Here is a 72,089-nt window from a genome sequence, read left to right on the forward strand (position 1 = left end):
CACACAAGTGAGGTATCATTTTTATCGGGAGACTTGGAGGATGGCTGGGTGGAAGGAAATATGTGGCTCCTCTTGGATTCCAGAACTTTCTGTCACCGAAATGTGAGGAAAATTTGTTTTTTTAGCCAAATTTTGAGGTTTGCAAAGGATTCTAGGTAACAGAACCTGGTGAGAGCCCCAGAAGTCCCCCTTCTTGGATTCCCCTCGGTCTCTAGTTTTCAAAAATGCACAGGTTTGGTAGGTTTCCCTAGGTGCCAGCTGAGCTAGAGGCCAAAATCTACAGGTAGGCACTTTTCAAAAAACACCTCTGTTTTCTGTCAAAAAATGTGACGTGTCCACGTTGTGTTTTGGGGCATTTCCTGTCATGGGCGCTAGGCCTTCCCACACAAGTGAGGTAGCATTTTTATCAGGAGACTTGGGGGAACGCTGGGTGGAAGGAAATTTGTGGCTCCTCTCAGATTCCAGAACTTTCTGTCACCGAAATGTGAGGAAAATGTGTTTTTTTAGCCACATTTTGAGGTTTGCAAAGGATTCTGGGTAACAGAACCTGGTCAGAGCCCCACAAGTCACCCCATCTTGGATTTCCTTAGGTCTCTAGTTTTCAAAAATGCACAGGTTTGGTAGGTTTCCCTAGGTGCCGGCTGAGCTAGAGGCCAAAATCTACAGGTAGGCACTTTTCAAAAAACACCTCTGTTTTCTGTCAAAAAATGTTATGTGTTCACATTGTGTTTTGGGGCATTTCCTGACGTGGGCGCTAGGCCTACCCACACAAGTGAGGTATCATTTTTATCAGGAGACTTGGGGGAACGCTGGGTGGAAGGAGATTTGTGGCTCCTCTCAGATTCCAGAACTTTCTGTCACCGAAATGTGAGGAAAATGTGTTTTTTTAGCCAAATTTTTAGGTTTGCAAAGTATTCTGGGTAACAGAACCTGGTGGGAGCCCTACAAGTCACCCCATCTTGGATTCCCCTAGGTCTCTAGTTTTCAAAAATGCACAGGTTTGGTAGGTTTCCCTAGGTGCCGGCTGAGCTAGAGGCCAAAATCTACAGGTAGGCACTTTGCAAAAAACACCTCTGTTTTCTGTCAAAAAATGTGATGTGTCCACATTGTGTTTTGGGGCATTTCCTGTCGCGGGCGCTAGGCCTTCCCACACAAGTGAGGTATCATTTTTATCGGGAGACTTGGATGATGGCTGGGTGGAAGGAAATTTGTGGCTCCTCTCAGATTCCAGAACTTTCTGTCACCGAAATGTGAGGAAAATGTGTTTTTTTAGCCAACTTTTGAGGTTTGCAAAGGATTCTGGGTAACAGAACCTGGTCAGAGCCCCACAAGTCACCCCATCTTGGATTCCCCTAGGTCTCTAGTTTTAAAAAATGCACAGGTTTGGTAGGTTTCCCTAGGTGCCGGCCGAGCTAGAGGCCAAAATCTACAGGTAGGCACTTTGCAAAAAACACCTCTGTTTTCTGTCAAAAAATGGGATGTGTCCACGTTGTGTTTTGGTGCATTTCCTGTCGCGTGCGCTAGGCCTACCCAGACAAGTGAGGTATCATTTTTATCGGGAGACTTGGGGGAACGCTGGGTGGAAGGAAATTTGTGGCTCCTCTCAGATTTCAGAACTTTCTGTCACCGAAATGTGAGGAAAATGTGTTTTTTTAGCCAAATTTTGAGGTTTGCAAAGGATTCTAGGTAACAGAACCTGGTGAGAGCCCCACAAGTCACCCCATCCTGGATTCCCCTAGGTCTCTAGTTTTCAAAAATGCACAGGTTTGGTAGGTTTCCTAGGTGCCGGCTGAGCTAGAGGCCAAAATCTACAGGTAGGCACTTTGCAAAAAACACCTCTGTTTTCTGTCAAAAAATGTGATGTGTCCACGTTGTGTTTTGGGGCATTTCCTGTCGCGGGCGCTAGGCCTACCCACACAAGTGAGGTAACATTTTTATCGGGAGACTTGGGGGAACATAGAATAGCAAAACAAGTGTTATTGCCCCTTGTCTTTCTCTACATTTTTTCCTTCCAAATATAAGAGAGTGTGTAAAAAAGACGTCTATTTGAGAAATGGCCTGTAATTCACATGCTAGTATGGGCACCCCGGAATTCTGAGATGTGCAAATAACCACTGCTCCTCAACACCTTATCTTGTGCCCATTTTGGAAATACAAAGGTTTTCATGATAGCTATTTTTCACTCTTTATATTTCAGCTAATGAATTGCTGTATACCCGGTATAGAATGAAAACCCCCTGCAGGGTGCACTCATTTATTGGCTCCGGGTACCAAGGGTTCTTGATGAACCTACAAGCCCTATATATCCCCGCAACCAGAAGAGTCCAGCAGACGTAACGGTATATTGCTTTAAAAAATCTGACATTGCAGGAAAAAGTTACAGAGTAAAACGTAGAGAATTTTTTTTTTTTTTCTCCTCAATTTCAATATTTTTTTTTTCAGTTGTTATTTTCTGTAGGAAACCCTTGTAGGATCTACACAAATTACCCCTTGCTGAATTCAGAATTTTGTCTATTTTTCAGAAATGTTTAGGTGTCTGGGCTCCAGCATTGGTTTCACACCCATTTCTGTCACTGACTAGAAGGAGGCTGAAAGCACAAAAAACTTAAGAAAGGTGTATGTCCCAGTAAAATGCCAAAATTGTGTTGAAAAGTTGGGTTTTCTGATTCAAGTCTGCCTGTTCCTGAAAGCTGGGAAGCTGGTGATTTTAGCACCGCAAACCCTTTGTTGATGCTATTTTCAGGGAAAAAACAACAAGCCTTCTTCTGCAGCCCCTTTTTCCCATTTTTTTTAAAAAAACGAAATTTTCACTGTATTTTGGATAATTTCTTGGCCTCCTTCAGGGGAACCCACAAAGTCTGGGTACCTCTAGAATCCCTGGGATGTTGGAACAAAAGGACGCAAATTTGGCTTGGCTAGCTTATGTGGACAAAAAGTTAAGAGGGCCTAAGCGCGAACTGCCCCAAATAGCCAAAAAAAGGCCTGGCACAGGAGGAGGAAAAGGTCTGGCAGCGAAGGGGTTAAATGTAATAAGATAACTCCAATGTCATCCTATCTGAGAGATAGGCCTTGCAATAGTGAAAAACAAATTTAAGAGGTTTTCACTGTCAAGACATGTGAATATTAAAAGTGCATGTGCTATTTTCTAAATGCACTGCCCCCTGCCTGTGTGCTGTCTAGAGCCTACACTAGGGGCAATGTAGATGTATTAAAAATGAAGGTTTGGACCTGGAAAAAGATGTATTTCGCTAGGTCGGTATGGCACTTTAAAACGGCATGCACAGGCTGCAATGACAGGTCTCCAACATGCTTAAAGGGCTAATTAGTTGGTTGGCACAACCAGTGCTGCAGGCCCACTAGGAGCATTTTATTTACAGGCCCTAGGCACTTGTAGTACCACTTTACCAGGGCTTAAAAGTCAATTAAATTTGCCTGTTGGGGCTTAGCCAATGTTAGTATGTTTAAGGAGTGAGAAAATGCACTTTAGCACTGGTCAGCAGTGGTAAAGTGCTTATAGTCCTAATGTCAGCAAAAACGATATCAGCAAAAATGGAGGAGGAAGGCAAAATGTTTGAGGAAAGACCACCCTAAAGCTTATAGGGTTTGGCACAAACGTGCTCTGTTTGTGCTTTTCTGAAATGGCCACCTATGAGTACAGGACATTTTCTTTGGCACTAAAAAAATAACAGTTTCTCACGAAATATTATCCATGAGGTTCAAACGTTAAGCACTTGCAAGGAAAGTCCTCTAGCTTCAGTTCTGATGTTCCATATTTCTCCAAACCTCCAGGGCTTGCTCTTTTCCTTGAACACAAAGACAAAGGCGCAAGTAGTGTAGTTTTTCCCCACATCCTTGTCAAGAATTTCATAAGGCACACCGTGCCGCACCATACAGATCATACTGTACAAGTGTGTAAAGTATTAAGGTGAGACAGTTATATCTACAGTAATTGAAACAATTTAACTAGAGTATTGTAGAATTGGGCACACGTTTTGCATTTATTAATTCTGAGGGATGCAAAAGAATAGCCATGCAGTATGATGTAGGACATTCTTAACTCTGAACTATTTTAAACTGCGTTTTAATAGGTGGAGTGTGAATGTCTTTTAGTACAGTTCTTTTCTGGCACGAACATACCTGAAATTATCATTTGCGCACTCTTTTCAATTAAAGCGTCATTTAAATAGCTTGGTGTACTTTTCCAAAAGAAAAAAAAGAATATCAGGCAATCGTTAACGTTGTAATTCACAGACTGCCAAGAAAAAATCACAAACCTGTATAATGTGAGTCCTTAAAGATGCAATTACTTCTGAAAAATTACAGCTTAAAATGGATTCTGTGCAGGTCGTGGGATCCTATGACGGCAGAAATAAATGAACATGCTGTTTTTGGCGCTGACTACAAATTATTTGCAGGTTAATATTAAATCACTCAGCATATCATTATTCGAAAATCGTTGTTCCCAATGAGCCTTGATTGCGTGAAACTAAGTTATTGCAGCAGAGAGTCTAGCGAGACGTAGAGTGCAGTGAAGGAGATAGACTTTACTCGCTGTCAAGACATGTTTTTCTCAATGCAGTGCTTAATTTGTACTTGTTGTTTCCGGTGCGGAGCACCGGCACTTATTTCTGAGGGCCGGCTCTTAGTTTTCTGTCTCAATCATTTACTGCGAGCAAAAGACACGTGGGAAAGACGGAGGAAGAGAAAAACGAAAAAGCGTCAGAAAGGGGAAAAGCAGGAAGCTGACAGAGTTAGCTGAAGGGGCAGGGATTGGCTGTAAATGGACTGAAGAGGCCCGAGGTGGCTTCAGGATTAGCTGCCTCAGTATTCTGTGCTCGCACTTTTAATTGCAGCAGCTGCATGTTTAAGAGGAGAGCTTTGAGTACCATCACCTTTTTATTTACAAATTAAACACTACAATGCATACATTGTTCGGGGACGTCCAAAATGTCGGGGATAGATATAGAGACATCACAGATCCTTCAGCTCCCCTTCCCTCAATTACATTACATAGTTGGTCCCTTGAGAGTCCCTCAGCAAGCTTCCTGTTTGCTGCTGGGGCCTTGGGAAATGCCAAAGACCGGTTGCAAATTCAAATAAATGGCCTTTTCAGCTCAGTTTAATTTCTGTACCTTTTTAAATTAATGCTTTATATCTTTTAATACACAAACAATACAGAAAATGTTTACAACTCAAAAGGGCACAATAATTCGGTAACATTCTTATAATAAAAGTAAAAGTTTAAGTCCAGCCAATGTATTCTAACTGAGAGCATCCAGAGGGATGGCGATGAAGTGCAGGCCTTTCTCACTACATGAACTACAATGGGTGAACGGTGCTCAGCAACAAGTCCTCCCACCTTCAAGGTAGGTTGTGGCGCACACAAACAGCAGGAGCTGAAAAGAGACAAATAATCATCACGCCAATCACACCCACTTCCCACATATCACAATCTCACCTCAGGGGGGCAGTGTTCAGCGGGGCCGGCCTTAGCACTAGTGGTGTGATCAACAGTGTAGGGTGTCAGAGTACTTTCCATTGCACACAGGTTACACAGATACAATCAATCATATGTGTGTAAATCAATGTATAAAACAGAGGTGTAGGAGTCACATGTTAACCATACTGGTAAGCTGTATACTTTAAGATTGCTTGGTCTGAAGAAGCACAAACTCAGAATTTAAAATGTAACACAATGGTTGAGAGTTCTCTTTAATATTAACAATTAATTTCTACTCAAATGAACCCTTTTTCAAACATTAGGAAAACGAAAAATCTGGGGGAAAAATCATAACGCTCTATTCTATACCTTGCTTTATATATGTATATATGCAATTCTTCGATGACAGCTGATAGTTTACTACTCCATATTAGGATTTTAATTTAGAAACTGCAAGTAACAAAAGAATGTCTCTGACAAAAGTAGTAACCTACTAACCTATTTGCATTATATGCACTTTGTGATCTGCATGGTACACATTCTTTGCAGCAGGCATATCAACTCTCTGTGCTACCTTAAAACCTCCACTATAGAAAACTCCGATCTCTCTCATGTAAAAAGCTCTGTGATGAACGAATAGGAGATTAAATCATACTTTTGATGGTTTGGCTGAAGAATTGCACTCTCAATGTGCAAGCACAAAGTGTTAACTATTGGAAGGAAGCATAGTGAACAGGAGAACCAACTTGGTCAAATGTAAGTATTCATCTTGTCCAAAAGTGAATATCCTGAGTGGGAAGACATATCTTACTCTGGACCTTTTAAAGTTAAAGGAAAGTCCATGGAATCCAACTTCTTAGGTAACTCTCCGAAAATCTGGCAATTTCTACCCATTAGAATCAACATGAAATCTTCCTTTGTTCTTCCAAAGGCTAAACTGAAGCAGCACCTATAAGCTATCAGCTTTTTACATAATTCTGCACTCGTCCTATACTCAGCCACCAAATTGTTCCCTATACAAAGACACATATGTTCAATAGATATGGATAATATACAGACAGAGGGTCCACAGACATCTATGCACCTTGTTTCAGATCTATATGACTTACAACTTATGATGTGATTGAAGGATGATAAGGAAATGGAAATTGAGGACTTTATGGTACATTTGGGTATTGAGGAAAATTTGGAGGTAAATAGTGGATTGAAATCACGCTCTAAATTCATACCTGTTAGCACCCATCATAATATCGATCTCTTTACCAGCAAGGTCACAAAAGATTTACATAAATGTCTTGATAAACGGACTGACAAGTGGTACAAAAGTTGTAATCTAACCAAAATGGAGAGAAAGGCCCTTGTGTCTGATCAAAGAATAGTGATCCACAAAGCAGATAAAGGAGGAAATGTGCTCATAATGAATAAATGTGATTACATTGGTGAAACAGAGAGGCAATTGGCCGACTCAGCCTGTTTTAAGAATATTACAGACAATCCGATGTATAGATTGGCTGAATTTATTAATATGAAACTCACAGACTGGCATGAATGTGGCCTTATCACTGATGAAGAATATAAATATCTCTTTGTCAAAAATCCCCGGTATCCACGTATATATATCCTTCTGAAAATACATAAAGGAGGGGACCTTCCGCTGGGAAGGCCTATAATATCTGGTATTTCCTCTCCCACTGAAAGGTTGTCAGGATATGTTGACTCTTTCTTACAAAAGTTTGTATGTATTCTACCAGCGTGTATACAAGACAGTAAAGATATTCTTAATAAATTTGAGTATTTTACACGGTCAGAAGATTTGATGTTTGTCACAATGGATGTTAACATTTTGTACACTTGTATACAGAAGCATTTTGGAATTCAAGCCATTGAGTCTTTCTTGAATACGAGAACAGCTGACCATTATGAACATACCAACATGATCATTGAAATGATTGATATTATCTTGTAAAAAAATTATTTTTTACACAATGGCAGATGGTTCCAACAAATACAAGGTACTGCGATGGGTTTGTAATTTGCTCCATCATATGCTTGCCTTTTTATGGGTTGGCACGAAAAACAACATGCATGGGGCAGATATGCCTCCCCCTGGACAGATTTTATTGTGTTCTGGGGGAGTTACATAGATGGCATCATTATGCTATTGAATGGGACGGTAGAGCAGCTAACAATGTATCATGCCTTTTTGAATGACAATCCTTACAATGTCAAACTAAGTATGCAGTACAGTAAGGAAACAATAGACTTTTTGGATATTCAATTCTTTGTGACAAATAACAAGATACAGTGTGCAATGTTTAGAAAATCGACAGCCTGCAACAGTATCTTACACGCGACAAGTGCCCATCCCAAGTCAGTTATTCATAACATCCCATTTGGTGAAATGGCACGTATTAGACATAACTGTAGTACGACAAAAGATTTTTTAACACAGATTGAAAATGCTAAACAGAGATTTATAAAGAGAGGATATGACAACAAAATCCTGTTGAAGGCAGAGAAACAGATTATGAAAATGACTAGGAAGGAGACATTATATGTGAAGTCCAAAGATGATAAAAAGAAAAAATCTGATCAGGTGGCATTTGTGACCCAAAATTCAGTTCTGAGTCAAGAGATTTTTAAAATCTTAAAACGCCATTGGCATCTCCTTATATATACACCGGGACTAAAGGAGTGTATATCAACATTTCCTAAGGTGACCTACCGAAGAGGCATGACATTAAGGGACCAGCTGTGCCCAAGTTATATTACTGTGACCAATAATCAAATGTGGCTTCCCACTAAACCGAGAGGGTTTTATGTTTGTCATGAATGTAATATTTGCATGTTGGGCTTAGACGAATTAAAATATTTTTGTTATAACACCACAAGGAAATATACAATAAAACATTTCATTAATTGTAAGACAAAATATGTGATTTATATTTTAGGTTGTACATGCAACAAGATCTATGTCGGGAGTACTGTAAGGCCCCTGAAATTAAGAGTACAGGAACATGTACGTGCCATAAAAAACAAAGATATCACTTATCTATTAACACTTAACATGATGCTATTTCATTATGAGGATGCGCGCATCTGGTTCCAGAGGGTGGATTATGTACCCCCTCACCAGAGAGGAGGAAACAGGGAGTTAATGCTATGCCAGAAAGAGGCAGCCTGGATTTTTCGCCTGCGAGCGGTTGAAATGGGCCACAACATAGATAATGAATTTCATAATTTCTTATAATTTTTGTATTCTTGAAGCAATAGATGATAGAAGCTTTAATGAATTGGTTGAATACTATGTCCTTTGAACAGTGTAATTATCCGCCTGATGGTCTTATTATATTTGGAATTTTAATTTTGTTAAAAAATGTATATAATTAATTCGATATATATTGTATTAATATTACAATTTTATTTATATTTTGTTTTCTAAATAGTGAGACATGAATCTTCATTTCTGACTGGATTGACATCTAGGATGGAATATGGGCAGTTTTCTGTAGTAACTTATTCCAAATTACTTCACTGTATTGGAATTTTGGTTTTTAAAATTGCCAGTACGCTGTGGTGCTTAACGGTTAATTTGGTTTGTACTGAAGTTAATATTTTATTTTGACAGCTATCTTGTATTGTGACTGGTACTAATGGCTAGATACACCGACATCAGTATGCGTGATATTATAGATTGTCAGTGCTCGATACCTTAATTAATAAAAGCTTAGGACTGTCTGCTGGAAAATATTACATAACGACATTTTCAGATGGCTGCCTTGATCGGTGCTACCGTGAAGGAACAAGGCATTCGATATTAGGTATTCTTTCTGGTATTAGGTATTCTCCCTGTTGACTTAATATAAAAAGTTTTGAATACTCAGTTCACACATGCATGTATTTATTTAAAGGAACATTTTGGAATTGTGGAATCATTATATTGTATAACTGCAGTGACAAACTATTCTGTTAGTTTGTCTGTATATTGAGAGATATGTTTGTCCCTCCACACTTTAAGCTGGGCGCCACGGTTCTTATTGATCCCCTGGCTTAGTGCATATAGCAATTAACATTAAGTGGGCGCACTTATGTATTTATTGTAATCGATCATTGTGCCGATCCACGCTTGGGAACAACCACGAAACTACGCCAGTGACGAGAGTTGCTGCACTGACTGTACAGCTTTGGGAGATCTCAGAAGATACTCATGTTGCTATAACGCGTGAGTGCCATGTTGTGTAGCATATGGAATTATTTAAAATTGTTTTGCAACAAGGTTTTAGGTTGGTAGTGGCTGATATAGATGATTATATCGGAATCTGCAGAATTAAGACTTTAAAGTTATATGGGGATTGAGAGTGTGACTGTGTCTGGGCGTTTCAAAATTGGATGAACTGAAATAGTTCAAATTGTAAATACATATTTTCTTGCATGGAAAAATTGAAGAATTAGTTAAAACTAGTAATCTTATTGAGGAATATTGTCTACTGTTGAGACATAATATGGAGTTTGTGTCATTTACTATTGAGTTTGTTAGATGTAATTTGGTGGTGTCAGCATTTTTTGCCCAGCAAAGATTTTAGAAATTGCTAAATAGTACTGTTTTGTTTTTCACACCAGATGTGCTATGGTTGAGCCAAAGGGTATGAGGACAAATAAGAGATGACAAACCAGTCAGAAATGGATTAGGTATGTCAAAAAATGGCACGTATGGGACTTACACAAATTCTTTTTATATAGGCCACTTTCTGTGTAGATGAAGTAATCTATCAGCTGGTCACACTGGGTATCTTTGGTGAATATTTAATATTAGTCATTATTTCAGTGATTACTTGTCAAACTCCCTTGCTCATTTTTTCTAGTTGTTATGTTTTTATCTGTTTGTTTGCATACATGTATATAGCTATCTATATTTATGTTTGTCTATATGTATAAATAAGTTATATATATTTTTTGATTATGTAACATGTGGGTATTTGTTGGACTTTCTGCCTTACGCAGGGTCATCCCCAGTCTTTTTGCCTCCTTCCGCCTGGTTTTTCTGATCCTCTCGCTGTTGGCTCTAGGACTCTGAGCACTTTATCACTGCTGACCAGTGCTAAAGTGCAGGTGCTCTCCCATCTAAAGTTGGTATGATTGGCTTATACCTAATTGGCATATTTAATTTACCTATAAGTCCCTTGTACAGTGGTATCTTTATACCCAGGGCCTGTAAATTAAACACTACTAATGGGCCTGCAGCGCTGCTTGCGCCACCCACTGAAGTAGACTTTCAAACCTGTCTCAGGCCTGCTAGCGCAGGGCCTGTGTGCGCAGTTTTCTGCCACAGGGACCTGGCATCTAAATTTACTTGCCAGGCCCAGAACTCCCCTTTTACTACATGTAAGTCACCCCTAAGGTACGCCGTAGCTAGCCCTATGGGCAGGGTGCCATGTATGTAGAAAGGCAGGACATGTGCCATATTGCATGGCTTGTCCTAGTAGTGACAAACAGCCTAACTTGGTGTCTCACTGCTGTGAGTGCTGCCTTCTCATAGGATTGCATTAGAAATGCCCTGCCTTATGTGTAAGGGGTATTATCTGATCTATGAGGGGTAGCGTAGGCGTGTTTTGTATGGTTGTGATGGTGATAATAAATGCTGCTTACTGGTGTGCGTGTATTTTTTATTACTATCACAGAAATGCCACTTCTAGAAAGTGCGCATTTATCTGTGCTTATGACTCTGGTGTTTTGCAGCTTGACTCCAATCCACGTCTGGGCAGAGTGACAGTTGGGGCTTTGTGCATACTTTTCAGACAGCCTGTACACAGGGAGGGTGGAGGTGTCACAGAGGTGCATCTGCATACTGAATAGTCTTCCTGGGCTGAGAAAAGGGAGAGGCGGGGCACACTTGCATTTGTAAAGACTGTGCCCTGGCCTCACACAATAGGGTCGTTAACCCCCCACTGATGTTTGGAGCCTGTGCTGAAAGGAGAGAGGTGGCACTCCCAGAACCAGTTGTAACTGGCTGGAACCTCCTCTTCCTACCATTGTAAAACACTGTTAGAACTGACTATAAGTACAGGGGAATTTTCCCCACAATTTGGAGACTCTTGGAATCATCTTGGAACTGGACACCAAAGGCTGAAAGGACTCACCAGGAACCACCATGGACTGCTGCTGCTGTGCTGACCTGTGACCTGCCTGGTCACTGTGAAGGACTTGCCACTTGCTGCCTTTCCCTTGTGATGGCCTGTAGCTGGGCCCTCCACCTGGGGACCTTGTCTTAAGATTCTGCTCCCCAGGGGCAGGGTGCTGTGGCCCCTGACCCCTGCATCCATTTCTTCACGAGGGGTGCTTCTCCGCGGTTGCGGCTGCCACAGCGCTGATTGCAGCGTGCTTATGGAGCCTTGGGAGCTCGTAGGCTCCTTGCTGCATTGTGCCCTTTTAAATAAGATCACTGCAGCGGCCTGGGAAGCTGGAAGAACACTTGCGCACCGCATCGGGTGCAGGCGAGTGTCTGCTCGGGCCCAGGAGGGGTCCGATCTTCTTGTGGCTTCACGGTAGGACCAGGGGAAGGCGCGGGGAGTGCCCCCTTCCCTCTGGCCTCTGCGTTAGGAGCAGGACGCTCCTTTTCTGCTGTTAGGTAAAACGGGCATTATTGTGGGCCCCCCTTGGTGGAAGGGCCAGTGGAGGCCCGGGGGGGCCCCCAGAGATCGTGGGTCCCGGAAGGGGCCTGTCATTAAACCAGAGGGGGTGCGTGGTGGCCCCCTCCTGCCCAAAGTTGTTTTTGCTGGCTTTGGCCCCCCTCGTGAGGGCTGGTTGAAGCCCTGGGGGGCCCCCAGTAATCACAGTCCCCGGAGGGGCCTGTCTATAAAAGAAAGGAGGTGCATGTCGCCCTCCTCTGACCCCAGAGTATAAGGGAGGCCCCCGTTTTGCACATAGGAGCGCCGGGGGCCCCATTGTTCGCCTTCTATGCACTGGAGGTGCCTTCATCCAACCAGGTACTGTTTAAAGGACCAATATAGTTGCAATCCAAAGTTCTTTCTACAGACTTTTGTTTGATTCATATATTACTTACCTGCGTTTGATGTTTTTACATATGTGTATGCAAATTTTCCTTTTACGGACATGCTTGCTTATATGTTTTTCTAACTTGCCATATGTTTTCTAATGTTCCTACTATGGGCATTTTATGATATACTTATGACAAGTGCTGTGATGTAATAATGTGTTTTCCTGACTACTGCTTATGTTGCAGAATACTGAGTAACCTGTGTGTTATGTGTGACTACTGCTAGGTTGCAGAGTAACTAATGTATAATGTTCTGACAACTGCTAAGGTAGCAGGATAGTACTGATATGTGATGTTTGTTCTGATAATTGCCTTGCGTACAATACAGTATATTTTCATATAATCTTGTGTTGTGTTTCCTTTGTGGTGGGGATATTGCGTCACGTGTGTTGTGTGTGTTGTGCAAACGCTTTACACATTGCCTCCAGGTTAAGCCTGACTGCTCGTGCCAAGCTACCAAGGGGGGTGAGCAGGGGTTATCTTGGACGTGAACTCCCCTGCCCTGACTAGAGTGGGTAAGTTCTGCCTGGCTGAGGTGCATACCCTAGCTAACCAGAAACGTATTTGTCTATTGTTGTTTGTGTTTTCAATGTGCACTATATGTGTTATGTTACAGCCCTGAAGAAGTCCTATGTTGGAGGTCAAAACGCGTTGGCTGTTGTTACCATAATTTTATACATCATTGAGAAAAAGAGGAAGAAAATAAAGAGAAGATTTATCACACTTTTACTTCAAACGGACTGGACTTTTTTATACAGGATCTGTTTATTCAAAAAGTGATGCACTACCATTATTCTTTATGAATGTGTTTTTTCCCCCTTTTTTTTTACAAAAGGCGTACACTCTAGCAGCAGGTGTTTGGTTTAGGTGCACACAGGGAATAATACAATACTTGTTTTGGATTTAGCTCAAGATATATTGGGATAGGTGCGCGCTCCATGAGCTTGCTACGTTTTTGGTTTGGAAGATTAAGATATGGTTTTGTAATTCTTTACAAAATAATGCTTGTTTGTCATAACAAATTCATGCAAAATCTTCAGCTAATTATGCAACTTTATCAACATGAGTTAGGGAACCTGGTGAACTGTAACCCACAAATCATTTACATATTACCTGGAAATGGTGCACTGTATCCAGTGATCCGCCCTGGAAGATTTACAGGATTATTTATTATTGTTGAGTTCCATTCCTTTCATTATGAATCTACACGCACAAGAATCCACATTGTGCATTGTAAGACTTTATATAAATTAACATCCTAATCTAGTAGAAATAATGTGCATTGAAGTGATAGAGATCAGATTTTAGTAATACAGTAGTGGCATAGACGTTAGCATATAGCAATTTGCAAATCCTCAATCTAAAACCCTAGTAGAGAAAATAACATGGAAATGGAAAATGTGCAAGTTTAATACATGGTGGACATTGTGGCTACCACTCGTATTTTGTCATCACGTTTAAGAAGAAGACATTGTTCATTTATAATTGAGTAAATTAATAATTAATATTAACATGGAAGTATTATTCTTAAGAAGAGAAAACAGCAGAAATGAACTATATTATTATGTGAATTAATCATACTTAAATTGAATAAAATGAATTTTATTAACATGAGTTACGTGTGTGCAGAAAAATAAATGTAGCATGTCATAAACAATGTCTGCAATAAATAATGTGTTTTGCATGTATGATTAATTGCAAGGTGAGCATTAGGTTTTGTAAATGTATTAATTGTATTAATGTGCATTTAAGCTTTCTTAGCCTAACTAGGCCGGAAAGATTCATTTTTCAAGCAGTAATGGAAAATCACTCGTTATTCTGTCCCCTCTGACCTAAATTCTTTCCTTAGGTTGCTAACGGTATGTTGAATGTCCTATTGTATTGAAGGCGAATAGCATGTTTCAGAAATAATAATGTTGCTGTGTTTGTTCTAGCTGTCAAACAAGACAGGAACCTTATAGTTCTCATTAGAGGTATTAGTATAGTTTAGTGTGTTGTGAGAGTGGATTCTAATGCTACAGAATATTAGAAAATGTAATATTTCGGCCGAATCATATGAAATCATCCAACTTACAAGCACTTTTGCTGAGAAGATTTGGAATTGTGCAAATTTGGAGGCACCACTGACAGCCATTGGCTGCTGAAACGTACATCTAGAGTAAGAACCGTGTGAAATCACCCAACTTACACTGCACTTTTGCTGAGAAGACTTGGAATTGTTGCAAATTTGGTGGCACCACCGACAGCCATCACCTTAAGGATCAATGAATGAAATGTGCATATTTTAATTAGTTAAGAGCTTTAGAATCTAGGTCAGTTCTCTTTAGTCAGTCATCATGAGATCTCCTTAAAGTCAGTCTTGAGTTAGTTAGTCTATGCCTGTCTCAAAGCTGTCCAGAACTCTGTCCACTTCTGACACACTCTCTTCTCTAGGTTCTCTGATGAGTGCTCTCATCACAGTCTTAAGTGCCTCATTTGCTATGCTCTTTATTACTAATATGCCCAACTAACTCTGAACTGCTGATTAGCCCTATGTGCAGCCCATGTTCTGTACCATCCTGATGCTGCTATCGACTGATGCCGGAAGAAGGTGACTATGCCTGCTGAGAAATCATCCTGTCTTCTGTCCCATAAAGAGAGGTATTACTAAATATGGTTTCTTGTTTTTTTTTGTAGCTTAGGCACTTACACCAGCTTATTTTTATAGTGACTTGCCCTAGTTAGATGATTTTTTGTAACTATTATTTTTGTCTTTCTTTTTTTTTACCCACATGTGTTAGCCCGTTCCCACACATGCCAGTGCCAATTTGTGTTAGTGATAATGATAGCCCAGCTATGACAATTTGACTGTTAACATGTATTTTGATGATTTACTGATGTCACCATCATCTGCTTCGAAACCTGGTAATAATGTGCATATAGTGTTGTTGTTAATTACAGGAGTAATGTTTAGTAGGTTGAATCTTTTCAGATGTTTTGGTCAGCCTATAATTTTTATATATGTTTATAATTTAGTTTTGTGCACCATTTACGTGGCATTGATTTTGGGATTGTAATAAAGCTTTGAAACTTTATTCGGACTGGAGTTTTCATTGGAGTCTGAATTATTCATGGTGTTTAAAATTGTTGGAAGGTGGGTCATTAGTTGTGTGGCCTGCACAAGTAACGAGTCCGCACACACCCGCCACTGGGAACCAAACACCCCATTGTAGCGCTTGACTCTCATATGGTAGCGTTGCAGAGCAGTCCAAGGCTTACTCAAGGGAGGTGGTGTGGGCTAGTAATCCCCTTTCACAAGCACACAAGCATGACTCTCAATAAATGAATGTCCAGTCTGTGCTTTTTCTTTTGATAAAGTAAAAGTACATTTATTATTCACACACACTACTCAATACTATGCAACAATGTACAAATATATACAAAGTGATAGAATCACTCTGGGCAAACATTATGTAATCTCTCAGGTCTCCTCAAGGGAGAATATAATCCAACAATCCAGATGGCAAAACAATCCCAGTGCCCCCCTTGCGACATTTGAACATTTTGACAGTATTCAACAGTACAGGGCAATGATGACACCTAAATTTGCGATTAAATACTTCCATCTTGCCAAGAGGTGGCAGTTAGTATCATTATTCAAATTAGCATAATCAGGGAACATATGAGACCAAATTGAAGCATTATAACCATCAGGATTACTTTTGGATTACTCCTAATTGACCATAAAATAACAGTAGAATACATGGGGCCATACCAACCTACACCTATGGTAGGCATCCTTGCACAAACAAGAACAAAAGTTCACTGAAACTTGTGCTTCAAATATCAATCCACCCCTTGAGGGGTTATCTCTCATGTGTCCCACCCTACCTAGGGTGGGGACACCAACCGATGTTGGGGGGAGGCCGCGCTGCTCCTGCAGCTCCCCCTGTCTCCTGGTACTCCTTTGGTGGTGGCCCCATCTCCCTGGGACCACCACAGGCGTTTTGGGGGCTCAAATAGCAGACCCCTGCCCCGCAAAGCATGCTGGGGCAGCTGCATAACTGATGAGCGGCTCTCCCGCTGCGCTGGGGAGAGCCGCTGTGCCTTTTCCCTATGGCTTTTCTCCTGGGGGTGCCAGTCCCACCCGGACACCCCCGCACCACACCGAGGATCCCTCGTTGGGGGGTGGCCCAGGGAGCCCACCCCTGGCCACCCCCGCCGGCTGCCGGCACGGCCAGCACCTCCGGGTGCTGCTTTGGAGTCTGCCCGCTCCAGCGCTCCCCGACTTCCCTTCTGCTGGGGGGTGCGCGACGGCACCCCCCCCATTCTTCACTTCTTCACGGGGAGCACGACGGTGCTCCCCGGCTTGTCTTCGCCGCCGGGGGCCCCGGTATGGGGTCCCTTCCCCCAGCGGCAGGGGGGTGCGCGACGGCACCCCCCCATCTGATAACAAGAAATGAACCAGGCTTCACGGGGCCCCGGGATGGGGTCCAGGGCCCCTTCCTCTTCTGCGAGGGGGAGTGCGACGGCACCCCCCTTACTCCTCTCCCTCCTGGGCAGCCCCCAGGCTCTGGCCCACCCTGGGGGCACGGTCTCAAGCAGCTGCGGAGCTCCATGCGCTTCATAGCTGTTTTCCCAAAGGTCGCCATCCTTTGTCCTGTGATATCTCGGGCCCCCAAGGGCCGATTTTCATCATTCTTGTGTCGTTCCCCTCCTGGTGACAAGCCCTTGCCACCAGGAGCACTCTCCTTAAGCCCCCTGGCCTGGAAGGGTCCCAAATCATCAGGGAGCCAGTCCCACTGACTCTCTACGCCAATCTTTCCTCTGGGTTCCTTCCCCCAACTAGTCCTCTGGGGGGGTAAGGGGGCCAGCTTGCCTGGCCCTGGCATTCGCCTCACTGGCCTGGAATCCTTCAGGGGCAGAGTCCCTGCCCCAAGGGCAGTCAGGAGGTTCTTCCTTCCAGTTGTCCATGACGCCTGTCTGCAGTCCCAGTGTCCAGCAGTGAAGAACAGCCAAGAGAGAGAGCTCTCCCCTGTGCAGGACCTTTTAAGTGGGGGCGGAAGTGTCCAGCAGGTCTGCACCTCTGGCCTATCCAGATGTACCACATCACTTCCTTGCCCCGTCCCCTCCTTCTTGCACAGTCTTCTGGGATAGCTCAAGATGGCATCCTCCAGGAGTTAGTTGCCACATGTGCTCTGAAAGTCTCAGCCCCTCCTCCCTGACATTCCTCGCAGGGCTTCTCCAGCCTGCTCCTGGCACGGAATGACAGCAAGGCCCTGCTCCAGCAACTGAATGGAGCAGTAATTGGCCCTGATCCTGAGCTGAGGCAGAGAAAGATGACATCCCTGGATGACCCTTAAGTTGTACAACTATGCTCTTGTAACCTACTGCATCATTCTTTTCTTACAGGTTACAGGGTACTTTGGTGTGACTCTGGTCTCGGTGGACCCCAGAGAACTGGAGTTGCACCCTAGGCCCTCCTTTCCCATTGACATTCAATGGAGTATCCCCCCAATGCAAATATCTTAAGCACCCTGACGTTGGCATTGAACTGGGTGTCCCTACAGTGACAAGACAGTAAGCACACTGACTCTCCCTCACATATATACACCCCTCTCATGAGACCTACTCCAGGTCACCACCCACTCTGCATAGTTCCTCCTGCACCAGGACTACCTAAGCGCAGTTCTTGGGCTGCGCACACTAGGAATCCTCCTCTCACAGCCCTCACATGGGTGCACACATGATCACATGTAACCTGCCCGGGGCCTCCTGCCCTTGCTGCTCCACAGCAGCCTTTCCTTAGCACGGCGACACCAGCGGTAAACATGTGAAGTCCATTTTACCATGTGTTTATTGTGCGGGAGTCACCTCATAGGAGGCTTCCTCACAGTAAACAGTCAAAAACCAGGTGGTCAAAAATCGAAAAATCAGGGCAGACCTGATGGTCAGAACCGTCCTCTAACAAAAAATGTTATTGTCATATGTCAGTGATTTGTGATTTTACTGAATCTTTTTCACCAAGTCCAAAGATTTAGTCAACCTCTGAAGGTGAGAATAGTAATTTGGTCTCACCTGAGCACTTGTGGTTGCTGAACCGGAGGCGGGAAGAAGACCTCCAAGGGCGTGCCAGCAGATGTAACTATGAAAACTAAGCAATTATAAAGCAGAATTTTAGAAATTACTGAAACATTTTAGCAGTTGTTTTAAATGTTAATTTCATGAATGATGGGACCAGCCTTTGTTCACTAACTGCTCCCTTATTGCCCTGAACTAAACTGTCTTAGCACCAGAAGTGCCTGAATTTCATGAGGTGGCCTTTAACCCACATACCTTAGCTGAACAACAGATCTGTTGTTCTGTACTTCCAGAAGGTTACGCTTTATGTTTGTGCTGTAGCTATGGGGTTTCAGCATGCTGATAAAGCCAAGCTGGCAGCAAGAACCCTGCTGTTGGCCTTTACCAGGGATGATCCCAGCTCTGCCTGCATAAAGCAAGTCTCCTACCAAGATGATTTTTTTTACCTTTTGTGATTATTTAAAAAAGTGAGTAGTGTCAAATACAATAATTAACATATTAAACTTGTTACACCTTTACTTACTTCTATAGGGCATTGTAAAGCATATAAATACATACATATGGATAGTTAGTGTTCTGTCAAGCCCTTATTAAGCAATTTGATATTGTATACATATCTAAGTAACACCAAGTGCAACACACATTTAATTTAAAAAAAGGATACATGATTATGTGATATGGAATGGGGGTACACAAGCAGAAAAAACACAGAGTATGTCCAAATGACATGTTTTCCTCAGTCATGTAAACATGCCCACATTGTGAACTCGCGCCACTATCATACCACTGCTACATTACCCAAGCATGGTGAACTAGCCAAAGGACCCCATCACAGTGGGAAAACACTTGAATGAGTAGCTTGTTTCAAGTGTGCAGGCTGTTTTAATTTATGAAACACTTTCTACCTGTGGATTATATAAAGTGCTGGAACGTTTTTCCATGAAATATTAAGGTTCTGTGGTTAGTGGTGAATGAGCTGGCCACTTGTACAATTTATAAAGCAACATATGCAGCTTAGTATTAGCACAGACAACTAGATCTTACTATGGAAACTGGCTATTTTACAGTAGACAGTGCACATTGTGGAAAGTGGTGTAGCTGTCAATTTTACATATTGAAAATGTAATTGAATTGACATTTTTGCAGTGGTTTACATAAAGGTAGAAAGTGAAATTGGCCCTGCTATGGTGTCTCAGGTAAAGGGACAATTTACATACTGACAAGCTTATGCAATGTACAACTGGGTAGCCTACAGCGAATTGCTATGGTGGCATAGCAAAATCAAACTGCAAATAATTCCTTACATATAGGACATTTGTTCAAACCAACCTGATTATTCTGCTGCATTGATGCCTGATTTAAATTTCAGTGACTGGAGCAACCATTGGCCTTTATATCATGTGCAAAATGGGGACATGTATTATTTAAGGATCACTCACATCATGGGAAATTCTGGTATCTGTTTTCTGAGTCTTTAAAATCAGATCAGCAATTGGAGGATAACAGGTGCCCTCAATCAAGCTCCCTTTACAAAGCAAGCTCATCAAACACTTCCCTTAACAAAGCAAGCTCCCTATGACTTACTGCAAAACTCTGACATATTTAAGCTTGGTTATCATTTGTGTCAGACTGCATTAGTATTGATCACTTGTGGCAGACAATATTTTCACTTGCGGCAGGCAATATTATCATTGATCGCTTGTGGCTGCTAGTATTAGTATGGATCACTTGTGGCAATATTAGCATTCATCACTTGTGGCTGCAGTATCAGTATTGATCATTTGTGGCAGGCAGCGTTAGTAATGATCACTTGTGGCAGGCAGTATCAGTATTAGTGGTGATCACTTGCTGGAAGGCAGTATTACTACTGATCACTTGTGGCTGCAAGTGTTAGTATTGATCTCTTCTGACAGCAATATTAGTATTGATGATCTGTGGAAGGCAGTATTAGTATTGATTGATGGCGGCAGGCAGTATTAGTATAGATTCCTTGTGGCAGGTAGTATTAGTGTTGTTCGCTTGTGGCTACAGTATTAGTATTCATCACTTGTGGCTGCACTATTATCATTGATCACTTGTGGCTTCAGTATTAATATTGTTCCATACTGCCATTTCCCACTAACATACCAACTGGCTGTTGCTTTCTACTTCCTGCACACTGGTTGGGGTCTGGGGATCAAACATGGCCCTGACTGCAGAGCAGGCACATGTACCTGTGCTTCATTCTGAGATCTATGCTTCTCACTGTGCAGGAAGTTCTAACTAAAGTTGCATTCCACTGCTTTCCAGGTGGCCTAATGGGTAACATATGGCAGGGACAAGCTAACTGGCAGGGTTGGTATCTTGGTATGGGTGAATGGCTACTTCCAAGGCTGGATGACTAACCCCTACCTCCCTGAGTGCAACTCTCCACTCAACAGTCTTACAGGAAATTCCCAATCCCTGCTGATCAATCCAGCACAGTTTGTTGTTGATGAACAGTTGTTAGTAGGGCACCAACTATGAGACAGTCCCCAGTAAGAAGGTATCCATGATCATTTTCTCAACTCCACTGCAATATGCAGATTAGAGTGTTGAAGGGGAGCATCAGTATATTTCTTTCTTCAATGTGTCAGTTCTACATTCAACCTAGGATCCCATTTGTCAGAGTTGATGGACGGCAACGTCATGGTCACATATTTCACATGTTGGTGGTAGTCAGCAAGAGTAGGCTACTATTAGACCTGGCATTCTTGGTGTCGTTTCCCCTTTCTTTTTGCTTCTGCTTCCTTTATTTTTGACTGTGTGCTGGATTTTGTTTTTGCTGGTTTTGCTACTCTGGGCACTTTACAACTGCTCACCAGTGCTAAAGTGTAAGTGCTCTCTAAATTGTAAATATGATTGGTTATACCTGATTGGCATATTTATTTTACTAGTAAGTCCAGAGTAAAGTGCACTAGAGGTGCCCAGGGCCTGTACATCAAATGCTACTATTGGGCCTGCAGCAGAGATTGTGTCACCCCAATGAGTAACCCTGTAAACATGTTTCCGACCTGCCATTGCAGGGTCTGCTTGTGCAGTTTTAAACTGCATGTCCACCTGGCAAGTGCACCCAATTGTCTGGCCCAAACATTTCCTTTTAGTACATGTAAGGCACCCCTAAGATAGGGCCAGGGTAGCTCCATGGGCAGGGTGTAGTATATTTACAAGGTAGAACATGTACTGGTGTGTTTTACATGTCCTGATATGATAATGAAATACTGCCAAATGTAGTTCTCACTATTGCAAGGGTATATCTATCCCAAGGGTTAACATGGGGTGTGCCTTGAAATATTTCTTAAGTGTAATTTACCATTGGCAGCAGATAAAGATATGGAGTTTGGGGTCTCTTAACAGACAATTTTAAAATACATCTTACAGTAAAGTTGTTTTTTAGATTGTCTCATTGAAAATGCCACATTTAGAAAGGTAGGCCCAAGGCAGCCCCTTCGGCAGGGTGCAGTGTATTTAAAAGGTAGGACATGCATACGTGTATTTCACATGTCTTGATAGCGAAATACTGCCAAATTCAGTTTTCACTATTCAAAGGTCTTTCTCTCCCACAGGTTAACATATGGATTGTCTGTCAATATCTTTTAAGTGTAGTTTCCTGTTGGGAGCAGATGGAGATGTGGAGTTTGGGGTCTCTGAACTCACAATTTAAAAAATACATCTTACAGTAAAGTTGTTTTTTAGATTGTCTGTTTGAAAGCGGGCATTTTCTTGCTTAACCATTCTGTGCCTCTGCTTGGCTGCTGAATCCACGTCTGAGTCAGACTGACAGTTGGGCTGTTTGTGAATTCACTCTAGACAACAGCACAAAGGGAGCTAAGGTGTGTCCTGCATATCCTGATGGGTCTTCCTGGGCTAGAGTGGGAGGCAGAAGCTGACACCTGCACTTGAAGGGGCTGTGTCTGACCTTACACAATACAAGTCTCCAACCCCTGAGAGTGTGGCTGGGGAAGGGCAAGGATGAAGCAGGTTCTTGTGCACTACAAAGACTTTCCATTGAAGTTTGCCCACAGTTTTAGAACATTTCTGGAGGAACCTCTGCCAAGGAAAAGAGCTGAAGAGTTGTGAGACGGAGTACTACCCTTTTGCTGTGTGTGCTTTGCTGGGTTGGCTTGCAGTTGCTACTTCTGCCTTAAAGAGGACAAAAGCTGGACTTTGCTGTGTATCCTGCTTGTGAGGATTCTCCAAGGGCGTGGACCGAGCTTGCCTCCTGTTAAGGACACATCAAAAAGCATCACCTGCCAGCACCTGGGCTCTTTTCCTAAGACCCCTGACTTGCCAAGTGGTGCCTAATCCTGTCCCTGGCCCCTGGAAGGAGAAGCTGGCAGAATCTGAGTGAAAATCCATGTATTGGAACTGGCTGAAAAATTGATGCACGCAGGTGAAATAGTAGCATTGACAGCTTAGCGTGGATTTATCTGTGCTGTGCTTCTGGATTTGCCATGCATCGTCCCTGAGCATCAAATCTTCAACATCACTGCATGGAACCGAGGTTGTTTGTCCAGACATCAACGCATGCCTTCCCTGTGAGAAAAGAATTGACGCATTGCTTATCTGCGGAGAAAGAATCAATTCACTGCCTCACCTGTGAGTAAGGAATCAATGCATCGCTGGCTTTTCTGACACACCCTTGCCCCTGGGGCTTTATTTTTGACGAATACCAGGTACTTTGTGCTGAAACAACACATCCATTGATTCCTATGGCTGAATACTCTTTTTACTTGAAGAATTGATATCTCTTGTTGTGTATGTTGGATTTGTTTTGTTTTGCTCTCATTTGATTTAGATAAATATTTTTCTGAACTGTTGTGAAGTTCCTTTGTGGTGTTTTCTCTGTGTTACTGTATGTGGTTGTGCAAATACTTTACACATTGCCTCTGAGATAAGCCTAACTGTTTGTGCCAGGCTAACAAGGGGGTGAGCAGGGGTTATCTGAGCTGTGTATCTCCCTTACCCTGATTAGAGTGAGGGTCCTTACTTGGACAGGGTGTAAACTGACTCCCATTTCTAACAGCCTCTCTTTGGGAAGTGTAAACTATGCCAGAGGTATTCCCAGTTGCAGTTTGTGGCAAATGCTGTAGTCCAACCAGAGCTGCATTTTTTTTTTGGTCTGGTGCTTGTTCCTGTTAGTGCCACTGCTGTTGTGGCCAGAAAAGGAATGCAATAGAAAAGAGAGTGAGAGATGGGGCCAGAGGGGAAAGAGAGAGGCCATAGAGAGAAATGAAAGAGAGATAGGATGTATATGGAGATATCGGGCCAGAATCACAAAGATTGTGTTGTAAGGTATTCTTTCAGTACTCTTGAATACAAGGAGCAACCCAGTAGTAACCCTACAGTACTGCTCATTTAAACTTGAAAATCTTGTTTAAGCCAAGAGTACAACAAAATTAAGTCACATTAATCATTCAGGGTCTACCGAATTTGGAGTAGATAGATATATAGATAGATAGATACATAGATAGATAGATAATAGATAGATAGATAGATAGATAGATAGATAGATAGATAGATAGATAGATAGACAGATAGATCTGTTGCTTTGTACTTTATTAACCATTTGGGGAAACTGCTGGTGGGTCACCTTGACTATGACTATGGGTAAATGCTGTGATTCTTTTTCTGACTGTTGGTGAACATCAATGTACCAAGAGGCCACACTGAATAGGCCTTTCTATGGGAAGTGTATACTGTGCAGAGGTATTCCCATTTGCAGTTTGCAGTATATTCTCTTTTCCAACCAGAGCTGCATTTCTTGTAATGGTCATGATGTACTTGTTCCTGTTAGTGCCACTGCTGTTGTAGCAACTGGTGTCTCTATAGCTCTGAAAGCTTGTGGAGCAACAGTGTCTACCAATAGTTTTGCTGCTTTTTTGTGCCTATTTGGTTCACTGTAGTTTCTTGAAATAAGTGTCCTCTAAGGGAAAGGTACAACTCCCACTGCTGTCTGTCGTTATCTGGTGATGCTTGTATCTCACTGCTGAAGTTGTCATCATCCTGCCTAGACACTTTACTACCACTAGCTGACTCATGTGATCTGGTGAGACTGTCAAGTGGAGTTATTCACAGGCACAACTGATAGCAGCTCAAGATCTGGAGAATATGACATGTAGTTAACCCCTTCGCTGCCAGCCCTTTTACCCAGCCTGTGACAAGCCTTTTTTTGGCTATTTGGAGTCGTTCACTCTTAGGCAACCATAACATTTTGTCCATATAAGCTATCCATGCCAAATTTGTGTCCTTTTTTCCAACATCCTGAGGATTCTAAAGGTACCCAGAAAGTTTGGGTCCCCTGAAAGAGACCAAGAAATTAACCAAAATGCAGCTAAAATTTGTTTTTGGGGGAAACATGGGAAAAAGTGCTGCAGAAGGAAGCATCTTTTTTTTCCCTTTAAATGGCAGCTACAAAGGGTTGCTGTAATAAAATCACCATCTTTCCAGCTTTCAGAAACAGACAGACTTGAATCAGAAAACCACATTTTTCAACACAGTTTTGGCATTTTACTGGGATATATCCCATTTTTACTATTTTTTGTGCTTTCAGCCTTCTTCCAGTTAGTGACAGAAATGGTGGATCCCTGACAGCTAAAAAATTCTTACAAGTAGACAAAATTCCAAATTTAGCAAGGGGTCATTTGTGTAGATCACTTAAGGTTTTTCTATGGAACTGAACAGTTGAAATAAAAAAAAAATATTAAAATTGAGTTAAAAAAACAGCCATTTCTGTCTACTTTTTCTTCTGTAACTTTTTGAAGCTATGCCAGATTTTTGAAAGCTATATACCGTTACATCTGCTGGACCCTTCTGGTTGCGGGGATATATGGGGCTTGTAAGTTACTCAAGAACCCAATGTACCCAGAGCCAGTAAATGAGCTGCACCTTGCAATGGGTTTTTACTGAATACAGCAATTCAATTGGTAAAATATAAAGAGTAAAAAATAGATATCACGTAAACCTAAGTATTTTTTAATATAGAGTTTAGAAGCAGTGGTTATTTGCACATCTCTGAATTTGGGGGTCCCCATACTAGCATGTGAATTACAGGGTATTTCTCAAAATGACTTCTTTCGTACACACTGTTTTACATTTGGAAGGTAAAAACAATTGGCAATAACACGTGTTCTTCTATTCTGTATTCTCCAAAGTCTCCAGATAAAAATGGAACCTCACTTCTGTGGGTAGGCCCAATGCCTGCAACAGGATATGCCCTAAACCACAACGTGGACACATCACATTTTTCCATTGAAAAAGGAGGTGTTTTTTTGCAAAGTGTCTAGCTGTGGATTTTGGCCCCTAGCTCAGGTGGCACCAAGGGAAATGTAGGAGGCTGGCTATGTAGTGTACAAAGCTAGGCACACTGTGGAGGGCATCCAGGGAACACACATTGGTTTACAGGGGTAAAAACTAGGGCCCATATTTATACTTTTTGACGCTAAACTGCGCTAACGCAGTTTAGCGTCAAAAAATTTAGCGCCGTCTAACGCCATTCTGAAGCGCCATGCGGGCGCCGTATTTATGGAATGGCGTTAGCCGGCGCTAGCAGACCGGCGCTGCCTGGTGTGCGTGGAAAAAAACCACGTAGACCAGGCAGCGCCGGCGTAGGGGGAAAATGGCGTTAGGGCGTCTTAAAATGGGGCAAGTCAGGTTGAGGCAAAAAAATCGCCTCAACCCGATTTGCGCCATTTTTTTCGACGCCCAGACGCCATTTAAATGACTCCTGTCTTAGTAAAGACAGGAGTCATGCCCCCTTGCCCAATGGCCATGCCCAGGGGACTTCTGTCCCCTGGGTATGGTCATTGGGCATAGTGGCATGTAGGGGGGCACAAATAAGGCCCCCCTATGCCACCCAATTTTTTTTTTTTTAAATAAAAAATTATACTTACCTGAACTTACCTGAATGTCCCTGGGGTGGGTCCCTGCATCCTTGGGTGTCCTCCTGGGGTGGGCAGGGGTGGCAGGGGGGGTCCCTGGGGACAGGGGAGGGCACCTGTGGGCTCATTTTGAGCCCACAGGCCCCTTAACGCCTACCCTGACCCAGGCGTTAAATAGTGGCGCAAATGCGGGGTTTTTTGACCCGCCACCTCCCGGGCGTGATTTTTGCCCGGGAGTATAAATACGACGCATTTGCGTCGCCGTCATTTTTTTAGACGGGAACGCCTTCCTTGCATCTCATTAACGCAAGGAAGGCGTTCACGCAAAAAAATGACGCTATTTGCCCATACTTTGGCGCTAGACGCGTCTAACGCCAAAGTATAAATATGGCGTTCGTTTTGCGCCGAATTTGCGTCGAAAAAAACGACGCTAATTCGGCGCAAACGGAGTATAAATACGGGCCTAGATCACTTAATGCTCTAATTTTTAAGGTAGCTTGGTCAATCAGTTAGGCCAATCTTGGAGAAGTGCAAAACATTTGTTGTACTCACAGCATCATTCTTGCAATTCACACACTCAAAGGAATAACTCAAGACCAATTTATAAAAATACTTCAGATTTTTATGTAATTTTAAGACCAAGATTAGCAAATTCTGTTTAGTACTTTTCGAGATATGAATTTTTGAAGTTTAATAAAAATAGTATTTTTCGTGCGTAATTATGCACCATAGGAATCAATGGAGGATCACCTTTAAAAATGCATATAAACTTATACAGTTGGTTTACCAAGTTCTTCTTTTTGGGGCTGGTTTAGGTCATAAGTGAGCACACTGTACCAACTGGAGAAGTTCCAGTGGCTCCCGGTTCCGGCAACAGCAGCGGCAGAAGGTCTCTGGAGCTGGTGCAGGACCACTGCGAGGGACCACTTGGGAACGCACTGCACAGGTAAGTTTAAAGATGGATTCTTTGGTCCCCTTGAAGTGTTGAGGTCGCAAGTGGTGGGGGACCCCTAGGGCCCAGCAGGTTCTTCGGTGCAGGGCACAGGGCGGCCAGGTGCAGAGCGAATCAGTGAGCCAAGAGATGTGCACAAAGGTGCCCTCAGAAGCAGGAGGCAGGCTAGGTCAAGGGCTATTTGCAGGACAACAGGGGCACTCTGGTGGTTGGCCGGGATTGTTTCAGCCCCGGGTGGTCTACCCTTCCTTATGTCCGATGTGGGCCGACCAATAATGTGGGTATTGGCACAGTTTGGCCGCTGGAGATCGCAGTGCCACCCTTCTTGGCACACTGGCAGGGTTTCTCCTCGCAGTCATCAGAATGCAGTTTGGACCAGCTGTGGCATCCAGTTTGGGAGTTAGTGGCTGGTCAGTAAAGTGGCCCTCACTGGTTTGATTGTTCCTTGCGGGTTTAGAGTGGTACCTCCACTCTGGAGGGAGTTCGCTGGTGATTTGTGAAACCTGGATGTCCTCTAGGATTTTTATAGAGTTGTCCAGCAGCTCCTCAGCAATTGTCGGGTCCTGGCTGCAGCAAGCAGGGTTTGCCACATTTTCTTTTTGCAGCAGGTCCACAGTTCTTGTGCCTTCGGATCTTCTTGTTGCTGTCTTCTTTTATCTGTTGAATCTGAAATTTTGGTCTAGGGATGCCCACTAAATACTGTACTTAGTGGGCATGTTAGGGGGACTCTAAACACCCACTAAGTGACCACTACCGGTGGGCAGAGGTCACATACCTACCATGGGGGTGGTGCATGCTAGGTAGGTCCACTCCTCCTGTCCTAGCTTTCCCACAATTGCTCCCGCCAAAAGAGGAGGTTTGCAACAGGGCAGCTATCTGCTGCTAGCAGCAGGCCTGGAGGTCGAGTTTCAAAGGTGGTAAGCCCTTTGAAGAACACTGCCAGGGCAGTGCACATTTCTGAGGTTGAGGGTGTTAGCACCTCCACCCAGGGAAGGCTTTGTATTGTATTCTAGAGGGCTGAAGCCCTCACCCAAGGTGTACAGACTTGTATCTAGAAGCAACTATGCCAGGGTGGTTAGGTTTTGTGGAGGGCACCTCTAAGGTTATGCCTGGGTACATTTTATAATAAATCCAACACTGGTACCAGTTTGGATTTATCATACTGAGTTGTTTGATACTAAACAACCTAGGTTTCAGAGTGGCCATCATGTACCTGTGAAACTTGTATCGACCAGTGTCCAGCACATGTATTACAATGGCTGCTCTGTTCACTCACAATGTCCCAGGTTTGGCAAGGACACAGTGGGGGCATATTGCTCATGCAGCTATGCCCACACATACAGTATGGTGCACTCTGCCTTATGGCTGGAAGGCCTGCCAGAGGGGGTGTCTTACACATAGTGCATGCAGTGTATTGTGGACAGGGCATACAAGCAGTTTGCAATGTTGTGTTTGTATTTTATGTTTGCACTGGAGCACTCAGCCTCCAAAGGTATGGCTGGGTGCATCTTGATACAAGGTCCTAGGGGGTGGCACAATCAATGTTGCTGCCCACAGAGGCCTACCCTTAGTACCTCATGCCCTGGGTGCCTCTGTACCATTTACTAAGGCTTACAGTAGCAGTTAAACGTATTTCCAACTGTACAAGGCATCACAACGGTTTAGGGAAAGAGTTCTGGCCCAGGGAATGTAGTTAGCAGGAGCAGTGGGCACTACAACTGCTAGGCTACATCATACATCAGGCTAAAGATGGGGGCTAACCAAAGTAAAAAAATACCTCTCCTCACAGAAAACCTAGCAAACCTATACACTTTTGGAAACAAGACACTTAGGGGAATCCAGGACAGGGTGACTTGTGGGGTTCTCACTGGGTTTTGTTACCAAGAATCCTTTGCAAACCTCAAATGTTGACAAAAAACACTTTTTCCTCACATTTTGGTGCTGCAAAGTTCTAAATCTGAGGGGAGTCACAAACTTCCTTCCACCCAGCATTACCCCAAGTCTCCTGATAAAAATAGTACTTCTCTTGTGTGGATCTGCCTAGTGTCCGTAATAGGAAAGGGCCCAAAACACAACATGGACTACATCAAAATTATCTATTACAAAACTACCTGTTTTTGCAATGGGGGCACCTGCGTTTTTAGTCCCGAGGTTGGCAGTAATCTAGGGAAATCTACAAAACCTAGAGATTTCTGAAAACTAGACACCCGAGGGATACCAGGGAGGTGTGACTTATGTGGATCCCCCAGCGTTTTCTTTCCCAGAATCCCCTGCAAACCTCAAATGACAATGCAGCAAAGTCCAAAAAGTGCACCCGCTCACCATTCCAAGTGGGACAATATTGGGAGTTAGCCAAGATCTCTTGGCCCATATTTAAAATCAAAACCCAAAAGAGTCAATTGTCCTCTTGCTTGCCATTAAGCTGAGATGCTTTAGTTTGCATGGGAGTCTGAAAGACTGTTACCTCCTTCAGTTAGGATGGGGGCATAACAATGCCCAAAGTGGTTGGCAGTCCCATCCCTCTAGTTTTCTTATTTTCCTTGCATCTAGTGGGCTTTCTGTCCCCCCGGGGTGGATCGGAGGTAATTAACCCATCTGCCTCACCCGGTGGGCAGAACAACTTTGTCCCCATTTATTTGGGGTGGGGTATGGCAATACCTCCACCCTCTTTTTAAAAAACAAAATCTTCCTGGGTGTCTAGTGGGCTTTCTGCCCCCATGAGGGCAGATGGGCCTTACAAAAATAAGCCAATCTGACACCAAGGGGGGCAGAAATGGCCAAAATGAATGCCATCCAAAGGGGAGTGACCCTTGCCCAAGGGGCCATCCCCCTAAACAAAACCCACACACAACCATCACTGGTGCCTAAGTAGTTTCTGTCCCCCTTGGAGGCAGATGGGCCTAATAAAGATAGGATGATCTACCCCCAAGGGGGGCAGAAATGGCCAATAGTAATGTGCCCCTCTGGGAAGCGACCCTTGCCCAAGTGGCCACCCCCAAACAAAACACACACACACAACAATCCCTGGCCCCTAAGCGGTTTATGCCCCGCTTGGGGGCAGATGGGCCTAATAATAATAGGCCAATCTGCCCCCAAGGGGTGGCAAAATGGCCAACAGTAATGTGCCCCCATGGGGAGCAACCCTTTCCCAAGAGGACACCCCCATCCAAACAAAACACACACCTACAACAATCCCTGGTGCCTAAGTGTTTTCTGCCCCGCTTGAGGGCAGATGGGCCTCATAAAAATAGTCTGATCTGCCCCCAAGGGGTCAGAAACAGAAACAGTAATGTGCCCCCAGGTGGAGCGACCCCGGCCCAAGGGGCCACCCCGGCCAAAACACTCACACAACATTCCCTGCTGCCTAAGTGGTTTCTGTCCCCTTTGAGGGCAGTTGGGCTTAATAAAAATAGGCCAACCTGCCCCCAAGGGGGAAGAAATGGCCTAAAGAATGATGCCCCCATGGGAAGCGACCCTTGCCATCAGGGGCCTCTCTCCTTATATATAAAATAATAATTAAGTTAAAAAAATCCTGGTGTCTAGCGGTTTCTTCCCCTCTTGGGGGCAGATGGGCCTAATAAAAATAGGCCGATCTGCCCCCAAGGGGGGCAGAAATGCCCTAAAGTCTAATACTCCCATGAGGAGTGACAATTGCCTAAGAGGCCAGTCCCCTTTTGTAAAATAATAATAACAAAAATATCCCTGGTGTCTAGTGGGTTTTTGCCCCTCCTTAAAGGCAGATTGGCCTACAATTATGGCCAATGTGCCCCCAAGGGGGGCAGAAACTGCCAACATAATGCTCCCAAAAGGCAAGTGAGCCTTCCCCAAGGGGTCACTCCCCAAATAATTAATCATTTTTGAAAAAACAAACTCTCTGGTGTCTAGTGGGCATTGCTGCTGCACGATTGCTATGCGGTCCCGCAGCAGGAATACTCAGAGAGATATTGAAGGAAAGAAAAAGCCTTTCCTTTCCTTCAATGCCTCTCTGACTCCCCCTTCCCGAGGAGAAACTTATCTGGTCTTCCCAGGTACGTGCTTGAAGAGCAGCTTCCAGCGCACAAGGATGACCTGTGATGACCTCAGCGCATGGTGCGCGCTGACGTCATTAGATCTCAATGGGGGAGTCAGGGGTGGCAGCAGAAGCGCTTCCGCTGCCATCTCTGCTGGGGGCGGGTGGGTGCGTGACACACAGGGGAGTGCTAGCATTCCCCGTGGGTCAGTGCCAGGACGTAATGGTTACATCCTTGGCACAGTACAACCATGCCTGAGGACGTAACTATCACATCACGGGACCTCCTGGCAGAAGCATAACAAATCATTACTGCAGTTTGATATTATTTGTTAAGGAAGATAACCAAGCAATATGCTCACTCTCCTACCCTGTAAACTGAATATGACACTTTTTTTCATTTCATCTCAGTAGAAGGACGAATCAATAGGAGGGATCAGCCTAATCAATAGGAGGGACATTATTCGATTTCAGAACAGTTAAATTTACAATTCCCACTGCAGTATATGAAACAGTAGCGAAAGCGCTGGCATTCAGAGGAGTTAAACTTACTATTCCCACTCCAGTCTAAACAACAGTAGGTAAAGCATTATATTTTGGAAAGTTTAGATTTATTATTCCCACTCAAGTCAGCACAACAGTAACAAAAGTGTTGGACTTCGGAGGGGTTAGATTTTCTATTCCCACTCCAAGCAGCACAGCAGTAGGGAAGGTGCTGGATTCCATAGAGGTAAGATTTACTATTATTACTCCAGTCTGTGCAGCAGTAGGGAACACGTTGAGTTTCAGAGGGGAAAGATCTACTGTTCCCTCTTCAGTCTGTGCAAAAGTACGGAAAGAGCTGGACTTCGAAGGGATTAACTTTATTATTTCCACTTCAGTCTCTACAACAGTAGGGAAAGCATTGGACTTTGGAGGGGTTAAATTGATCTTTCCCACTCCAGTCGAAGCAACACTAGGGAAAGTACTTCACTTAGAACACATTACATATTTGAATAACCTTATTATTTTAGGAAATAATTAAACTCTTAAACATTTTTAGAATAAAAATATGTATATTTATCAAAAAAATGTAAAAGCAATCAAAAATGTATGTTATCACTAACAATTAAATAATTATTTATCAACAAAAAATTATTGTTATTAAATTATTTCTTAATAAAATAAGAAATACACTACACTCTGGGCCAGATGTATCAAAATCCCGGTTTGCATTTGTTAAAAAGAGAATTTTAAGAAACTGCTATTTGAGAAATGCAAAATGGGATGTAAGAACATGGCGAATCCCTAATAGCGATTTCTTAAAATTCTCAATCGCTATTAGGGAATCACTATTAGGGAACGGGGCTCCATTCATCCACATGGGCCTGAAGGCCCACAGATGCGATTGGTTTTGCATTTCCTAATTTGCAAATTCCTGTTAGAAATTTGCAATTTAGGTAATGCAAATCCAAGGGTGCCGGGGGACTAATACCCCCTTTGATGCCTGCCCCCAAAGAAATTGTGCACATGTAAAGTGCATATATGCCCTAGGGGCATGTGTGCGCTAGATGCCACTTTTAAAAATGTATTTTCAATGCATTTTTTAAATTGCACATGGTTACCACCAAATTTGAATTTGTGGTAGTCACATTTCCTAAATGCCCAGTTCGCATTTAGTAAATGCATGATACCTGTGCATAGGAAATCGCAAATAGGAATTCCTTATTTGCAGTTTCCTATTTGCGATTCCCTATTCAAAGTTGCAATTTTAGGGAATCGCAAAAAAATTGAGATTCCCTAAAATTGCACTGCACTGCCTTTCATACATCGTGAAATGCAATTTTGCATTTGCAATCGGGGGAATTTATCTATTCGCACCATTTGCGAATGCAAAATCCTTTGATACATCTGGCCCTCTACCCCTAAAACCTTAGCAGCCCATACCTTACTATTCCTAAAATAAATAAGTATAGCATAATATACATAATTGCTGATCAATTAAATAATGAAATAGCCATTAATAATAATTTGTTCATTAATTATTACTTAATTAACTTTTCACCCTCTACCCCTTACAATCACAATAGTCCGCACCTACAGCTTAACAAAAATATATCATTATTGCACACATAATGCAATTAAATATCAATGCAATATTTATCAAGAAATCAATCATTAACTGGCAGTTAATTATCACTTAGTAACTTCCCCCATACCCTTATAGACCTCACAAAATGAATCAATGTAACTAAAGTAAATATGTATAGCACACTTTACATAACTGATAATCAATTTAATAATTATTTCACAATTAATAATTGTCAATTAATTATTACTTATTTACCTTCTCGCCAATACCCCTAGAAACTAAGCAGCCTGCCTCTTAAACATAAGAAAAATATAAAATTATTATACAATTTACATATTTAGGAACCAATTAAATAGTTATTAATAAAATAATAATGAAGTGTTAACTAATTATTACTTAAAGAACCTCCATGCCCATACAAGCCTGGCAACCTGCACCTAAAAAATAACTAAAATAAATCAATATTAAGTAATATTTAAGTAATTAATATCAATCACATAATTAATTAGAAATAATCAAATAAGTACTAATTAGGTTTTGCTTACTTGACTTTCCACCCAAATCCCCTACTAACCCAACATCCCTCTATAATAATATAAATTACTATTTGTTAATTTATTTGTTGTTCTCTGCATTTGCCTTTAAAATTACATCTTGCAACATTGCAACACAATTAAAAAAACATTTCACCCAAACTACCACAAAAAAAGCATAACAAATCATCTACAAGAACAAGGAATATGAGGAGAGAGAACAGCAGGACTTGGGTTGGGGGAGTCAGGGTATGGATGAGCGTGAACGCAGGAGTAGTGCGTTTTTCTAGCGGATACCTTAGCTGAGGGCTTCCCGTGTGCAGTGTGGATTTTACCCGGAGCACCGACAACATCACGGTCCGCCAGGGGGACACAGCCATTATCAGGTGTTATGTAGAAGACACCAACTCTAAGGTAGCATGGCTGAACCGCTCAGGCATCATCTTTGCTGGGCAGGACAAGTGGTCCCAAGATCCCCGGGTGGTGCTGGAGAGACAAACTCCTCCGGAGTACAGCCTGAGGATCCAGAAGGTGGACACCCTGGACGAGGGTCCCTATACCTGTTCTGTGCAGACGCAACGGCACCCCAAAACCTCACAGGTTCATCTGATCATGCAAGTGCCACCAAAGAGCACCAACATCTCTTCGGACATCACTGTGAACGAAGGCAGCAATGTGACCCTGGTGTGCATGGCCAACGGGTGCCCTGAGCCACTCCTCACCTGGAGACACCTGACTCCAAAAGTTAGAGAATTTGAAGGGGAGGAGGAATACCTGGACATCCTCGGTATCACAAGGGAACAGTCCGGCAAGTACGGGTGCAAAGCAGGCAATAAGGTGGCCTCTGATGACGTCAAGCAAGGTCACTGTGAACTATCCCCCAACCATCACGGAGTCCAAAGATTAAGAGGGCTTCATGGGCAAGCCTGCCTTCCTGCGTTGCGAGGCTTCAGCGGTGCTCACACCTCTATTTGCGTGGTACAGAGGATAAAAAGCGCCCAGGGCTTGGAGATCAGGAACATCAGAAGCTGCTCCATCTTGCTGGTCTCCAATGTCACCGAGGAGCAGTACGGCAACTACACCTGCGTGGCCACCAACAAGTTGGACTTCACAAACACCAGCCTATTCCTCTACAGACCTGGAACAGCAATGTTGAATAACGGATCCCTGGATCTGGCTGCACCCTTCTGGCTACTGGCTGCCTCCCACTTCTGCCTATTCTACAAATGTTAATACAACACCTTTCAAAACAAAACACACAAAAATTGTCATACAGGAGAAGGAGAGAAAGAGAGGCTGGACTGTTTATTTCACCACTTTGTGTGTTCACGAAGTGAAGAACATAGAACAACGTGAGAAGATGCTGAATATTTGAAACTCAACAAAAAATCCTGTAGAAGACACAAAAAAGGACTGAATTTCTGTGTAAAGAACCAACATATGCCGAGAACATTGAAATGTTGTAAAAAAATGTTTTTTTTTTTCTTTTTCAGTTTGAATTTCTCTTCATGCAAAGGTCTAGCTTTGGTGTTTCTCTGCCTAACCCCTTCCTCTCCTCCCCTGTCCCTCCCCTCTTCCAAATGCCTCTTGTCCCTTTCTATTTGCTGAGCAGGCTTATCCTCCTTATCCCTCCCATAACCCACCCCCTTCTTGCACTGCTGGCTGAGCCAGCAGATGAAAAATAAAAAAAGTGTAACTATTGTTTTATTTTTCATCTCCTGGCTGTTGGCAGTGGTAGTGATGCTCCTCCGCCATTGCGGAGTAGCAGCCCCTGATAAATAATAATGATTAGCCATTAATGTGTAGTCAGTGATTAGTCCAGCATTATATATTCGATTCTGTATTAGTTACTTGAATATTTCTACTTTCTGGAATAATCCATGACTGACGTAGAAATGGAAAGACTGGTACCTTTATTTGTACGGTCCAGTGATACTCATGGTGAAGTACAATATTCACAAAGCTAAAATATGACAGTAAGATCTGGCTGCAGCTCATGGCACATGATTGCAGCACAGGGGAAATGCTTAGGTCTTATCCTTACTGAATCACCATTTCTGGTGGCAGACCTTATCCTCAGAACATGCTAAAACAGACAAAAAAGACTGGGATTGTTAAAACCTTTTTTAGAAAGTCAGCTCATTTCCTTCACAAGTAAAGAAAACAAATCAATTGGCTTAAGTATACAGAAGATATTGTGCTACTTGATCAGTCATCTGCTGAGTCACAAAGAAAGTTGGCAAAGTTTCCCAAATGTGATATTATACTTATAGTTATTATGACAATGTAATATTCAGGTTAAATGAAGATTACATATATCAATCTTGCCGTCAATCATGGTCCCATGATTTAAATTCATAACTTATGTTTTTTCAGATTTATACACAGCTATGTCCTAATTTTCACTTAACCTTTTTTTAAAGTCTGTGGAGCAAAACTAAATCATTTCATATTATATGGCACTGTGGTTGATAAATGTACACTAAACCTTAGTATCATATATTTAAGTTTAAAATTCCTGGTGCCAAATTGTTGGATTAACAACAGCTGTCAGGGTCAACACCAACAAGGTATCTACATTCAGAATTACTCATCAAAATACCCCCCTAGCATGAACTTTAAGCTATTCCTACTACGACAGACATCTCAGTGATCGTTGCACACTTACCCACGTTATGGTTTACAACTGCTAGGGCAAGTGGAGGATTCAACGTTCAAGGAGGAATATTATGCCTGGCAGACTGTTTGACTTGGAGGTCAGAGTCTAAAGATGAACATGCACTATAATCAAGTGCAATATTTATCACCATGCAGAGTCATTTCCATCATGAGCAGTGATAGTATGTGAGGGAGCAATTCCTTTGGGTTGGTGCCTGGAAACTTGTTTTCACTGGTTTTCTGCTGGTAGCTATGATTCACACCTAACTCTTTTGTTCCCTGCACTGTGTTTTGTTCCTCCTTTTCGGTTCCCCCAAGTACGTCTTTAGACTTAATATATGCATGTCTGGTTTCTGCCCTCACTGTGCTTTATTTCAGATTCACCTTCTCTTCTAGTATCAAAGTTGGTTCCTGGTCATTGATGGGCTCTTCATGATGCTTGACTTCAAGGTGGAAGGTGAGTTCTAGTACAAATGAAATACTGAGACACTTTTACATTAAATGTATCATGTACATTTTGACGTTCACTGTGGGACTACCTTTTACTATAGAAGTGCTCCCTCTATTTTTGATTAATTCAACTCTGAAATTCCTATGTTCATGAATAACTATTATCCTATGCAATCAGACCCCTCTCTCTCTCATTCTCTCTCTCTCTTCTAGCACTGTTTTTCTGGAGTCTAGGTTTGGGAAATAATGGGGCATATGTATAAAAGGCTTGCGCTGCCGGACGGTCACTTTTTTTCTGACGCTCCTGGGGTACAAGCCTCTAAACCACTTTGCATGGCTTCACAGATATGGGGTGAGGTAAATCAGTGTCTGTCTTACTCTGCACCAGGACGGCGTTCCATGTGCATGGAAGTGAGTTTTTCCACACAGCACCCATGGATTTTGACGATGTCCCAGATTGACAAAATCACGTAAACCTAGGGCAGTGCCAAAATGTTACACGTCCCCAGAGCAGGAGTAACATGGAGAAATATTTTCTTTTCTCCTCATTTTTATCTCTTTCCAGGTGTACTGCATTCAGCAGCACAAATAAAGAAAAATGCCTGTACAAAAACAATCCTGCATGGTGCAAGAGTGCCTCTATTAGCACAAGGCAACCAATTGTGTGCCAGCACAAGGGGAAAGGACGGGAATGCACTGTATTTCATTAATACGTTGTATTCCTGCCCTTTCACATTGGCATAGGGCAGCCCTGCAAAAAGAATTGCGGTGCTGCCCTATGCCAGTTCTGAAAATAGCTGGGCCTTTGTATCTTTCAGTGTCGGCTCAGAGTTTAGAAAACTGTAGGGAATGGTTTGGGGATCAATTGGAACTTTTTGGAACTTGGGTCATAAAAAACGTTTGCAATCGGTATAAACTAACAAATAATTTGGAATTTTATTGACCCAAACAAGATTAGCAAAAGAGTTGTATACCACAATATCATAGACATAAATATCACCTGATACAATTATAGTGTCCCTCGTATCATTTTTAAATACTCTTGCAGATTTAAAATTGTTACATCTGGTGGGCTAATATTTTGCAACAAATATTCAGTAAACAGATTTTATGTCAGATGATTTTCTGACTATGACAGTCCAGTACTTATCTAGCAGAAGTTAACTCTTTTTAAATTCTTTATCTGGACACACTTACTTGTAAAAGTCTATTTAAAACCCTCGAAATTGATAACGCGTCAGAACCTTGATAAGTAAACTTACAAGGAGACACGTCTAGCCAATGAACCTTTTGACCACGTTTGGAGACTTCCCAGAACGAGATATCGTTTTGGCATCACAATCAATAGGTCAATAGCCCATTCAATATGTACAATACCTAATCAATTAAGCTAATCAATAATATTTAATATAGATTAATACAGCAAATGCACCATGACCTTTCAGCCATGAATAACCACAACAAATCTAGTTAGGAGTTAGGATATTTATTCCCTATCAGTTACAATCTAATATCATGTTTATTAGTTTCAACAATAACAAGCACATCAAAACCACCATAACTTGGCAATCAGAGCAAAACTTTATCAAAGCATAGATCATAAACATTAGAATGAAGCACAACGTTAACATGAGTCAACCTTAGCACAGCATCATTAGTACATTATTCACCAAAGCAAGAATCCAGTCATTTGTCTATTTGCATCCGATATTAGTGAACTCCTTAACTAACCTCGAATTAGCATCAGCATGTTGGGCTTCATGCAAAACAATTTGGCAAACACAAATTTGTAAAAACATCTAACTATGGCCTCTATCAAAGAGCAGTTGGTACCTAGAAAGAAAAGGCAAACAGATAATTTCAATTATCATCAGATAGTTACCCATCCGAATGAGTCACCAAAACAGCCTCAGTCTTCGTCCTCAGGGTATCAGTCGATTCGCCATCAGCAAAAATAGGACAGGCAAGTCTCAGTAGGGCATAGATAAAGAATAAGGCTCTTCCCTCATAAGGAGGAGAAGTGTATATCAGACAAGGAGTAAGATGAGGATGGTTTAAAGTATCAGACGGCTAAAGAAAAAGTCTCTCAGAATGGCAAGGGATAATGAAGAATGGCGAAGAATGGTCTCAAAAAGTGGCTGGCTTCTCCTTGAGTCATGCGGTTATATTAAAACAGTCTAACAAGTCTCTAATTTCCCATTGGGCAATATTTGGTGGATCATTATCTCTGTCCAATAATTCTCCACACACCTTACTAGAATTTTCACCTAACACAGTTCTCATGCACTCGATTGGCTCCTGTGATTGACGTCTTCATCGGGTGGAATGTCAGGCAAGAAAAGTTATACTTTACACTCCAGTCAGTAGTTCCATTGTCTTCTCCTAGTCCAGGCGACCTTGCACCTGTTGCAAATTACACTGTTGCATTCGGCAAGAATGTCTCCTTTAGCAAGTCGGGTCCCATGAGAAAGAATTTACTACAGCTACACTCTCTAGCTTCTGGAAAAGTACAGCTTAGTGGACTTCAGGAAACAGCACATTGCACGTTAGAAAAACACAATTAATATGAGACCAGGCAGCTAGGCCCAGACCCTCGCTAACTAAGGCCTGATGATTAATTTATCAAAACCCTAATAGAACCCTTAATGCTAATACAAAGTCATACATTAGTACATTGTTAATTCAACATTAGTCAGTTTCATTAATCATCGTATACATTGATGGCAACTCCCAGTGGGCACATTTCAAACGCGTACATTATTTTTCTATGCTAACACATTTTCTATGCAGCTTCATTACACATTATATTGCAAGCTTTTCATGTTAATATTAATTTTAAAGGTCACACTCCAACAACTCCAATATGATTTATTTGTCATTCTAAATGTCTGTTGAATAAGAGTCTTGAATGTTACAAGAGTATTCACCAAAACATTCCTTTTAATGCATATCTGATATCTTTGACCACCAAAGCAGACCCTAATTGTGTGTTAGACAGCTACACTTTGAAGGAGTCATAATTTATCTAATTATTTTTTTTCACACTCTGTGAGACAGCAGGTCCTATAATTTTGTTTCACAATGTTCTCCATAAGGGTATTTAGATGACATTCGGCCAATGATGAGACAAGGAAAAATCTCTAAACTGAACGAAAATTGATTTAACAGCACAAAGTACAATTCTGCTTGCTGGGCCAATTGAAAGTTATTAATAGGGGATTACTGGTATGTAAATAGCACACACAGAACTAATCCCTCCACTGGCACTCCAAGGCTACTGAACAACTCCACTATCCAGCTTGGCATCTGAGAATGACTGCACATACCATATAGGATACCTGCTTGCCTAAACTCCAATGATTTGGAAACACATCTTTCCATATGTAGTGATCTATTATCTGGCATGCCCACACAGTTAGTACGTAAATATAATTTCCTAAATTCTCAGATGGGTACTGTTTAGCTATGAAGCTGATTGCACAAACTAAGCAGAAATATCTTAACCATTACTTCCAGGACAATTATGTACATCACCTATACTTGCACAATAGCCAGCCCGTTATCTGAGGAATGGCTTTTGTATTGGCTCATCCAAGGCTTCTACATCAAAACTTGCAAATGTAAGAAGAAATAACACATTCTGTTTGCACAAAAACACTGGTTGCAAAGCAATTACATGAAACACCCAAAAGGTAGTAGGAGGAATGCTTGCACTTTTTCTAACTATTGTCAGTCAATCGGGGTAGCATCCCAATCCATCGTTCATTTTCTCCACATGCAACCTCAGTTTGGACCCAGCCATATGCATGGGTAAGCCCAGACAAGGGTATCATGCTCACTGTCTCACTGGAACCAAGCTGCACCCAGCTGACTAGCCCATAACTAAGCCAACATCGCTCCTGAGTTGCTTGTGTTCTGGTTTTGGGGGGGACCTTTCCTGGCAGTTTGGGGGGGCCGTTCCCATGCGGAGCAAGGTCAAGGTTGACTTGCATATGGCTAGGTCCAAACTGAGGTGGTATGGTGTGCAAAAAAACAATGGCTTTGGATGCTAACTGGAGTGAGTGCCAGTGATCTAACAAACTGCAAGCATTCCTCTCATCACCTTTTGTGTGTTTCAAGAATGGCAGTTCCACTGGACTGCAATACCATAACACTCTGGGGTGGACAGCTTCATACGTGAAAAGGTACATTGTGAGGGATTTTAACATAGAACTGAAGGAGTGAAAAGGAAAGAGAAATCTATTCCAAAATATGATTTAAATGAAGTGTGACATAAAAGGGGAGGACATAGATACAGAAGGAGAAAACAACCAAAGATGTGGCTACAAAAAATAAAAGATAAAATGAAAGGAAACAATAGAAATCGAAAAAAAAGAAAAACATCAAAGAGAAGAAGAAAGTGTGTCACAAATAGAGTTTTTGTATACAAGAAGAGGCACCAGAAGTCAACCTAAGGAGGCTACAAATTCTCTGTGCACAGCACATCTTAACAAGCATTTGTAATGCAATGGGTCTCACGTGTGCTTGAGTTAGAGCTATTAGCATTGTAAATTCCTATCTGGACTTTTCTTGCCACATAAATTGAAAATAAAAAGTAAAACAGCTGACATATGCAAGCTCCACCTCAACTTCTTTGATAGAACTGACCAGAGCAAGATAATGCCTTCAGCTTTATATTAGCTGGGTCGGTGCTCTTTTAAAACTTTTGTAACTTTTGCACTTAGTAGGTCACACAAAGTAAAGACGTCTTCCTACTCACTACTTTAAGTTATATTTCTAGCAAACTACTCAGTACCACTCACATCAAACACATTTTGATTATTGTGCCCCAGATTTACAATAAATGTAACACATAGTATCAGAAATATCTACACTCTTAATAATATGGTGCTTTAGAAACAAAGGAAGTACAGCCATAGGACGGGCCTGTCTTTTATTGGGGACCCACAAACTACTGATGCTGAAAGGAGTGTCTTGGCAAACTGATGCAGCTCGGCGAACAGTAATATCCTGAGGCCTGCTAGAGCCTGGCTGAGTTACTGGCTCCCTGTGTGAATGTCTAGAAATGATTGAGGCTGGGATGAAAGGCAAACGGAAATTTAAGGAGGGGCATTCACACGCTGTAACAGGAAGAAGCATGACATAGTGTGATGGCAAACAAAAATATTCACTTAGTGAAATTACCTGGAAGGGAACTCAGCACATAAAGGAGGACATTTCACAAAATGTACCAATAAAAATTAAGCATTTGAAAAAGCACAACAAAGAATAAATAGCAATAGTGGTTGTGGTTAAAAGCTCACAGAGAGACTGGACTGCACGACGATCTGTAGAGCAGGGATATGTGGAGTGCATTGTATGGTCTACGATTTGGCAGTACAAGACTGGAGTGGAGCGTGTGACTTTGACGTTAGAGCCAGGGCCCTAGGGAGGAGCCGGAGAGGCGTGAAAGCAACCAGGCTAGTCTTCGGCGTGGCTTTGTGTGCTCCCCAGCCACCTTGATCCTTGTGGTGGACATTGCAGCAATCGTTGTACTTCTAGCGAACATTGTATGATACAGCATGATTGTGACACAACAAGGCACGCAGCTATCAGAGAATAAGACAGTTAGTTAGTAATCGAGGCTTAACCACTGCATACAACATTGCAGAACTATCACACTAAAAAGCAGATGAAGTAATAATACAAGACAGATGGTCCTGAGGCACTCAATGTGAGTGTTTAATAGGCTGATTATGACACATCCTAAAGCAAAAGGATTTGGGCAGAAGGAGCCAAGGACTTTGGCTGGGGCAAGGGTAGTTGATGCCCTCTATGGTTCTGAGTCTACAGGGCCTACTTCTTCTCTCCCTACAAATCCATCGGATGCCAGGAATCGCAGTTGTGATGAGGCCATAGAGAGCAAGGCCATTTCTAGATCTTCCATAGGTCGAACAACTAACTTCTATCAGAAGGTGGATAAGGTGCCCGTGCAGCCTATTGCAGGGTTAGAGGAGCAAACAATAATACGGGATGTTAGAAATGGGGTCTTTGGTTGGCAGTCAGGTTACCCCCTGTCCAAGCAAGGACCCTCACTCTAGTCAGGGTAAGTCACACACAATCCAAATTATCCTGGGCCCACCCTCAGGTAGCTTGGCACCCAGCAGTCAGGCTTAACTTAGAAGGCAATGTGTAAAGTATTTGTGCAACAAATCATACAATAACACAGTAGAACACCACAAAAATACACCACACAGTGTTTAGAAAAATATATAATATATTTCTGGATAAATGCAGGTAAAATCGATTAAAATGCAATAAGTATATGTTGAGGTACCACTGTAAAAGTGATAAAAAGTGTCTTTAGTCTTTTAAAAGCAATAAATGTCTCTTTCAAGCACAAAGTACCTGGTTTGCATTCAAAATCTCCGCAAAGAACCCCAGAGGGGTGGAAAACAGGGAGGTGTGCGTCAGTTTCTCGGGCCGCACACGGCGATGCATTGTTTAGTTATTCATGTAGGGAAGGCTTTGCATGGATTTTCAGTCTGGGATCCTCTTCAGGTTGCGGGTTTTTGGACATCCCGGGGACGATGCGTGGATTTCCGGTGCTGACAGGATGAATTCACATGGGCTGCGTCAATCCGGTGGGTTTTGCATGGAAATTTCTACTGCATGGCAGGTGCTGCGTTTATTCCTCTCTGGAAGCTCCGTCGTTCCGGCTCTGCGCCGATCCAGTGGGCCATGCGTTGAATTTCCAGGTGCCACGCTGGTGCTGCGCGATCTTCTCATTGCAAAGTCAGGCTGCGTCGTTCCGGTTCAACTTGCGGTGAATTTTTCTATATTAAATATTCCTTTCAGATCACCAGCTACCAGTCAAACAGTTTATGAGGGTAGCCTCAGTGTTAGCCTATGAAAGGAGCAGGCCTCACAGCAGTGTAAAATGAATTTAGGAGTTTTACACTACCAGGACATGTAAACTACACAGGTACATGTCCTTCCTTTTGCCTATACAGCACCCTGCCCTATGGATCACCTAGGGCAGACCTTAAGGGTGATCTATATGTAGAAAAAGGGGAGTTTTAGGCTTGGCAAGTACTTTTAAATGCCAAGTCGAATTGGCAGTGAAACTGAACACACAGGCCTTGCAATGGCAGGCCTGAGACATGGTTCAGGGGCTACTCAAGTGGGTGGCACAATCAGTGCTGCAGGCTCACTAGTAGCATTTAATCTACAGGTCCTGGGCACATATAGTGCACTTTACTAGGGACCTATAAGTAAATTAAATAATCCAATTGGGTATGATCCAATGTTGCCATGTTTAAAGGGAGAGAGCATATGCACTTTAGCACTGGTTAGCAGTGGTAAAGTACACAGAGTCTTAAAACCAGCATAAACAGTATCCAAAAAGTGGAGGGAGGCAGGCAAAATGTTAGGGGTGACCACCCTAAGGCTGCCAGGTCTAACACAGTACATGCCCTGAAGGATTTTGGAGAAGAGCCCTGTGGTGGAAGTCCAGAGTGAACTAGTGAAATGAGAGATGATGGGGACGCTGAAACTGTTTTGTCTGGATCCTTAGTGCTACTGCTATTGCTTATGTGTGATCAAACCCACAAAAGGTTATGTACTACACCCAAAAACCAAGGGAAAAGAGAATCCAACCTTTAATCAGATTTAAAGGTAGCCCCCATATTAACCTATGAGAGGGACAGGCCTTGCAATAGTGAAAAACTAATTTAGCAATATTTCACTGTCAGGACATATAAAACACAGTGCTTTATGTCCTACCTTAACCATACACTGCACCCTGCCCTTGGGGCTACCTAGGGCCTACCTTAAGGGTGTCTGACATGTAAGAAAAGGGAAGGTTTAGGCCTGGCAATTGGGTACACTTGCCAAGTTGAATTTACAGGTAAAACTGCACACACAGACACTGCAATGGCAGGTCTGAGACATGATTACAGAGCTATGTATGTGGGTGGCACAACCAATGCTGCAGGCCCACTAGTAGCATTTAATTTACAGGCCCTGGGTACCCCCAGTGCACTGTACTAGGGACTTACTAATACATCAAAAATGCCAATCATGGCTAAGCCAATTACATACACATTTTGTAAAGGAACACTTGCACTTTAGCCCTGGTTAGCAGCGGTAAAGTGCCCAGAGTAACAAAAACAGCAAAATCAGAGTCCAGCACATATCAATAACCTGGGTAACAGAGGCAAAAAGTTAAGGGAGACCACGCCAAGGATGAAAAGTCTAACAGTATGCGTAAGCATTTTTTACCTGGGTACCCCTTTCAAAGTTCCTTTTGCACAGATGGGGGTTGGCCTTTGTAGCTGTAGATGGAGGGACTGTATTTGTATATCCATGTGAGAGGTGTGTTTTTTTGAATCAGTGAACTGCCTTGTGTAGAGCTGCTCTGTCGCTGTTGCTTTTTTATCTAATGATTGCTTGTTGTTTATACGTTAACTATGTTTTCATTGTTTTAAGTATATTGTTTTACATTATTGTAGCTGAAACAATAAATAAATAAAGAATAAATAAGTAAACATGCATTCTTTATTCTTGTTCTGCATTTTTTTTAAAGTTATCTGTGTTGAATATTCAAAATGCACACTAAATGCTTGGGTAAAGTTAGCTTGATTGAAGGCCTTAATTTTAGAATGTATATTGCTTCGTATTATGTTCTTTCTTTTGCTGGTGCATTTCAAGGTTTCATTAGCTAGAGGAAAGGAATATTGTTATATGTGTTAGTTTTGCTGATAGTAAGGCCTAAAAAGAAAAATCTTGGTAAGAGACGTGAAGGCCTAATGAGCAGCTGAAGTCTCCTATTCATCACGTATCAGGAACGGGGAATGTTCAAGGTTGCAGTAACTGTCCAAAGTTCTGTGGGGTGAGAAATTCAGGTGATGTTGCAAATGCACACAATGGACAATGGGATGACAATGGAATGATTGGCTCCTGGTGGGGAGGGAAGACATCCGGTTGATGTTAAAGGTTCTGTTTGCCTTAATTAATGCTTACACTTAAGGCAGATTTCCTTAGAGTTCCAGGGGTACAGACCACTCTGTCCCTTTATTCTTGCAAGTGTGAAGCTTCATGGTAAATATTTATCCCTTTGCTGGAAGTCTTTTACTGGAGTCTTCACTATGCTGCCACCTTCTGGCATTTCCAAATTTCCTTAGGATTTCATTTAAACAGAGGCAGCTCCTCTGTTATGGCAGAGGAGTTTCGTCCCCTCTGCTGAGAGCCAACAGAGGGAAATGTGAAAAATAAAATGATAATAAAACCATTTTATTATAATTTTATTTTTCCTACAGTGCTAGACCCAGTCAACTCTAGGGTGGGGTGGGGCCATGATGACAGCAGAGTGAGGAGAAGGAAAGCGCACAGTAAGTGCATGTGTCGGTTTGGCAGCTGTCCAAGGACGATCAAATCGACATGCCCACTCAGATCTCTCCACCGAGCTGTGCTGCACAGCCAGGTGGTGAAGAGGCACAGGCTCCCAGGCACTGAGCGAGCGTTCAGCCAGCTCTCTCAGGCCAATCATGGTGCTGCTCTCATGCTTGTAAATAGTATTACCAGTATGAGAGCAGTGTCTTGATTGGTGTCTGGGAGACTGAGCAGTGTGTACCAGCCTTTGGGGAATCTGGAATCTGGAATCAGGCACCACAACCAGAGCAGATGAAGACTGAGACAGCAGCCGGCAGTGGCAAATAAGTACTATTTTATAGTTCTTTTTGTTATTCATTCCCCCTAAATCCCCTCTCCCCCACTCCACCACTTATCATTAGTAGCAGCCTCCACTGCATTGAAACCATCCTCATTCCTTACCTAATTCTCTGATTAGATGATTTTAGAATCATTTCATGTTTAGGGGACAGAACAGGAGTTTCTTTATGGAAAACTGACCTATGGAAGACCCCACGAGATCTATGGACCTATGGAAGACCCCAGTTTCAGAACTGCAGTGTCTCTTATTGCTTTGTATCTTCATCTATTGAGACTGAACCAATTGTGGTATTACAGCTTGCCAATTGCAATCTTGTATTTTTTAAAAAATATTTTCATGGCATGCATATGTATTGGATTGAATAATGAATTAATAAAACTACTTAACTTCAATCACTGATTCCTTGTCCTCATTGTGTGACCAATCTGACTTCAAAAAATGTGGAAGTGTTTATTATTGTCAACTCTCTCTGCATCTCAGTTATCTTAAAATGATCCATCAGATGGAAGATTGTAAATCACTCTCCTCTGCGCTCTCAATATAAATCACACCTAAGGTAGGCAGCCCCAAGGGCAGGATGCAGTGTACTTAAATTGTTGGACATGTACTTTTAAGTTTTCCATTTCCTGGTAGTGAAATACAATTAAATTCATTTTTCACTACTTCAGGCCTTTCTCTCCCATGGATTAAAATTGGAGATGCCATATTTTATAAGTGTTATTCACAATCTGGAAGAGATATGTTTTTTGAGATTGGTGTCTCTGGAATGGCAATTTAAAAGCACAACGTAAGGTGAAGTCGAATTTGACATTTTTTATTCTTAAAATGCCACTTTTAGAACGTTGGTATTTTCTTACTCTAGCCATTTGCTGCTGCCTGTCTCTGGTCACATGTCTGAGGTGGCTTACAGCCTAGCTGGGCTTTGTGTATTCCCTTTAGGCAGCAACACACAAAGGAAGTTTAGGTGTGACTTGATGGGCCATCCTGGGCAGGATAGGAGGGAGGAGCTGGACACAGCCTCACTTACACCTGAATAGGCTGTTTTCAGTCCACACACAAAGGGCGTCATGCCCCCTGTAGTAAGTCTACAGCTAGGGCAGGAATGAAGGGGCACTTCAAGGGCATATCTTTAAAGTCTCCTCACTTCAAAGGCAATACTGGGTATAAGTACTGGACCTCTGATACCACCAACTCAGAGCACTTCTGGACCTTTGGATACTCTGTGAGGAAGAAGAGCTGCTGTGCGGCTACTCAGACTAAGACAAAAAAAACTGAATTCCTTTTTGCAGCTATGCAGTGCCACATGCTTCCCTTCCCATAGGACCTTAAACCACCATCTAATAAAGTATAGCTTAGTCGTCTTGGTTGAAAAAAGGCAAATAGTTTATACACTTTAACAAACATATAATATAATAAATACAAATAAATCCTGTCTCACTGTGTTGGTATAACATTTTTAGTAGGCAAGAGATCATATCAATAATAGGCAATTGAAAAATACATTTACAGATTAAAAACATAACAATACATACATTTTTCTCACATGTGGATTCCTAAAAATACAACACAAATTAAAACCTCAAATTCGAAGATTGATTTGTATACCAGTACATACACAATCATATTTAAAACATCAATAAAAAAAATCCTGTTGACGCTGTGTTTAAGTGGTTAACATGGTAGTTTACACTAACTTCATCAGAACATATTTAATAACACATATTATTCTAGGAGACAGATACACAAATATAAATTACTCTCTATTGTCATTTTCCACAAATCCATGTAGAAACTGTACTACAGATTACTTTGAATTGCCTTTTATCCAACCAAAATAACTTTATAATATAATACCCCATATATCTCATCATATTATACTAAGTTACAGGATTGGCACAGCATCTTCAAAATCCCCGTACCATGTATTTCCGTTTGTCCTTTCCAGTCCACCTTTCCCCTATGTTTTTTAATAATTTGTCTATATTTTCTACTATACCCAGGTATATTAGTTGGTACTACTCATCAAATATATCTGTAATTAATTTCCCAGTTTGGTCTCTGGGTTGGTTTAGGGCAGACATTTCCTCTCGCCTTCTAATGTTCTCTTTCGTGTGATTCTTAGGAACTTCTTTATTGATGAGTTATCCCAAACACACTTCTCTAATCTCTAAAACAAGAGCTGTACTTTAATATTGATCTGTTTTCTCCCATACTTATGAATCCCTTTGAGCTCACCACCACCTTCCCTTTTTGTTATGCTATTCTCTTGATTGGTGGTTACAACCTATCTTTTTCCTTTTTTATGACTTGCATTCTATAAAATTAATGTTTTACGCTATTTATTTCTTCTCTTCTTCAATTATGGTTCCTACTTTCTTCCTCCAAAGAATACATCTTTTATCTTTTTCTTGCCACTCGTCTGCTGCTCTTTACCCAGTTTGTTATGCCGATCAATCTTACCCATGTCCCGCACTGGCAGACATTTTGAAGTCAAACTAGAAGTAAAGTATCATCACTAATACCATTGGATGCACAAGATCCTCCTTCACTCTTAAACTATGACATCCTTTTTGTTTGTATTCACTTTCCTCAATGCCATACAGCTTGTTATACTCATACCTCTTCTATCGGTTCATTTTATCGTATCAAACTTAGTTGTCTTCCTTATGTCCGACATATTCTTTATTTGCGCCACCTCGCTAATACTCGTAACCCACTTTTGCGGTTATTTCAAAAGCAGGCCAAAAGTAATGTACCGTTTCTATATGTCCCCTGATGAGCTTCCTCCTACATCACTTATAAAATGTGCCACACTTCTTTTATCTATATTGATCATATTTCCCAATACTATGAGGCATGTAGCCATCACTTCCTCTCAAACTATCGATTAGGCTAAGAAAATCATACTATCAGTTTGTCTTATCATATTGGTGGCCATCTTTGTGTCAAGCTACCCCCATTTCCTTCTGCCGCTTGATAATTAATGCTAAGTGTTTCCATCAAGACACGTGCTGACATGTAGTCGCACTGACTATTTCATGTGCCCTCATCAGCATTTTATGTTAATAAATATTATGCAAGCTACTTCCTTAACCTGGTCTGTGCCTTATACTATTTAATTCTTGGTGGCCATTTTGAATTGTGGCTCATCATTCTTACTCCCTGACCTTCACTTATTAGAGAATTATGTTGGCAGCGAATAAACTAGGGGGCCATCCCTTGTGCATAAATCATTTCTTATACGTATTAAATCTCACACAAATTATATTTATAACACACGCAAGTATTGTTGCTTTCCAAAGCTACTCTGTGAGCCTCAAGCTTTATTTCGGACAGGTCTATTGTACATATTCAGCCGTTTATACATGACTTTCTTCAACAATGGCTCATCTATCAAGCAGAGTTCCCCATCTCCTTACCGCTTTTAATTAAGTTTTGCCACCATCTTGTGTTTCTAAAATGCATTTATAACTATTAGCATTCTCAGCGTTACCCCAAGAGCTTTATTCTACATTCTATGTCCTCAAAGGCGGCCATCACTATGTATGATTCTCAGAAATGCTGATATTCTCTTCCACATCTATTCTGATAATACTCAGATATACTTGAAAATCTCATCCCTGGAAGAGGCTGCCCTGCTTTAAAGATTCAGAACTGGATGGCCATTCACCATTTAAAACTCAACCCAATGAAAACAGAATTTCTTTTGATCGCATCTCTGAAAGCAAAAACGTCAGTACAAGAATGTATGGCCAACTTTCCCCACCTGGATGTCTGCCCCGCCATTGTCCAGAATGCCAAATCACTTGGCATCACCCTTGATAATCATCTCAATCTTCACAGCCACATATCGGCCATGTCCAACAGCAGATGACAGCAATTTAGGCAGCTTTGGGGCATCAGACAATTGATTCCGGAACTAGACCTTAAAACAGTGGTGCAGTCTCTTGTTCTATCCAGACTAGATGATGGAATTGCCCATCTCTCAGGCATTCCCAAAATTCATCTATGCCCACTGAGAGCAACTCTAAATGTTGCAGGAGGCTTCGTCTTAGGTGTCAAGAAATTTGACCACATTTCCCCCTGGTCTCCTAACCCTCCTATGGCTCCCCATTGAAGTGCTGGCCCAATTCAAAATCACTTTCATTACCCAAAGGGAGCTGCACTCCTCCACACCCTCTTTTCTAAATGGGAAACTGAAAAATTCCATAGCAAATAGCAGTTCAAGAAATGTCCAATCCCTGCTCCTGTAACCTCCCCTTTTCTTCAGTTGAGAACGATACATGAACCAGTCTTTCTATGGTAGTGCCACTAGAATCTGGTAATCTCTGCTTTCCTCACTCCGTCTAACCCAGGGTTCTGCATAGTAGGTCCTGGAGAGCCAGCTCTATGCCAGATGTTTAGCATATCCACATTTAAAAAATGTAGAATTCTGAAACATCTTGTTTCTAAATGTGGATATGCTAAAAATCTGGCATGGACCCGGCTCTCTAGGACCGACTTTGCAGAATCCTGGTCTAACCACCTGCCTAGCAAAAAGTACCAAAAGCTCCTCCTATCTAACAGACATTTTGATTAATTTCACCCTCAATCAGACTTAAATCCTCTCTCCACTAGGCCCTGATCTTAATTTGTTATATGATCCAACCATCTAAATCGATGCTTTAACTGTGTATGCCCTTTCCCCAATTGTTGTATACATCTCTTGAGGTAACTCCTGTACACATTCATCAATGTGAAAGTCCTAGTTTAACTACTATTGCTGTAGCTCGCAGTAACCTTGTATCCTTCTTTATTGTAAAGTGCTCTGATGCCTTCAGGCCATGTCCGGGCTATAAATAAATTGCAAAAATAAATAAATAATAAAATACATTTCGAAACCAGGCTTCTGAGATTAGTCACTGACTCTCATGTTATTCACTTGAACTGTAACCTTCATGATTTACATAGTGCTTTCCACCATTCTTTTCACCTTTTATGTATTTATTACCAATTCTATTTTTTTTGCCTGATATTTATCATATTTTTATCATTTATACAATGAAAGTACATTTCCATTTGATCATCATGTATCCCATTCGATCATCATGTATCCCTGACAGCCATTTATAAATCTTTTCTGGATCAATACCATTCTTTTAGTCTACCTATCCTGCTATCATATATCAAACTTCATTGGTCTCAATAGGGGACATTTGTTAATAATTATCCTGTATCTATCACTCTGTACATATTCCTATGTTTTGTTAACTTTTGATCTACTGGGCCATTCGCTTACTTCCGATTCAATCATTCGTTGTATCCACTTAACTTAAATTTCTTAATTTCGCCCAATTTGATAAATTATCAGCACCCACCCTACTAACCAAGTGGAGACATTAAGTGCCAGATGTATTTCTTGAGCCCCTTAGAGCCCCTCCTAATGCCACCATATGTGCACCGTATCTAAGACATGGCACACCATGGCGATAGTTAAAAACGTTGACGTTAATCCTGCAAAGCCCATTGAAGCCCATTGCAAACAATGGTCTGCCTCCTTTTAACGCCTGCTCTGAGCAGGCATTAAAAGTGGCGAAAAAAATAATGAACTGAAATCCCTTATATTTCTTTGCGCAATTTCTTCTGGCCCCCTAATGGGGGAACACCCTCTTTGCATACATTATACCTGGCGCAGGCATAATGTAGCACAAAGGGTTACAACGTGACACAATGCATGCATTTTGCCACTTTGTAAATTTGGTGTCGCGATTTTGGCCATGTTGGGCCACATTAGCGTAAAAAAAATTACACTAATGTGGCGCAAGGAGGCACTAGGGCCTCCTAAATCTGTCCATAAGTATTCTCTCACTGCATTTCTGAAATATACTCATACTAATAATCTTTCTCCCCACAGTGTCTCCATCTGCTTACTTCAGCAAACTAATCGTTCCCACTCTACCCTGTTATTTAGTCCACATTTTTAGGTGCTGAATTTGGACATATAGAATTGTTCTCTTTTTTAACATTTTGCTGTCCAAATCCCTCCCCCATCTGGGTGAGCATGATATAGTTTCTAAACTGAACTATTTAGATTTCTCTTCTTTGTGATTTTTTTGTGACCTATGTACCACCAATGGGGTGTTTTTCCTCAGAGTCTTAATTGCTGGTCGGTGCTCGTTTAATCTTGCAAGCATTGTCTCACCTACCTTACGGCAAGGACAGATTATTAAGTAGACTACATTTTCTGTTCTGCCCTTGACCATATGTGATGTTTAATCCATTTAGTTTCACTAAGTCACTTTTCATTATATTCACACAACTGAGACAAGATCCACATAGAGAATTTCCAGTCACTCTCATACACTCACTTATACTCACTTATGCCCAATTGTTGTGTACTCTTCTGTTCTTTCTAGGTGTGTAAAGGTGGTTGCTTATTGTTTTATTAATTCTATACACAAACAGAGATCTCTGTGAAATCTGACATCCTAGTCCATTTAGAAGTGAGTAACGTCTGTTTATCAAAGTTTTAATTTTATTGCTAATGTTGGTAAAATGTATCCCTAGAATTGTGTTCAAATATACTTTTGAAATGAAAGTATTTTGCTCTTTTATAAACTCTCTTGATCAGTTCTTTCGAATAGCCTCTGTTTAATATCTTAATTTTTAGTGCCTCAGTGTATACTTCAAAGTCACCCCTAGTTGTGCAAATTTGACATAGTTGAAGGAACTGACCAAAAGGAATGTTGTCTTTTTGACAATGTGGGTGATTACTTGCGTAGTGTAATATTGTGTTGCTGTCTGTTTGTTTTGTGAATAACTCAACTTCTAATTTCCCATCCTTTGCTTTTATTTGGATCTGCAGGAAATCACATTCTAACCTGTCAATTGATGAGTTAAAGTTAAGGGTAGGATCTCCACAATTTAGCCACTCAACAAATTAAATCAGTTCCTTTCTTTCTCCATGCCAGATAAAAAACATGTCATCGATGAACCTCAACCATTGAGTTATGTTTTCATTAAACAGGGCCACAATATCATATATATGTTTCTCTTTAAACACCCTATCATATAGACAGGCCAGACTTGGGGCACAGGTTGTTCCCATGCTGGTCCCTTTGGTTTGGCAATAAAATTCTACATTGAGTAGTAAAATGTTGTTTTTGACAATTATCTCCACAAGTTGAGTAATCAGACATGCATGGCTGAGAGCCCTTCTTCTGCTCTCTGCAATATGCTTTCAACCATTATTAGGGATCTAACCTAAGCCATATTGTTAACAGTATTCTTACAGAAATATGGAGGGTTTAATGATTATTATTGCCTTACAGAGAGCTCCATGGCACAGTATTTGAGAGCTGTAGTTATGACAGTTTAGTGGGTATGTGAGGTTGTAGAGAGATAAAAAAAAAGTGATTTCATAAATGAGAAACTCAAAAAAGGCACATCACACTTTAAGGCTATATGTTCAACAACTGTTTTAGGGAAAAATAGCAAATTTCAACATTATGCACAGATTGTATTCCCCTCTCACTATCAAAGATATAATATTGCTGTACACAAATATTGAGGCCAAAACATCCTACCAAAGTTTCAAGAGCTAAGTGAGTATACATTTTCTATGCTTAACTCCGCATAGATATCTGGCAGATATACATATCTTAGGAATAGTAAGTATGTTTTCCCTCTATATGCACTTAATTTTCAATATTTTGGTCTTTGATATTTTTTCCATGATATTCACGATTCTCAATATTCGTGGCCTCTTTAATCAGTAGTACATGCTGTACAATTTTGTTAGACCTGTTATGTTTTGATTGGCATTCCCCCAAAATGTTGCTTTCACCCCTCCTATTTTTGGTGGATTTATTTCTATTGGCTTCAGGGCACAGTGAATTTTACCATTGCTTACCAGAGCTAAAGTGATTGTGTTGTCTTCCTAAAACATGGCGAAACTGGCCTACACCTGATTGGCACACTTGATTTACTTGTTTGCCTCAAGTATGTGGTACTACACGTACCTAGGGACTGTAAATTAAATGTGAATAGTGGGCCTGCATTGCTCATTGTGCCACATGCCACACACTAAAGTAGCACTTCAAAACATGTACCAGACCTGCCGTTGCAGCCTGTGCTGTGTTTCAGAGAGCCTTTTGACCTAAACAATAAACTATTGTCAGGACTAAACCATCCTTTTTAATATTTATAAGTCACCCATATGGTAGGGCGTAAAAGCTCCTAGGGCAGGGTGCATGAAAATTTAAAAAGTAGCACATATAGTATCAGGTTTTACATGTCCTGGTAGTGAAAAGCTCCTAAATTTGTGTTTTACTATTGTGGGGCCTATCTCTCCTATCGACAAACTGAGGATTACCTTATTACATTTAAGAAGTGCTAACCTTGGAGTGGGATCAGATAAAGATATGCTAAATCCACTCAAATGAATAGTAAGTTAAAATCTGCTTTAATGGTAAAGTCAGATTTTCAGATTTTGAAAGTTAGCATTTTCTTTTCATATACATTTGTCACTTCTGCCAGTGTCCTGGTACACATGACTATGAAAGGCTCTGCTGTTGGGCATTATGTGTTCTTCCCAGACAGTGACACAAGGGGGGCTAGGTATGAGCAGGATAGGTCAGGATGGCTGGGGGAGCTGTGCCCTGTCCAAATTACACTTCAAAGTGCTTGTCTCCAGCACACACAAAGACACATGACACCTGTCTCTTGTCACACCTAGACATCTTGGAGCCATGCCAGGAGAAGGGAAGAACATTCCAGAACCAGATTTGTGTGTGTGTGATAGCGTATGCTCCCACATACAAAGAGCTGAAACCAGGTATAAATATTGGACCTCCACATCTACTCATCAGAACACTGTTGTGGACATGTGGGCATTACTGAAGTAGGCCTGCCCTGCCACTGGAGAACTGCCTTGCTGCTTAAGGACTGGCTTGATGTCTGGGAAGGGAGACTGGACCCGCTTAACTTTATCACAAGCTAACTTGAGTGAGTCCAAGGAGTCAGTTGTTTGAACTCCTGTTTGAGCTACAGGGATATAACAAGCTCCAGAGGCCTTCCTGCAACTGCCCTGCTGCCCTGATGCAACTGGACATTCCTGGACCTGCAACTGGACCTGTCTGAGCCCTGCTAGCCTCTAATGAAGTAAATTCTTGATCCCTAAGAGGTGTCTTCCGGGTCCTTGACCCTTGCTTGTCATCGGTCTAAACTCCTCCCAAGAAGAAAAGGTAAAATCCTGAGGTTTGGGCTCTTTATAATCTCATACAAACACGTTTGCACCCAGACTCTGCCACCTGCAACAGCTGCCAACAAGCAGCTCCAGTTAAGACCTGCTCTTTGTGCTACAGTGACCTCCACTGACAAATCACAATACAGGCTTCAACAATGACAGCCAAAAGTGACTGCCAAAGCAAAGCATGAGCAGCGACTGTACATGATGTCTGACTGGCTCTTCTTGATACAGTGACAAAAGCCCACCACAACTAGCCTGCTCTTTGCACTACAACAACAACTAACCACACAGCTCTATTTGATCTTTGTGACCTCCTCCAGTGCAAATGTAATTCTTTGTGCTAGTTCAGAAGGCAACTTTTCAGTGGGACTTCCCTGGCCCCTGTATCACATGCTCTATTGAAGACAGTCTATTTCATTCTGGTATCATTTTGTTTATTAAAATGTACTTTATTGTTCTACATTAGTTTGTGATTTTTAATGTGTTGTGTTTTCACTTTTTTCATGTTTGTGTGCTGCATAAATACTTTAAAGTGTGCCCCTAAGTTGCATTTAACCAACCAAATGGTTAAGCACAGGTTAATTTAGAGACTTTTGTGGTTAACCCTGACAAGGATTGTGGTTGTTGTCTGAGAACGGAGTCCACCTCCTTCAACCAACATAGCATTTCCTACAAGACGTATTCATCATGTCAAGATTCATAAAGTAAGAATGAATTGGCTTAGTTTTAAAACTTTAGATGATATGACACATTAAAAAGTTTACATTCCTGCATCGAGTAAGTGTCATTTTGATTCAAGCTGATGATCTATTCTTGCACCATTCATAGTTGTACCTTTGTAATTCTACATCATTTCACTGTCCAATATTGTCATTCTACACTGGATCCAAGGGAAGATTCACTTGTTTCTCCAATCAGAGTCAATGTGAATGTTTTGTGAGCAACATTTACCATGAGCTGTAGAATCTGCCTCTGGTAAACCAGGGTCGGCTTTTTCCATTTTGGGTCCAGAAACACTGGATCACTCATTGTGAAAACTATCCTCTGCGACCACTTCTATTGGGAGCCTCATTGTGTTTTATTAGTCCAGTTATCAATAACTAGCTGCTTCCTCAGTTTGCCTCTTGTATAGAAAGTACTGGAAGAATGCACTCCTTTATCATCATTCAGTGTCATGATCTGAGCAAAAGTCAATTTATCAATATGGTGTAATTCTTCTTCTACCTTTTTCACCACATTACCTCCCTGCCTTTTATCTAACACCTATGGTGCAGGACAATATACCAACTTCAAGCAAATTCTTCCTAATGTGACATTTTAGTGTCCAGTCTGTCCCACCTGACCAGGCCATGCAATACACCTTCTCACATTCTCTACCTTTTTAGCATAGACTTGATGAGTCTGGCTGTCATTCTGGGATCATTACATATGTACATTTGTAACTACTGAATAATTTGTGCTCCATTGATAATGTAGCCTCTAAATACACTTTACCCTATTTATATTTGAACATTTAAACACCAAATTTCAATAAGAAGCAGGATTGATATGTTAAAATACGTTTACCAGGGGCGGCTCCTCCATTAAGGCAGAGGAGCGTCGACCCCCCGCCAGCAGTAAATGCTGCAAAACCTTTCAGAAAAAGGGATTATAAACTATGTTTATTGTCCCTGTGTTGTGAAATGAGCAGGGCCATGGGGGTAACGAGCAGTGAAGGGAGTGCACTGTGCACCTCCCTCAGTGCACATGTATGTTTGTCTGGCCGTCTCGGGCCGGCCAAACACACATGTGCAGTAGGCTCTCTCCAGCCCGGCACTGTGTTGCCAGGCTGGAGAGAGCCTGCACAGGCTTGAAGTCTGCCTTGGGCGCTCTGTCTGGGTGACCCCAGCCAATCCTGACTCTGCTTTGAGCAGCGTCAGGACTGTCTTTAGGGCAGGCTGGGAGTCTGTGCCTGCAGCGAGACGAAGGAGAGGAGTGCCTTTGCGCGGCAAGGAGAGAGGTAAGTTTTTATTTTATCACTATTTTGTAAATTAAGTTTTAGACCTGCTCCCACCCCCACCCCACCGCCCCATGCACTGCACCCCCCCTGCTCCTTATAAGCGAAGCAAGCCGTGACGTTTACTGCATAATATAAATGCAAACATAAACCAATGACTGATGGATAAATACATGAGAGAGCATATTAATTAAACTTCTTCTAGCACAGTCTTAACAAGGTAATCACCACTAAGTAACCTATTTTAAACATCAGAAACAAAAGAAGATAGAATTTGGACTGTATTCATGTCACCTGAAGGATATAGGCCCTCATTACAACCCTGGCGGTAACAGGCCGGCGGTAAGAAAAATGGAATTATGACCACGGCGGAAACTACCAACACATACAGCCACTTTAACACTCCGACCGCCACGGCGGTAGCAACAAACACCACGGCAGTAACTGCCAACAGCCAGTAGGAAGACAATGTACTGCCCACAGGATTACAACAGGCCAATCTGCCAGCTTTTCCGGGGCGGTACCAACGCCATCAAAAGCACGGCGGAAACAGTACACAGAAGGGAAAGTACTCACCTCTCGACACTCAAGGAAGAACCACAACGCCATGGAGCCCGAACTGCAGATCTTCCCCATGCTGGTATACCTCCTCCTACACCGGGAACATGAACGTCGGCGAAGACGACCACAGAGAGTACCGCACCTCGCACACAAAGGGGGGGGGGAGAAAAAATAGAGTGACACACAAACGCAACACGCAACACACCCACCCCCAACACCATACAAACATGCAACAACATGACATATACACGACGTACCCTTCAGGAATAATGCAAGGTCAAAAGGAATTGATTAAATTGAGTGTAATATTACAAATGTAGATAAATATGTCCTCAAAGCAATAAACAGTATGTACAATATATACAAATGGAGGGACAATGCCTACTCCAAAATGTCTGTGGCCAACGGGGCCATAACACATAGGCCAAGGTCACACTTGACTCCTGCCTCAATATGGAGAGAACACTGCAGGGGCATCAGGTCGAAAACACACAGGCACCTCAGGGGGATGGGAATTGGGGGGCACCTCAGCCGGAAGATGGTACAATGCCACTGCTCCTGGACGGGGCTTCATGCCCTCTGCGATATCCTGGGGAGTGCAAGGCCACAGTCTCTCAAGTGGGTGGTTTGCCCACTGCTTGGTCCTGGGGAGTGCAAAGCCACAGTCTCTCAAGTGGGTGGTTCGCCCACTGCTTGGTCCTGAGGAGTGCAAGGCCACAGTCGCTCAAGTGTCTAGTTCTCCCACTGCTTGGTCCTGGGGAGTGCGAAGCCACAGACTCTCAAGTGCGTGGTTTGCCCACTGCTTGGTCCTGGGGAGTGCAAAGCCACAGTCTCTCAAGTGGGTGGTTCGCCCACTGCTTGGTCCTGAGGAGTGCAAGGCCACAGTCGCTCAAGTGGTTGGTTCTCCCACTGCTTGGTCCTGGGGAGTGCAAGGCCACAGTCTCTCAAGTGGGTGGTTTGCCCACTGCCTGGTCGTGGGGAGTGCAAAGCCACAGTCTCTCAAGTGGGTGGTTTGCCCACTGCTTGGAGCTGGGGAGTGCAAAGCCACAGTCTCTCAAGTGGGTGGTTTGCCCACTGGTTCTGGAGGGGGCCTTGTGCCCAGTGTGCTTCATCATGGCAAGGAGTGGGTGAGTGGATGCCTTCTTCCACTGGTTCTGGAGGGGGCCTTGTGCCCAGTGTGCTTCATCCTGGCAAGGAGGGGATGAGTGGATGCCTTCTTCCACTGGTTCTGGAGGGGGCTTTGTGCCCAGTGTGCTTCATCCTGGATGGTGCAAGGTCACAGTCTCTCACCTGGGGGTCACACCTGCCAGTGTTGCAGGGGCCAGGACGCACTACAGCCCATGTAGTCACGGCTACACACTGCTCGCCGGCGGTGACGGCTGCCCAGTGGATGGCAGTTGCGGGGCTGGCAGCAGTGTTGTCAGTGGTGGGGAGAGGCTCCAGCCCTTCCCTTCAGCCTTGGACGGCTGCCCACTGGGGCTGCTGCTGCTGCTGGCAGTGGTGCTGCTGGCGGTGCAGCTGGCGGTGCTGGTGGTGTTTCTGGCGGCGGTGGTGTCAATGGTGGGGGGAGGCTCCAGCCCTTCCCCTGCAGCCTCGGACAGCTGCCCTACTGGGGCTGCTGCTGCTGGCAGTGGTGCTGCTGGCGGTGCAACTGGCTGTGCTGACAGCGGTGCAGGTGGCGGTGCTGTCGGTGGTGGGGGGAGGCTTCAGCCCTTCCCCTGCAGCCTTGGACAGCTGAAGTGCCATGGCTGGTGTTGTTTGCCCAGATGCCACTCCAGCCCCAGGCCCCAGATCCATCCTGCCTGCGGCACCAGTTCCTTTCACTTTGGCCTTGGCAGCTGTTATCCCCTTCCTGCCCTTGGCAGATGGTGGTGCCTCCTTTCTTCTGCTAGCTGGTGATCCCTTCCTCCCCTTCCTGGCTGGTGGTGCCTCCTTCCCCTTGCTGGCTGGTGGTGCCTCCTTTCTCTTGTTGGCTGGTATCCCCTTCTTGCCCTTGCTAGCTGGCGGCCCCTTCTTGTTCTTGGCAGGTGGTGCAGGCACACTGGCTGTGCTGATGGGTGCCTCCTTGGAGCCTCTCACACCTGCAGTAGCTGCAGAAACTACAGTGGCCATGGACTGGGTGGCTGAGGTGCTTGGCTGGGTTCTGGCCACCCTGGCCCAAAGTGAAGGACGGGGGGAAGGGGCAGGGAATAGGTCATGGGTGGCGAGGAAAAGCTTCTTAGGGACACTGGGGGGGAGAGGGTGAAGGTTTGGGAGTGGAGGAAAAGGGAGTGGTTGTAGGAGGTGTCTGTCCGCTGAGTTTTGGTGCAGGTGCATGGGCTGGGCTGGATGCTGTTGTGAGGTGGATGGCTGTTGGGTGTCTGAGTGCTTGCATTTGTGTACTTTGGGAGGAGGGGGCACAGACACAGTGGGAGAGGACACAGGGGACATGTGCATGTATGTGTGGGTGGTGACTGCCAGTGAGGGGCGTGTTGTGATAGGTGTGCTGGTGATGGAGGTAGTGGATGAGAATGTACTGCATGCAGGTGTGAGTGGGGACGCTACTGGTAGGGAGGTGGACAAGGAGGAGGAGGGGAACACAGTGGAGGCAGTGGATGTTGGTGGTTCTGCATCTGGATGGTGCTTGTGTGAGTGCCTGTGGGATGAAGTGTGGTGCTTGTGTTTGCCTGAGCCACTTCTGTGTGGTGATTTGGGTGCATGCAGGTCTGAAGGTGTGCTTGGGATAGGCTGGGGTTGAGAGGATTGGGAATGGGTAGAGGAAGTTGGAGGGGGAAGGCTGGAGACAGGGACAATGGCTGCCATCAGTGAGTTGGCCAGAGCCTGGAATGTTCTCTGTTGGGCAGCCATGCAGAGTGAATGCCCTCCAGGGAATGCATTTGTTTGTTGCAAATGCCCTGCTAGACCCTGGATTGCATTCAGTATGGCTGACTGCCCAACAGAGAGGGATCTCAGGAGGTCAATAGCCTCCTCACTGAGGGCAGCAGGGCTGACTGGGGCAGGGCCTGAGGTGCCTGGGGTGAAGGAGATGCCCACCCTCCTGGGTGAGCGGGCACGGGAAACTCGCTGAGGGGCTGCTGGAAGGGCAGTACTGGTACGGGTGGTGGCAGCTGTACCTGTACTTGGGGTGGGCCCAGAGGTGTCCGCCACCTCCAGGGAGCTTCCATCAGAGGAGGTGTCACTGTCGGTACTGTCCCCTCCTGTCTCCGTTGTGGTGCTCTCCTTGCCCTCCTTCCCACTGGTGCCCTCACCGTCATTGGATTCGGCCTCCAGGCCCATGTGGGATGCAGCTCCCTCCGTCGCTGGTGCCTCTTCTCCTCTGTCAGATGATGCTGATGCACACAAAGACAGGGTGACAAAACAAAAAGGGGGGAGAGACAGAGGATACACTTGGTCAATGCCAGCAACAACACTACCGTTGGCGTACACAACTCACAGGGAACAGCCATATGCACTAAGCCATGCACTACCAGTTACAATGCTAGTCACCAGGCCATGGGGTACAATGCTTAACGCCATTAGATGTACATCTGAAACCCACAGGACCCTGCCAAGTAGTAGATGCCCACTAACATTATTGGGGTTGGAGTGCATCTGAGTTTACCCATCGTGGAACATACCCTGCCATGTTCGTCCTGGCCTAGGGGCACCCACAGCCCACATCCCCAACCCAGGAAACACCTTTACTCACCCACTTGTGGCTGCTGTGATGCCTTCAAGCACCCATCCAACTCCGGATAGACCACCGCCAGGATGCGAAACATCAGGGGGGTCAGCGTACGATGGGCACCCGTTCCTCATTGGGAGGCCAGCCACAGCTGGGCCTCCGCCGTCTTTCTTGCCCAGCGGCGCAGGTCCTCCCACTGTTTGCGGCACTGGGTGCTCTGCCTGTCAAAGACCTTCAGGGTCCGCCCCTCCTTGCCGATGGCACGCCAAATTCCCTTTTTCTGATGGGTGCTGACCAGCAGAAAAAGATACAGCAGAAAAGGTATTATTCATTCCGTTCGGACTGTTATACTCATGGCCCAACATATCCCTCCCATCCCCTTACGCACATACATTGACCACCATACATGCAGCGCTCTGCCCAGGACCCCTCAGCCCCCCCCCCACATGTGGCTTACACACACAGCACTCCATACATTCATGCCCCACGCATCGTGCTCACAGTGTACTCACCTGTTGGTCTGGAGGACCATTAAGTAAACGGTACTGGGGTAGGGCCCCATCCACCAGACTCTCCAACTCCCCCGAGAGAAGGCAGGGGCCCTTTCCCCAGACACTCGAGCCATGGTCGCTTCCAGACACAGGTCACAGCAGCACTTGCAGTGTAGGTCCTCTCCTGTTGAAGGTCAGGTAGCAAGTGAGTCAACAGATAGAAAATGGTGGTCACGTCCGCGGCGGTGTGTACCGTCACCGCCAGCGTACATCACCATTGGCTCCTGGAACCCGTAGGACCTAATGATAACCAATGCCAGCGGAATTACCTCATTTCCACTTGTCCCTCCTCACACGTCAGGTGGCTGCCATTTCAGGGGGGCACAGGCCATGGCACCTAACTGCGTCACAGCAGATATAGGCACATCAACGGACCTACACGTTCACATACTGTTTTTGTAAAAAAAGAAAAGCATATTAATCTTAGCATATGTTGAATATGACCATCTGCTCACCGTTTTTCACCCTAGAGTTCAACTGCTGAGGATGAATAGGAGATGGAGACATACCCCCGTGTACAGACCCCTGGTGGACCTGGCGACAATGGAGGACAGGCACATTATCCCAACCTACAGACTTGATAGGGCCACAATCCAAGAGCTGTGTGCCTAATTGGAGCCAGACCTGATTTCAGCTATCCACCATCCCAGAAGTATCCCCCCCTCTAGTGCAGGTCCTGTCAGTGCTCCATTTCTTGGCAAGTGGTTCCTTCCAAGCGACAGTGGCCATGGCATCAGGGATGTCACAGCCTATGTTTTCAAACGTGCTGACCAGAGTGTTGTCTGCCCTGATTAAACACATGCACAGCTATATCGTATTCCCCCAGGGGGAGGATTTGGCCACAGTGAAGGCTGACTTCTATGCAATGGGACATATCCCCAACATCATTGGTGCTATTGATTGTACACATATTGCCTTTGTCCCCCCCCCCCCAAGAGAAATGAACAGGTTTTCAGAAATCAAAAGAGCTTTTACACCCTGTATGTGCAGACGGACCAGTACATCTCCAATGTCAATGCAAAGTATCCTGGCTCTGTGCATGATGCCTTTATCTTGAGGAATAGCAGCATCCCATGTGTGGTATCTCAACTCCAGAGGCACAGGGTATGGCTAATAGGTGAGACCATGGTCCCACACAGTTGATGTAGGTATATGGGTGTGGTGTTGGCCCTAAGGGTGAGTGTCTGGCTAACAGGTATCCCTCGACATTTGCAGGTGACTCTGGTTACCCCAACCTTTCATGGCTACTGACCCCAGTGAGGCATGCCAGGGCAAGGGCAGAGGAACGTTACTATGAGGCACATGGGCAAACAAGGAGGATCATTGAGCACACCTTTGGCCTCCTAAAGGCCAGATTCTGGTGCCTCCATCTGACAGGTGGATCCCTGTACTACTCACCCAAGAAGGTGTGCCAGATCATCGTTGCATGTTCCATGTTGCACAACCTGGTCTTGAGACGCCAGGTGCCTTTTCTGCAGGAGGATGAGGCTGGAGATGGTTGTGTGGCAGTGGTGGAGCCTGTGGAGAGTGATGAAGAGGAGGCAGAGGAACAGGATGTGGACAACAGAACTACTATAATTCAACAGTACTTCCAGTGACACACAGGTAACATACTGTAACTTCAGTAACTTCACCTTCCATTGCAGTTTTGTGTTGGACATTGTACATGGCAGCCTGATTTTCCGATTTCTATGGCCACTTACTGTAACCTTTGGCTTCTCTATTTTCAGATATCTGTGCCCCACTCTAGCTCCTAGTGTGCTTACTGCTGCCCACTACAGGTCATACCTATGTATATGTAACTGTACATTTGAATTGCAATGTTTACAGCTTTTTAAACTAATACATATTTCAATCAATTGACAGACTCCTTACTTGTATGACTTCCAAGGGAGTTTATTTCTGGGATAATAAGTGTAGGGAGTATTTCAATAGGCAGGGTTGATGGTGGAGGAATGTCCAGGATAGAGTAAAGTATATTTGTATCACATGTCCATTGACCAAGGGGGCATAGGAAGTAGAGCAATGGCAGTTGAAGGTGGAAAGGGTTCAGAGTGGGACACACGGGTGACATTCAGGGGAGTCTTATTTCCTGGTGGGGGTTTTGGCAATGGTCTCCGGCTTCTGCCTGGATCACAGGGACCTTTTGCTGTGGTGGTTCTCCTTCTGCAGGGGTCGGGTGCTGGTGGCCTTTTGTTCCAGTGGGGGGGGGGGCTCCTGTCCACTAGCGTCCGCGGAGGTGGAGGGCTGTTCATCAGTGTGGCTAGTGTCAGGGGCCCGTTGGTGAGCCACGGCCTCCCTCATGGTGTTGGCCATGTCTGTCCTCCCTGATCCCCAGGTACTGTCCCTCCTGCAGCCGCAGGGTCTCTTGCAGCTTGGCCAGTATCCGGCCCACGGTCTCCTGGGAATGGTGGTATGCTCCCAGGATGTTGGTGAGTGCCTCGTGGAGAGTCAGTTCCCTGGGCCTGTCCTCCCCTGTCACACAGCAGTCCTCCCAGCTTCCCTGTTGTCCTGTGCCTCTGTCCCCTGAACCATGTGCCCACTGCCACTGACCCCAGGTCCCTGATTGTCCTGTTTTTGTGGGGTTGCATGGGGTACCTGTAGTAGTGGACACACTGCTGATTGACGTGTCCTGGGGACAGAGGGATGGGCCCGCTGGGTAAGTGCTGTGGTGGTGTTTCCTGAGGGAGGAGGCTCTGTGGTGGTTTGGGACTGTGGCTGGGTCACCACCTGTCCAGAGGGCCAGGTTGGTCATCCTGATCCAGGCGTGCAGAGCTGCTGTCATCACTGTGGGCCTCTTCTGATGGGGACTGGATGTTGCTGGCATCTCCTCTCCGGTGACATTGAGTGGGGGTCCTGTGGGGATGTAAATGCAGTGTTATTGTTTCTGCGTGAGACATCTTGTGCATGGGTATGTTTCCCTCTTTGATTGTTATTACCAAGGCAGCTTTGGCATGTGTGAGTTGTGATTTGGTTGGCTAAGTGATTGTCACTTGTGTGCATACTGTGGTGATGGGTGTCCATGCAGATTTGTGATGGGTGTCCATGCATTGGTGTTGCATGCAGGGCTTGGTATTGGGATGGGTGGGTTGTGATGGTGGGGTATATGTGAGGTGGTGGAGTGATGGGAGTGAGGGTAGGGGTGAGGGTATGTGATGGCATGCAGGTGGGGGGGTGAAAGTAGTAAAGATTTGACTTACCAGAGTCGAGTCCTCCTGCTACTCCTGCCAGGCCCTCAGGATGCATGATCGCCAAGTAGGTCGTTCCACCTCGTCCTGATGTCATCCTTGTTCTTGGGTGCTGTCCCACGGCATTGACCCTGTCCACGACTCTCCGCCATACCTCCATCTTCCTAGCAATGGACGTCTGCTGCACCTGTGATCCAAATAGCTGTGGCTCTACCCGGATGATTTCCTCCACCATGACCCTTAGCTCCTCCTCTGAGAACCTGGGGTGTCTTTGTGGTGCCATGGGTGTAGTGTGAGTGGTGTGTCTGAGGTGAGGTGTGTGGATGGTGTATGGGTGATGGTGTTTTGCGGCTCTGATTCAATGGTTGCTCCTGGCTTGTCTATCTCTCAGTTGTCAAATTTTTTTTTTCGTAAAGGGTGTGGGTGTGGTTTGTGTATGTGTTTCAGGTGTGTATTTTGAATTGTCCAATGTGGTGTTGTTTTGTATGTGTGTGTGTATTTTGAGTGTAGTGGTCTGTACCGCCAATGATTTACCGTGGCTGAATGTCCGCCTCGGTGATTCGTGGGTCATAATGCTATGGGCGTATTTCTTTTGGCGTAACGGTGTGGGTTTTGGTACTGCCATTTTATCACTGACCTTTGGGCTGGCGGACTTGTGTGTGTTTCTCTATCATGGCGGATTTCTATGTGTGGGTCATAATACACATAGCGGTATACCGCTGCGGTACCGGTATGTTGGCGGCAGTCAGCATGGCGGTAAGCGGCACTTACCGCCAATGTCATTATGAGGGCCATAGTCAATTTGCATTTTTCCTGAGGGTGTGTTTCCTGAAATATATAACTGTGAACAAACAGGCCACCATAATGAGCACTTCAATCTCAACTCCGGGTGAAATTGTGCATAAAAAACAAATAAGAGAACATAAAGTACCTTGGTGTCAGTAAATGTTTTCTTGTGTGTCTAGATGTAGTATTGCCTGTGATGCAGAAGAAGATATTTGTTCCATTGCAAAAGATAACTCAAGGGAAAATATGTTGGTTTTGCTGAAACAGAGAATAGTTACCTCAGCATACAAAAAAAAATATCTGTCTGTCTGGCTATTTTAAACAATGCATTTGAGTTGTGCAGAAATGTAACATGATTTATTTGTGTTACATTAAAATAGTAACATAAATACAAATTTGAATATAGTGCTGTGCTATTAATATATATTATTAAATTGTAAATACATAATCCCACATAATATACATGTAGACTAGAGGACGTAATCCATATGTCTTCATTAATGTGTGATTTTGCAATTTAGAATATACATTTTGAATCAATATCCGAGACAACAACAGAAAAATAAAAGAATATATTCACATCAGTTGAGGACGTAATTTCTTCAAAAAAGATAATTTAATTTTAATTTCTTCCTGTTATGTTAATTTTGGAAATTATTGTCTCACTAACTATGTCTAACCTAACAGATGGCTATTTACCAAAGTGTGATAAATAGGAACTTCACAACATCATATAGCTTGGAGTAGGTATATTTCAAAGGTATGCAATTAAAGGGTATACCCTCAAGTTGATGTGAGCATAAAAAACCACCAGAATGTTTAAATCTGTGAGAACGCTTAAAAATTGATCACTTCTTATCTCATAGACAAAAAAGCGTAGTCTACCTACCCCTTTAACATCACTTCCTCACTCACAACATTGTGGTGTTCTTCAGGGGTCCACCATATAGCTCTATTATTCAACATCTACCTAACCCCCTTACCAAATCTGATTAAATCATACAACCTCAGTACTTACAATGATACAGATGAAATCCAAATCATTTTGAAAATGGGTAGCCCGAAATACCTCTACAAATCAAAAATAGATGACTGTGTTTCTGCCAAAATCACAAAAAGTGAAAGGGTACACTGTTCCAAGTAATCAAGAAATTCCAGGAGACCTAGTGCCTCAGGAGCAAGAGCCCTCAAGCATCACAATGGATGACTAGCATCATCTTCGGGAATGCCCCTCGCCAGGCCGGTGCTGCAACGCCTGACGGGCTCCCCAAGTGGGGGCTCTAAGCCGTACTGCTCCTTTAGTGACTGGTGGGTTCATACTATATAGAGAAGGATACCTTAATCCAAGCACCAGCACAGATAGGAGAGAGCAGAAAAACTTTAAAATTGGTTATTCATCTCAGAGACACATCATAAATTTAATCAGTACATAAGAGATGTAGACCAAGACTAAAAACAGAAATGAAAGTAAAAAGTTGAGTTGTGATGCTCAATTACTCTCCAAAAACCATAAGAGGACTACCACTATTATGGTACCTCTAATCCAGGGTCAACATGTTTCATGTCTAGTGGTCCAGCCGGATCCATTGATGCTTCATCAGGACCAAAAGAAAATAGCAGCTTCTCCAAATAACAAAACAGAAATTAAACCCAAAACTAGGGTAAAAGGCAGCCACTTACTTTAAGTCAACTGACTAAGTCAAAAAAGGTCGCCCATCCCCAAATTTGAGATGAAGCTCCTTGGGAAACGCGTGCCAAGGACTAAGGCTGACAAACTGTGTCAGTGGTCCTGTGCCGTGGACCTACCCTCCGGTCAGCGCCCCTGTTTCTGCCATAAATACATGGATGACGAATGCCCATCTAAAGTTCAATATCACAAAAATAGAGATTATTACATGCAGACAATGGCAAAACTATGATCTTACCACTATATAGCCTAAGGAACTTGAAGCCCCTTCAAAAACATCAAGAGAAGGTAGAATCCCAGGAGTAATCATGGATTCAGAGCTATTCTTGATACCTCATGCTGACTATGTCATAAGCAGTGCCCTCTACACAATGAAAACACTACATTGCATCTTCCCATAGCTTGCATACTACCATAAACTGTAAGTCATGCTCATGCTTGTAATCTTCAAGCTTGACTTTGCCAACAACTTATACCTTACTTCACCTGCATTCATTATACGGAAAATACAACTTATAGAAAATGCTGCCACAAGGCTTCTTCTCCTCTTTCACCTAAGATAATGTATGACCCTAGTCCTGCAATTACTCTGCTCACTATCTAATGCTAGAAGGGTAATGTTCAAGGCACTCTGTATTGTCCACAAAGCCTCTCAGGAAAAATGACTGCTATACCTACAAGTTAAACTCAAGCATTACAAACCAAACAGAATACTGCTTTCCAGACTTGCACAACTTACCATCATACCATCTTACTTTAAGAAATATGTAGGAGGCACTGTTTTCTCAGTACAAACTGCCAAGCTCTTGAACTCTCTACCATCCAGCATTAGAAGTATCTAGAAATGTACACACGTCTGAAGAAAGTTGAAAACTTGGCTATTTCCTAAGTAATTGCGCAAACCTGCATCCAGACAAAAAACAGTCATACCCTTGAATGTAATTCTCACTTACAGCCCAAGAATTACAAACAACTCAACCATAAAACTGTTTTCATTAAGCAGTTAAACAAAAAGGGCTGACCTATGGTTTGCCATGAAATTTGGTGGATGGCCTACAATAATACTAAAAGCCTAATATGAAGTGATCGGTGGTGACTTATGGTTTACCATGGTATTCTATATCAATGTGCTTCCACATGTAACTGTTGTGGCCCACAATAATACTAAAATCTTAACACGCAGTGATCTGCAACAATTTGTAACTTATACCTATTAAATTCACATTATGCATATCTACGATGAGAGTTATCCATCCCCAGCACTGTACAGCCAAATAAACCAAAACCAGTGTTAGACATGTCGGTCTTAGGGTGGTCTTCCACCTAACTTTTTGCCTTCATTGCTCCTATTTTTTCTAAATTCTTTTTTGTATGCCTTATGACTCTACCAGTGCTAAAGTGGTTGTGCTCTCTCATTTAAACATTGTAAAATTACCGTACACCTGGTTGGCATATTTAATTTACTTATACATCACTTGTAGAGTTGTATACCCTATACACAGGGCCTGTAAATTAGAAGCCACTTAATGCAACACCCCCTTAAGTAGCCTTTTAAAACACATCCCAGGCCTGTAGTCTTAAACTGCCAACTCACTGTGGCAATGTAAGTCTCTTGTCAAGCCTTAAACTCTCCTTTTATTGCAGATAAGTCATCCCTAAGGCAGACCATAGGTACTCCATAGGTAATTAAAAGATTGGACAATTACTTTTAAGTTTCACATGTTAAGTGTTAGTGAAAACTCTTAATTTTGTTTTTCACTATTGTGAGGGTTGACTTATTACATTTAATAAGTGCTGTTGTTTGATCAGGATCAGGTAAGAATTTTCATGCAGCTAGCTTTGAGCTCATGAGACTTCAAGCACTTCAAAGGGAATTATCTAGAAACTTCTCTCACTTCTAAGAAGGCACCTTGTATAAAAACAAGAACTTCAGACCCACTCTTCAGTGCACCTCTAGACCTGTGGAAGATCCAGAAAGACTGTTGTGCTGCTGTGCTGCAAGAAGAACTACTACTCTGCTGATTTTGTTACTCTGCTGCCCTACTGCCTGACTGAAAGAGCTGTACCTGCACCTTCAACTCAGGAGAGACACAGTGACTCCAAGGGCCAGTTGAATGTCATCCTGATCAGAGCATCAGGGACAGAGCAGGCTCCAGCAACCTTGAACCCAACACCTGGCTTCTGCAAGCTGTGAGCACTGTCCCCCTAACTGGTGTCACTTCAGTTCTGGGCCCTTGCACGTGGACCTGAAGGAGCTCTGTCAGCCCGTCTGTGGTGCCAGCAGAACCAACATAGTGCTCCGCATCACCTTGCAACACTCCACACCAGAACTGCTGCATGACATCCCCAAGGCAGGCATTGTTATTGCAACCTCTGGGAGCCATCGCAGTGCATTGTATCTCCACACAGAACATTGCATCGCCACCCTAGCTGATGGGAAAAACTGCTGTGCAATGCATCTCCACACAAAAAATTTGCATTACTGCCACAGCTCCCTCAGAACCACCACTGCATGACGCATCTCCACGCAAGAACCTCAAATTTCACCCCTGCTGCACAAAGCATCCTCGACACTGGACTGCGCATTGCTCTTCAACCAAGTACTTTTCTTCAGCAGGACTTACATGGTCCCTGTAGCTGGCTTACTCTTCATCGTGGCCAACCTGAACTTTTGACTTTGTCCTGGTCCAGCATGGCCAGATAACCACAGCCTGCACTTAGTAATTTTAAGTCCTGTTTTTACTTCAGGCTTTGAAGTTGCATATCTCTGGTTCTACTGAATAGATGTTTGTTGTCAAATAATTTATTCACATCTGCTCTATTTTTATCTTTTAGTGAGAGACTTTTCTTGTGTTGTGTTTTCACTTTATTGCTGTTGGATAGCAGAAATGTTGGAAGACAGATCATTAGTAGGGGTAAGTATACACCTACCACTAGCAAGAAGGCCACCAATCAAATGTTAGTTCCAGTCAAGGTCCCATAACATTAGTCTCTGGCTCAACCTCTTGTAGCTTGACAACAAGCAAGCAGGCTCAACTTAAGAGACAGGTATGTAAAGCATTTAAACACACCATAGGCACAACACGTAATACAAATCTCACACCAATTTGTAAAACTAGGAAATATTTAAATCTTTACAATGACAACTAAATAACAAAAATCCAATATAGGAAACGAGAGACATGCAATTTTAAAGATTACATCAAAAAAAGTGCTTTCTAGTGCTTAGAATTCAATGGCACCAACCAGCAGCATCTGGTTGCACTAGACCGGGACCAAGTCACAACTTGAGTCTGACCACGATGGAGCCATGCTCGGATACACTGAGTGGGAGACCTCTGTTAAAGTTTAACCTTCTGACTTAGTCTTTTTTCTGGAGGTTTGTCTCTTGTGATTGAGCGAGGCTCCTTGTCAGGATAGGATCTGACACAACGTCATCAGCTTGAGTTTCTGTGCAGCTCCGATCAGAGCCTGGAAGTCTCAGGGATAAGGAAAAGCTCTGGAGCTTCAGTGGGATGCACTTGAAATTCAGACCAGATCACGGTTCATCAGCGGCGGCTTGACTATCGCTGGTGGGTCGGTAACACCAT

The 72,089-nt window shown here is 43.2% G+C and overlaps 1 pseudogene; it reads left to right on the forward strand.

Annotated features, from left to right (window-relative positions):
- Positions 1–31,314: 31,314 nt before the first annotated feature.
- On the forward strand, positions 31,315–35,322 carry LOC138256828 (limbic system-associated membrane protein pseudogene; annotated as a pseudogene).
- Positions 35,323–72,089: the final 36,767 nt, after the last annotated feature.

This window comes from Pleurodeles waltl, chromosome 1_2, assembly GCF_031143425.1.
Source record: "Pleurodeles waltl isolate 20211129_DDA chromosome 1_2, aPleWal1.hap1.20221129, whole genome shotgun sequence".
NCBI classification, from domain to species: domain Eukaryota; kingdom Metazoa; phylum Chordata; class Amphibia; order Caudata; family Salamandridae; genus Pleurodeles; species Pleurodeles waltl.